At 42.4% G+C, this 72,089-nt stretch overlaps 3 protein-coding genes across 8 annotated transcripts; 2 read left to right on the top strand and 1 right to left on the bottom strand.

Moving 5' to 3' along the window:
* The first annotated feature begins 5,192 nt into the window (after positions 1-5,192).
* On the top strand, positions 5,193-7,814 carry LOC139551312 (bone morphogenetic protein 2-like). Its single transcript, XM_071362816.1, has 5 exons — positions 5,193-5,579; positions 5,816-5,952; positions 6,077-6,199; positions 6,368-6,563; positions 6,932-7,814. Exons 1-5 carry the CDS (start codon positions 5,228-5,230, stop codon positions 7,351-7,353), a joined length of 1,230 nt encoding a protein of 409 aa, XP_071218917.1. The 5' UTR covers positions 5,193-5,227; the 3' UTR covers positions 7,354-7,814.
* Positions 7,815-16,512: 8,698 nt separating this feature from the next.
* ccl25a (chemokine (C-C motif) ligand 25a) lies at positions 16,513-19,151 on the bottom strand. Its single transcript, XM_071360835.1, has 5 exons — positions 19,050-19,151; positions 18,467-18,588; positions 17,729-17,846; positions 17,380-17,476; positions 16,513-17,295 (listed from the first exon to the last, which is right to left on the bottom strand). Exons 2-5 carry the CDS (start codon positions 18,525-18,527, stop codon positions 17,263-17,265), a joined length of 309 nt encoding a protein of 102 aa, XP_071216936.1. The 5' UTR covers positions 18,528-18,588; positions 19,050-19,151; the 3' UTR covers positions 16,513-17,262.
* A 20,466-nt stretch (positions 19,152-39,617) lies between these two features.
* LOC139550165 (ran-binding protein 3-like) lies at positions 39,618-68,269 on the top strand. 6 transcript variants are annotated; one of them, XM_071360850.1, is made up of 16 exons: positions 39,618-39,973; positions 48,794-48,849; positions 49,005-49,041; positions 50,721-50,807; positions 50,911-50,988; positions 52,108-52,173; positions 52,434-52,633; positions 52,934-53,023; positions 53,218-53,309; positions 53,544-53,619; positions 54,342-54,441; positions 54,578-54,702; positions 60,330-60,450; positions 62,579-62,721; positions 63,674-63,854; positions 66,544-67,780. In XM_071360850.1, exons 1-16 carry the CDS (start codon positions 39,952-39,954, stop codon positions 66,585-66,587), a joined length of 1,518 nt encoding a protein of 505 aa, XP_071216951.1. In that variant the 5' UTR covers positions 39,618-39,951; the 3' UTR covers positions 66,588-67,780. The 6 variants fall into 6 exon arrangements, with proteins under 6 accessions (XP_071216951.1, XP_071216952.1, XP_071216950.1 ...); XM_071360851.1 differs by having other exon boundaries at positions 39,818-39,973; positions 52,446-52,633; XM_071360849.1 differs by having other exon boundaries at positions 39,818-39,973; positions 52,431-52,633.
* The last annotated feature ends 3,820 nt before the right edge of the window (positions 68,270-72,089 follow it).

Here is a 72,089-nt window from a genome sequence, read left to right as displayed (position 1 = left end):
TCCTCCTCTTCCTCCCTGCAGCACCCCAGCTCTCCTCTCCTCCTCATCCTCTTCCTCCCTGCAGCACCCCAGCTCTCCTCTCCTCTTCCTCCCTTCAGTACCCCAGTTCTCCTCTCCTCGTCCGCTTCCTTCCTGCAGCACCCCAGTTCTCCTCTCCTCCTCCTCCCTGCAGCACCCCAGCTCCCCTCCTCCTGCCTACCATCTCCTCTCTCATAACAACTGCCTGCTAGCTGTTAGCTCTAACACTTTGCTACACCCATAAAGTTAGGCTGTTGTTGTTTAAATACCACTTGTTTGGTTTGGTTTCTTCTTCACACTCCCTCCAAGTGTCCTCAGTTTGTGATTGTTGCATATTTTGTGGTGATAGCCTTATATTGCGTAAAGGCCTTTATTGTTTCTGGTGAACAGGTTTGATGTGAAAGTGTATGTTTGAGAAATGTGTTTACTCTTGGATATCATGCAGCACAACACATACCTAGATGTCTCTGGGATATATTTGGTTATGGATTAAATGCATGGTTTTTCAAAACAGCACTTTGCCTTCTTATAACCTTGTTTCACTCTGTATTGCAGGAGCACATCTGACTCAGAAGTATGCCATCTGTGGGCTGAGAGACCCACTAAATCCTGTGTCCCTCTGGGCTACGGCAGCCACATAATCCTCAACCAGCATGGCCAGATCCGCACAGTCTTCTCCAGCTCCTCCTGTCTCTGACAGTCCTGAACCAGTCCTCTACTGTAGAATACATCTCACCACCATCCCTAGTCCTCTACTGTAGAATACATCTCACCACCATCCCCAGTCCTCTACTGTAGAATACATCTCACCACCATCCCCAGGCCTCTACTGTAGAATACATCTCACCACCATCCCTAGGCCTCTACTAGAGAATACATCTCACCACCATCCCCAGGCCTCTACTAGAGAATACATCTCACCACCATCCCCAGGCCTCTACTGTAGAATACATCTCACCACCATCCCTAGTCCTCTACTAGAGAATACATCTCACCACCATCCCTAGTCCTCTACTAGAGAATACATCTCACCACCATCCCCAGGCCTCTACTAGAGAATACATCTCACCACCATCCCTAGTCCTCTACTAGAGAATACATCTCACCACCATCCCCAGGCCTCTACTAGAGAATACATCTCACCACCATCCCCAGGCCTCTACTAGAGAATACATCTCACCACCATCCCCAGGCCTCTACTAGAGAATACATCTCACCACCATCCCTAGTCCTCTACTAGAGAATACATCTCACCACCATCCCCAGGCCTCTACTAGAGAATACATCTCACCACCATCCCCAGGCCTCTACTAGAGAATACATCTCACCACCATCCCCAGGCCTCTACTAGAGAATACATCTCACCCACCATCCCTAGTCCTCTACTGTAGAATACATCTCACCACCATCCCCAGTCCTCTACTGTAGAATACATCTCACCACCATCCCAAGTCCTCTACTAGAGAATACATCTCACCACCATCCCTAGTCCTCTACTGTAGAATACATCTCACCACCATCCCCAGGCCTCTACTAGAGAATACATCTCACCACCATCCCCAGGCCTCTACTAGAGAATACATCTCACCACCATCCCTAGTCCTCTACTAGAGAATACATCTCACCACCATCCCTAGTCCTCTACTAGAGAATACATCTCACCACCATCCCTAGTCCTCTACTGTAGAATACATCTCACCACCATCCCCAGTCCTCTACTGTAGAATACATCTCACCACCATCCCCAGGCCTCTACTAGAGAATACATCTCACCACCATCCCCAGTCCTCTACTAGAGAATACATCTCACCACCATCCCTAGTCCTCTACTAGAGAATACATCTCACCACCATCCCCAGTCCTCTACTGTAGAATACATCTCACCACCATCCCCAGTCCTCTACTGTAGAATACATCTCACCACCATCCCCAGGCCTCTACTGTAGAATACATCTCACCACCATCCCCAGTCCTCTACTGTAGAATACATCTCACCACCATCCCCAGGCCTCTACTGTAGAATACATCTCACCACCATCCCCAGGCCTCTACTGTAGAATACATCTCACCACCATCCCCAGTCCTCCACTGTAGAATACATCTCACCACCATCCCCAGTCCTCCACTGTAGAATACATCTCACCACCATCCCCAGGCCTCTACTGTAGAATACATCTCACCACCATCCCCAGGCCTCTACTGTAGAATACATCTCACCACCATCCCTAGTCCTCTACTAGAGAATACATCTCACCACCATCCCCAGGCCTCTACTAGAGAATACATCTCACCACCATCCCCAGTCCTCTACTGTAGAATACATCTCACCACCATCCCCAGTCCTCTACTGTAGAATACATCTCACCACCATCCCCAGGCCTCTACTAGAGAATACATCTCACCACCATCCCTAGGCCTCTACTAGAGAATACATCTCACCACCATCCCCAGGCCTCTACTAGAGAATACATCTCACCACCATCCCCAGGCCTCTACTAGAGAATACATCTCACCACCATCCCCAGTCCTCTACTGTAGAATACATCTCACCACCATCCCCAGTCCTCTACTAGAGAATACATCTCACCACCATCCCAAGTCCTCTACTAGAGAATACATCTCACCACCATCCCCAGTCCTCTACTAGAGAATACATCTCACCCACCATCCCCAGGCCTCTACTAGAGAATACATCTCACCCACCATCCCCAGGCCTCTACTGTAGAATACATCTCACCACCATCCCCAGGCCTCTACTAGAGAATACATCTCACCACCATCCCCAGGCCTCTACTAGAGAATACATCTCACCACCATCCCTAGTCCTCTACTAGAGAATACATCTCACCACCATCCCCAGGCCTCTACTAGAGAATACATCTCACCACCATCCCCAGGCCTCTACTAGAGAATACATCTCACCACCATCCCCAGTCCTCTATATGGTGTCCTCTACTGTAGAATACATCTCACCACCATCCCCTAAGACTGTCTTGCAGAAATCTGCCACATCCGGTCCAGAAACAACCCCCGTAGAAATGTATTTGTATGGCTGCAGTGCCACTTTAATAAGCTAAATCACGTTTTACCATCTAGGCTTATACATACCAGTCCTGTCTTTATGGGTAAGATCTTCAACTTGTTTTTGGACCTTCAGCTCTACCTGGTTCTAGGCTTCAGTTTAGGCCTATGTTGAGTCAATAGTTATTACTATACTACCACAGCTTACAAATGTCTCTGAATGGAGCACTTTGCTGAAGCTATTCTTGTGTTATATGTAAAAACATATATATATTTTGTAGATAAAATGAATTCCAAAACCATGAATTGGCTATCAGGCATCAGTGTGTCGAACTGCTTTGCTTTATCTTGGCCAAGTCGCAGTTGTAAATGAGAACTTGTTCTCAACTTGCCTACCTGGTTAAATAAAGGTGAAATATATATGTATTTATAAATCAATGAAGAATCAATGACACAAACTCCTTATCTCTTCAACAAATGCTTGACTGTACTAACTTACAATTCACATTGCTCATTATCATGCCTATGGAAACCATATTGTGCAGCATGCCAAAATGCTATATATTTATATATATATTTGTCTATATTAGCATTTTGGCATGCTCTATATATATATATATATACAGTATATATATATATATATATACACTGTACTAACTTACAATTCACATTGCTCATTATCATGTATATATATATATATATATTTGTAAGATAATCCTAGTATAATTTATACATTTAAATGACAATAGTTAGGGCTTAAACATAATATAACAAAATTGTAATCGATCCATTTAAATAGTGATCTGAGGGAAACATTCGGACAAGATCTGTTTGAAGGGGCACACGTGTGTAAATAGTGGTGAAAAACAACGGTTTCAGTTTGTAACATGGGCTCTCTTTTTTCCCTCGAGAAATGTTATGGCTTTAGGGATTACGTGTCATATGTAGTAAATAAGCGATAGAACATATTTTTTTGAAGGGCTTCCCTTTAGAGAGGGCACGGCACGAGTGTCTTGAAAGGTTTTTTATTGTTTACTACCACCCAAGTGGTTACAAATTCTTCATCTTAAAAGGACTGTGAATTTCTCACAATTTACTAAAAAAAAGCCACGCGTAATCAAATGAAAGACACCTAAAGAGGCATAAAGTCGTTGGTGCGTAAATATTCACATTGTAGCTTCTTATATTCTAACTCTCATTCGTGATAAATTATAAATACGTTACGTAGGTAATACATTGATAATACTATATATTAATTGTGTTGTTTGTATGAAGGTGTGTTGCGTAAATAGAGCCTATGCATAAAAAAAGAGAAGGGAGACGGTTTGAAAAGTTGACAACGGCTGAACATGTGAGAATACATTATTGCAACACAACTCATTCGATTGAAAAAAAGTGTATTCAAGATATTTTACGAGAATGCTCCAGCATGTTAGACTGAAAACAGTCCATTGTAATGTATCCCTTAAATCCACGAGAATACACCTAAACCTCATTGTATCCATACCAATGAATGACAAATTTGTGTATTTCGAGATGGGTTCAATGATTGTAGTTGGAGTATAGGGACCGTAACAGTTGGGGATGTATTTGACCAGGTGTGATGAAGCCAAGAGATGATTCAAAAGGAAACATCCTCAACTAGGAGGACTTCTCTTTCTGTTCATAGAAGTAGGTGTCGTTACCAAATTATACCCATTTGTCGAAATTAATGGATCCATTATAAGGCGGTTAACCTCCTACGGTGAGCAAACATTCTGGCTGTGCTGTCCTAAGAGAGCTTTAACAATTTTCTCGATATTTTCTATCCGATTGAAAGCTTTAATTTGTCCCTAAATACCATGAAAATATTTTGTAGTGATATTATTTATCTAATCTATAAGTCACGAGTTATTAGTCAAAAGAAAAGTTGTTTAATTGCAATTTTCTCGTCAGACGTTGAGAAGACCGTTTTAATTGAATCTACAATCGGGTCACACCTTGTTAACACCAGCATTAGCCTTGCTTTACATTCGCTAATTGTTGATTTACATTTGCGACTAAATAGCATCTTTTATGGCTGTTGTCCGTGGGTTTAGGGACACTGTAGCCAATGCTGGAGCATTTGATATAAAACCTGGAGCTTCCAAAGCTCTCGCCAGTCACTCCAACTTCGGACTTCGACTGCATGCTAGAGAACAAGACATAGATGCTCCAAGGACCCACAACAAGAACCATGCACCATTACTTTATCTCTGAAATGTTACCTGTCGCGATAATCACTGCCATTGCCACGTTAGTGAGCGTGGCTACTGCAAGACCATCATTAAATTATTTGGAAAGCCACTTTTCCACGGAGAACGAGTCTGAAGAAGTACGTTCTGCAGCTATCAAGAGGCTGCTGGAGGTGTTTGGGATGGAGGACGCTCCTCTCCTCCGGGGCGACAAGCAGCCGCCTCAGTACATGGTTGACCTGTACAACACTGTCGCAGATGTGGACGGCGTTACCAAGGACCCCTACATTCTGGAGGGGAATACAGTGCGCAGCTTCTTCGACAAACGTAATATTTTGATATTTTAACCTCGACCCTGTCGATAGATCAGTTATATTAGGTTAGGCCTATACCTGTATCGCTATTGCACCCGCCAGTCCTATTACTCACCTTATGCAATGTTTACAAATAATTAGTATTTTACGCATGATATTACGCACGTAGTATTAGGCTCACATTTTAAGTCTATCAGGGCACTTTTGCGTACTCATTTTGACAATAAGTATTATCCTTCCCGCACACAGTGCACAGTGAACAAATTGAGTTCCTGTTCAACTTGTCCATGGTGGCCAGGAGTGAGAAGGTTCTAACCGCGGAACTCCATCTCTTCAAGCTGCGGCCTCAGGCTTCTGCGACATTCAACAGATATCACTTCTGTCAGGTATACAACTCAATCTGACCCATTTATATATGTATATAGGCAGACATGCAGAGACTCAACTGTCCTTTACCTCCTCAAAAGTAAGCTATGCAAAGCTAATGATGAATTCATTCATTCCCTACAGGTCAGTGTCTACCAGCTTCTGGATAGCAGCAAAATGAACATTACTCAGGGGAAGAAGCTGCTGTCTTCCAGACTGATCCCTGTCCACTCCACTGGCTGGGAAGTGTTCACCATTACACAAGCTGTAAGTATCCCATTCATCCATCCATCCATCCATCCATCCATCCATCCACCCACCCGTCCACCATCCATCCATCCACCATCCATCCATCCATCCATCCATCCATCCATCCATCCATCCATCCATCCATCCATCCACCCCTAACCCCAAAATAACTCTCTCCCTATAAAGGTGCGTTCCTGGATGGCTGTTGAGGGCAATAACCTGGGTCTTCTGGTCACAGTGCAGACCCTGGGAGGAAGCCAGATGGATAAGAAGGTGGTGCGTTTTTCTTCGGGCCGTAACCACCATAAAAGCAAGCAGCCCATGCTGGTGCTGTTCACTGACGATGGCCGCCGTGCAGCCGCTCTGGATAATACAGTCAAAGGTAGCTTAAAACGCTATCGAGTTATTATCAATGGGTTATTACTGTATTACTAACACACTATCGAGTTATTATCAATGTGTTATTACTGTATTACTAACACGCTATCGAGTTATTATCAATGGGTTATTACTGTATTACTAACACGCTATCGAGTTATTATCAATGTGTTATTACTGTATTACTGGTGTATTAACACAACATGATGGTCTCTGTCATAATACATCATCGGTTATTTGTACTTTTATCAGTATTACTACTCTATTTTTTCTGTTGACCCTAATATCAACAGTAAATCATCTTAATTGAGCGTGTATTCAGTTCAAATGGAACCACATTTCCCAAACCGACTCTACATTTTCCCTATCCAGATCCCAATGAGAGCCCAGCTGTCCCCGGCCTGCCCAACCTCCCCAACGCCCCAGGCTTCCACCGCAGCACCCGCTCCCTGGACTATGACGAGGACGAAGAGAAGATGACGTGCCAGCGCATGCCACTCTACGTGGACTTCGAGGAGATCGGCTGGTCCGGGTGGATCGTGTCGCCTCGGGGGTACAATGCCTACCACTGTAAGGGCTCCTGCCCCTTCCCCCTGGGCCAGAACATGAGACCCACTAACCACGCCACCGTCCAGTCTATCATCAATGCTCTGAAGCTGACTAAAGGCATTGAGACGCCGTGCTGTGTGCCAGACAAGCTCTTCTCCATCAACCTGCTGTATTTTGATGATGATGAGAATGTGGTGCTGAAGCAGTATGATGACATGGTGGCAGGAAGCTGCGGCTGCCATTGAGCTGGACGGGGGGGGGGTGACTATGTCAAACCAAGATGGCTGACGCAGAGCAGCAGTGGGTCTCATTCAGGAGGGCACAACGTTGCAAACCTCACAGATAGAAATGTCTTGTATAGAGCTCACACCATTCTACATGACGGAGAATGATGTTTGTTAGATGTGCTATATTTCTATCTGATTGTTCTGTAATCTTGCACCCAACTGAATGTGACTGTGCTCTGTGTGGATGGATGACTGCCACAGGACTGGTGCTGTACAACGCTGACCAAGCTGTATTGTGTAAAAGCAAAGGAGGACAAATATTAAAATCAGATTTCAGTCTAGGTGTTGGTATAAAACCGCCTCTTACACTCAGCGATGAAGATGAAGATGAAGCAGTATATAGGCAGAGTCCTACGTGTAACATATGTACATAGGTAGAAATTATAATATATGACAGGGCTTGACTTGATTTCCTGTGACAGATGTAAATGTGTATATTATATGATTGATGATTGTGAACTATTATAACATTTTAATAAATTGTGAGAGAAAAAAAATATGTTTTGTTTGTTTGACGGAATGAGTATACTGAGAAACATCAACTATGATGTACTGTAGGTACATTCCACTAATATCAAGAAGGGGGCCTTCTATATTTAGAAAACCTTCCTAGCTATATCCATGGCTTGCCTGATGAATACAGCAGACCGTTGCTGTCCTATCTATCCTAGTCGTACAGATGATGGCACCTTGCTGGAGAACAGAAAGCAGCACACGTCACAGCTGTCTTCATTACAACAGGTTAGATGAAGCCTTGAAAGGAGAAAAAACAGTGACCTAAATTGGGGCAGGTCTGCTCTGTTCTGTGTGTGAATGGGACATTCCTTTATACCAAAGTCACTGTCAGACTGATTCAGTGATTAGTAATTAAGGATGTCCATCAATATACAGGAATATATAATGCTATATGCTATAATTATATAATCTATGATATACACTATATATACAAATGTATGTGGACACCCCTTCAAAATAGTGAATTCGGCTATTTCAGCCACACCCGTTGCTGACAGGTGTATAAAATCGAGCACACCGCCATGCAATCTCCATAGACAAACACTGGCAGTAGAATGGCCTTACTGAAGAGCTCAGTGACTTTCAACGTGGCACCGTCATAGGATGCCACCTTTCCAACAAGTCAGTTTGTCAAATTTCTGCCCTACTAAAGCTGCCCCGGTCAACTGTAAGTGCTGTTATTGTGAAGTGGAAACATCTAGGAGCAGCAACAGCTCAGCCGTGAAGTGGTAGGCCACACAAGCTCCCAGAACGGGACCGCCAAGTGCTGAAGCGTGTAAAAATCGTCTGTCCTCGGTTGCAACACTCACTACCGAGTTATAAACTGCCTCTGGAAGCAAGGTCAGCACAATAACTGTTCGTCGGGAGCGTCATGTAATGTGTTTCCATGGACGAGCAGCCGCACTCAAGCCTAAGATCACCATGAGCAATGCCAAGCGTCGGCTGGAGTGGTGTAAAGCTAGCCACCTTTGTACTCTGGAGCAGTGGAAATGCATTCTCTGGAGTGACAAATCACGCTTCACCATCTGGCAGTCCGACGTCCGAATCTGGGTTTGGCGAATGCCAGTAGAATGCTACCTGCCCCAATGCATAGTGCCAACTGTAAAGTTTGGTGGAGAAGGAATAATTGTCTGGGGCTGTTTTTTGTCATTCGATAAGCAGGTGTCTAGATAGTCCATCTGTAGATGCTCTACAAATGGTCACACTATCAACAAATTATCTGTTGAGTAGCAACTGATTGCTAAGGGTAGGTTTAGAATAATGGGTAAGGGTTAAGTTTAAGTTTAGGATAAGGGTTAGGGTTAGGGTTAGGATTAGTAGATAGTTGAAATGTTACTGATAGTCTCCAGACTATCCAAATAAAGTGTTACTGATATACAGTATAATATATATATATATATATATATATATATATATATATATATTATACTGTATATCAGTAACACTTTATTTGGATAGTTGGTCGGTTTTACATACAGTTGGTTTTACATACAGTTTGAAAAGCAGGACAGTCAGTCTGTGAAAAGTAAATTCTTCCTGTGCACTTGCTAATGGTCAGATAGTGTCTGTGCATAGGCGTATGTGTACACTGCTACAGTACACACGGTCACCTATACAGATGCATTATAGCATATAATGCTAATTATAAGAATTATATTATTGCATAATGTGTGATATATATATATACATATATCACACATTATGCGATAATATAATTCTTATAATTAGCATTATATGCTATAATGCATCTGTATAGGTGACCGTGTGTACTGTAGCAGTGTACACATACGCCTATGCACAGACACTATCTGACCATTAGCAAGTGCACAGGAAGAATTTACTTTTCACAGACTGACTGTCCTGCTTTTCAAACTGTATGTAAAACCAATTAAATAGGCAGGTAAAAGACAATTAAATAGGCAGGTAAAAGACAATTAAATAGTCAGGTAAAATATAATTAAATAGTCAGGTAAAATACAATTAAATAGTCAGGTAAAATACAATTAAATAGTCAGGTAAAATACAATTAAATAGTCAGGTAAACTTACATTGTGTTTTGACATTTCCCATTAACTTACATTGTGTTTTGTCATTTCCCATGAACTTACATTGTGTTTTGTCATTTCCCATGAACTTACATTGTGTTTTGTCATTTCCCATGAACTTACATTGTGTTTTGTCATTTCCCATTAACTTACATTGTGTTTTGTCATTTCCCATTAACTTACATTGTGTAATTGATTGGGTACTATTGCTTCTCTACATTCACATCATCATGTGATAATGTATGTCAACAATATACATGGATCACCTGGTACTACTTACTTGCCTACTTAATTTAGGAAATATTATAACCATGTCATAAATGACCGTACCATAACCATCAATGACATCAACAAGTAGGCCTAACTCATGTGAGAGCAATATTAGCACCCCGCATCTTGGACCAATGCAGTCTCAGTCCCTGAGTCTAAAATGCATTATTTCTTAACCTAACTTCTCAGGTCCACATTTTAGCAGATGCTTTTATCCAGAGCAACTTACAGGAGCAAATATGGTTAAGTACATTGCTCAAGGGCACATTGGCAGATTTTCCACATAGTCGACTCAAGGATTCAAACCAGCAACCATACAGATACTGGCCCAATGCTCTTAACCGCAAGGTTACCTGCTGCCCAGTAGTAAAGAGTTGAATTCACCTGAAGTTATTTCAGTCTTTGAGGCACCAGTGATTGGAAACAATCAATCAACGAGTCAGCCGGCCAGGTCCTAAGCTGTGACATGACTCACAGTCAGATGCTATCAGAAACACCATGACTGGCTCTGTCTGTTACACATCATGGAGGAAGACCAAGAACCCATGAAGATGGAAAAAGATCAAGGTGCATCCTAAATGGTACCCTATTCCCTTTATAGTGCACTACTTTTCACCGGGACAGATAGAGTTCTGGTCAAAAGTAGTGCACTATATAAGGAATAGGTTGCCATTTGGGACGAATACCAGACTTTACACATCACCGCTGGTTACAGAATAAGAGATCACAACACAGGATGGGAATGGACATGCATCAGAACTGTGAGAAAACAATCTAGTATCTTTGAGTTAACGCCGCACCATACAGGTGATAAATCTCACTTGACTTGGTTAACTATGACATCGTAAATCACTCTCACTAGGCATCGGTTTTCACCAGTATTGCAACATACATTTGATCAATCAGTCTTGCGATTAAAAAATCAAATCAAATCAAATTGTTTTTGTCACATGCGCCGAATACAACAGATGTAGACCTTACAGTGAAATACTTACTTACAAGACTTTAACCAACAGTGCAGTTTTAAGAAAAATACCTAAAATTATTAAGAAATAAAAGTAACAAATAATTAAAGAGCAGCAGTAATATAACAATAGCAAGGCTATATACAGGGGGTACCGGTACAGAGTCAATGTGCGGGGGCACCGGTTAGTCGAGGTAATTGAGGTAACGTACATGTAGGTAGAGTTATTAAAGTGACTATGCATAGATAATAATAGAGAGTTGCAGTAGCGTAATGAGCAGTGCAAAAAGTCTGAGTAGCCATTTGATTAGATGTTTAAGAGTCGTATGGATTGGGGGTAGAAGCTGTTCAGAAGCCTCTTGGACCTGAACTTGGTAATCCGGTACCGCTTGCCGTGTGGTAGCAGAGAGAACAGTCTATGACTAGGGTGGCTGGAATATTTGACAATTTTTAGGGCCTTCCTCTGACACCGCCTGGTATAGAGGTCCTGGATAGCAGGAAGCTTGGCCCCAGTGATGTACTCGGCCGTTTGCACTACTCTCTGTAGTGCCTTGCTGTTGGAGGCCAGGCAGTGATGCAACCAGTCAGGATGCTCTCGATGGTGCAGCTGTAGAACCTTTTGAGGATCTGAGGACCCATGCCAAATCTTTTCAGTCTCCTGAGGGGGAATACGTTTTGTCGTGCCCTCTCCACGACTGTCTTGGTGTGCTTGGACAATGTTAGTTTGTTGGTGATGTGGACGCCAAGGAACTTGAAGCTCCCAACCTGCTCCACTGCAGCCCCGTCGATGAGAATGGGGGCATGCTCGGTCCTCTTTTTCCTACACTCCACAATTATCTCCTTTGTCTTGAATCACGTTGAGGGAGAGGTTGTTGTCCTTGCACCACACGGTTAGGTCTCTGACCTCCTCCCTACAGGTTGTCTCATCGTTGTCGGTGATCAGGCCTACCACCGTTATGGCATCGGCAAACTTAATGATGGTGTTGGAGTCATGCCTGGCCGTGCAGTCATGAGTGAACAGGGAGTACAGGAGGGGACTGAGCACGCACCCCTGAGGGGCCCCCGTGTTGAGGATCAGCGTGGCGGATGTGTTGTTACCTACCCTCACCACCTGTGGGAGGCCCATCAGGAAGTCCAGGATCCAGTTGCAGAGGAAGGTGTTTAGAGCGTGATCACACAGTCTTCCAGAACAGCTGATGTTCTCATCCATGTGTTGGTGTTATTTATCTCGAAGTGAGCATAGACGTAGTTTAGCTCTTCTGGTAGGCTCGTGTCAGGAGGATAGAATTATGGTTAGATTTGCCAAATGGAGGGCAAGGGAGAGCTTTGTATACATCTATGTGTGTGGAGTAAAGGTGGTCCAGAGTTTTTTTCCTCTGGTTTCACATTTAACATGCTGACAGAAATTTGGTAAAACGGATTGAAGTTTCCCTGCATTAAAGTCCCTGGCCACTAGGAGTGCCACCTCTGGATGAGCGTTTTCCTGTTTGCTTATGGCGGTATACAGCTCATTGAGTGTGGTCTTAGTGCCAGCATCGGCCTGTGGTGGTATGTAGACACCTTAAAAAATTCAGATGAAAACTCTCTGTTGTGCACCAGCTGTTGTTTACCAATATACATAGACCCCCACCTTTTGTCTTACCAGAGGCTGCTGTTCTATCCTGCCGATACAGTGTATAACCCGCCAGCTGTATGTTATTTATGTCGTCATTCAGCCACGACTCAGTGAAACACAAGATATTACAGTTTTTAATGTCCTATAGATAGGATATATGTGATTTTAGTTCGTCCAATTTATTATCCAGCGTTGTACGTTGGCCAATAGGACCGATGGCAAAGGCAGATTAGCCACTCGTCGGCGGATCCTCACAAGGCACCTCGATCTCCTTCCGCGATACCTCTTCTGTCTCTTTCTCCTGAAAATGATGGGGATGAGGGCCTGTTTGGGTGTCTGGAGTAAATCCCTCTCATCCGACTCATTAAAGAAAAATTCTTCGTCCAATTTAAGGTGAGTAATCGCTGTTCTGATATCCAGAAGCTCTTTTCGGTCATAAGAGACGGTAGCAGAACCAACATTATGTACAAAATAAGTTACAAACAATGAGAAAAAACAAACAAAATAGCACGGCTGGTTAAGAGACAATAAAACGGCAGCCATCCTCTCCGGCAGCCAATCCCCTCCGGCAGCCTACCCCTCCGGCAGCCTACCCCTCCGGCAGCCATCCTCTCCGGCAGCCATCCGCTCCGGCAGCCATCCTCTTCTATTTTGTACTGTGAAAAACATTTTGTTGCACTTATGAAAAACACTGAAAGGTAGATGGGAATATAGCCTTTCCTACTTGGATATTCTGGCTAAAATAACATATTAGCCATCACCTGGAAGCTTTAACAAAAACAACATCTGTGGTACCGCTATACTGATAGGGGTATTTCTGTATCATGTCTATTTCTTCTTTTCATTCAGTCCACATATCTTCCTTACCGTATCAATTGTGTATTTGATACCACTAAGTCGTGTGATAAATGCAACACCTTAGCCAATATTAGTCACGGCGGCAGGTAGCCTAGTGGTGAGGGTGTTGGACTAGTAACCGAAAGGTTGCAAGATCAAATCCCCAAGTTGGAAAGGTAAAAATCTGTCGTTCTACCCCTGAACAGCACAGTTAACCCACTGATCCTAGGCTGTCATTATACATAAGAATTAGTTCTTAACTGACTTGCCTAGTTAAATAAAGGTTAAAATATAAAAATTACTGTTTCAAAGGGTTGGTGAAGGAACAAAGTGTCCAATGTATTTTATTGTATTGTCCTTGAACCGCGTGACAATAAAGATGGTTATGCAACACAAAGGCTCTTGGGTTTGACAGTAAAAGTGAAAGTGTAAAGGTCTGTAGTGAAGTCTATCGACCCAGAACCGTAAAAGGGACAGAGAGAAATATTTAACAGCTGTAATAAACACATCTCCATGGGAATATTAGGGACATTACTGTGCATTTTCAGAAAAGCCACAACATGTACAGTATGTACGTATATTGGTTGTTTTGAATGCCGATAGATTATGTTAACCTCTTTCTACTTCATTTATAAAGGAAATGTTCTCTTAGTGGTGTCATAACTCATCAACCATTAACATTTACAAAGGAACGGTTCTCTTAGTGGTGTCATAACTCATCAAGCATTAACCCATTAAAGTCTAAGCCGGTGGAAGGAGGGGGGGGGACAGGGGAGTCAGGAAACAAATATATATTTTGACATGTATTTAACCCCTTGTTTTTTGTCACGAAACACTCTCCATGTACACTTCCATTCATTTTTTCAACTGGTGCTGGAGACCTACAGCCTAGTCTAGTGAGGCCCGTGGGCGTTCTAGAGCAAAATTACACGTAGGACATATACGTGAGACTGACTCTCACCTTTCCACAGACGGGTCACAAGCATTTCACTACAAACATCTGCTAAACACATGTAGGTGACCAATAAAATTGTATTTTATTTGATTTATTAGTGTGTCGCCCAAAGTGTTCGGGACGCTACAGACAGAAGTTTGGTAGATCGGCTGTACCGACTTCAGACGAGTCCCAAGACGCTTGTGGGGGTCGTAGAGCAAAACAGAGAACACCATCCTGTTCATGAGAGTCTCATCTTTCCACAGAAGGGTCACAATAGTTATGTAGGCCAAACTGTTCGGACGCTACATTTTCAGGATGTCTCATAGTCTGACAAACACCTCTCTAGCTCTGTCACCTTTCGACCGCAGATGCAGGATGCCTCATAGTCTGACAAACACCTCTCTAGCTCTGTCACCTTTCGACCGCAGATTCAGGATGCCTCATAGTCTGACAAACACCTCTCTAGCTCTGTCACCTTTCGACCGCAGATTCAGGATGCCTCATAGTCTGACAAACACCTCTCTAGCTCTGTCACCTTTTGACCGCAGATTCAGGATGTCTCATAGTCTGACAAACACCTCTCTAGCTCTGTCACCTTTCGACCGCAGATTCAGGATGCCTCATAGTCTGACAAACACCTCTCTAGCTCTGTCACCTTTCGACCGCAGATTCAGGATGTCTCATAGTCTGACAAACTCCTCTCTAGCTCTGTCACCTTTCGACCGCAGATTCAGGATGCCTCATAGTCTGACAAACACCTCTCTAGCTCTGTCACCTTTCGACCGCAGATTCAGGATGTCTCATAGTCTGACAAACTCCTCTCTAGCTCTGTCACCTTTCGACCGCAGATTCAGGATGTCTCATAGTCTGACAAACACCTCTCTAGCTCTGTCACCTTTCGACCGCAGATGCAGGATGCCTCATAGTCTGACAAACACCTCTCTAGCTCTGTCACCTTTCGACCGCAGATGCAGAAGTGCGACATCGGCGGATGCGGTGCATTGAGACAAATCCAATATCTCTATCTTAAACTGGCATACTTTGATGGGGATTTTGTATTATGCTAATTAGACATAGGGGGTTAACATTTATAAAGGAACTGTTCTCTTAGTTGTGTCATACCTCATAAACCATAAACAAAACAGAGTGAAACGCAGTAAACAACTTTATTAGTATTTGTTAGTGAAAAGCAATATAACAAACGAGAAAAATATACATTTGACAAAAATCTACAGTATCAAAACATACAAGGAATACACAAATACAAAAGAGATTTCATTCAAAAATTGTAGGCACTTATACTTGGTGGCGCTATGGTTGGTGGCGCTATGTTCAATACAAATCAAATCAAATTGTATTTCTCACATGCGCCGACCTTACAGTGAAATGCAATACCAGAGTTTATGCAGTGGTGTAAAGTACTTAAGTAAAAATACTTTTTTTGGGTATCTTTACTTTACTTTACTATTTATATTTTTGACAACTTTTAGTTTAACTTCACTACATTCCTGAAGAAAAGAATGTACTTTTTACTCCTTACATTTTCCCTGACACCCAAAAGTACATTTTGAATGCTTAGCAGGACAGGAAAATGGACTAATTCACGCCCTTACCAAGAGAACATCCCTGGTCATCCCTACTGCCTCTGATCTGATGGACTCACTAAACACACATGCTTTGCTTGTAAATGATGTCTGAGTGTTGGAGTGTGCCCCTGGCTATCTGTAAATGATGTCTGAGTGTTGGAGTGTGCCCCTGGCTATCTGTAAATGATGTCTGAGTGTTGGAGTGTGCCCCTGGCTATCTGTAAATGATGTCTGAGTGTTGGAGTGTGCCCCTGGCTATCTGTAAATGATGTCTGAGTGTTGGAGTGTGTCCCTGGCTATCCATAAATAAAAGAAAACAATAAAACGATACCGTCCGGTTTGCTTAATTAATATAAGGAATGTTTTATTATTTTACTTTTACTTTTGATACTTAAGTATATTTTAGTAATGACATTTACTTTTGATACTTAAGTATATTTAAAACCAAATAGTTTTAGACTTTTACTCAAGTAGTAATTTACTGGGTGACTTTCACTTTTACTTAAGTCATTTTCTATTAAGGTATCTTTACTTTTACTCAAGTATGACAATTGGGTACTTTTTACATCACTGGTTTTATGCTACACACAAAAAACTGTACAAACACACGCTCACACACTCACATGCTCACACACACACACACACTCACACACACACACACACACACGCACACACACACACACACACACGCGCGCACACACACGCACGCACACACACACACGCACACACACACGCAAACACACACACGCACACACACACACGCACACACACACACTCACACACACACGCACACACACACGCACAGGTTCCGACAGGATTGCTATACAGTAAAATGCAGCCATACAGAATGGCTGGGCTGGCTTCAACAGGTATGGGTGTCTGTTAAAGGAATAGCAGAACTGCACAGTAGCAGAAAACATGCATCATTGCCAGTTAGATCTCTGTTAAAGCAGCAGATGCCTTCTGCAGTAGAAAAGCAAAAATGTCCCTCAAATGACCAGACATCATCAAAAATCGTACTGATTTACAACAGGACTCGTCACGGCAGGATGGCAGAGTAAAAGGTTATAGACGACACGGTCTCGAAGGCAGAGCTTCTAGCCTCTCGCCTTCTTTAGCCCCTTCATGTGCTGGAAAACAAATATATTGGTTTCAGGAAGATGAATGAAAATCGATGAATAAATAAATCCAGTTGTGATGTTAGAAATTCTCACCTTTTTACTCTTCTTGGTTTCAACCTTCAGCATCAGTTCATTCACCCACTTCTCTCTGGGGTCAGCACAGAACAACCTGCCTCTCTTCATGGTGAACCTGGCGCGGACAGGAACAGAAATAAAAATTCAGGGTGAAAAACACGAACGCCGATGAAGCTTATAGCCTTACAGTTAGTAGTTGAACCTCATGAAGTGAGTGAACCTCCGCCGTGCATCACAGAGCTGGATGTCTCGTCCATTAAAGGTGCATTTATTTATTTATTTTTTTGCTTTTAACATGTTCTGTATTACTAAAGTCATATAGCAGCCTTTCTATGGTTACGCTCCTCTATTCTCAGTCAGGACTTACACAATAGCGTGGATGTTGCAGCCCCCGTCTGTCTCCTGCCTCCTGTAACTCGTCACCATCCTCAAAGCAGTCTTCTTCACCCTCCGCACGTACTTCAGACAGCAGTCTTCATAGGAACCTGGGGGGCCATGGAGAGGATCGCAGCTCAACATCTGTACTTTATAGTGAATGAAATAAGAGAAGGCCCCCAACTCTGCACAGAAATTAATCAGTGTATTCCATTTTATTTTATTTTTTATTTTTTTTTACATTTGGTTCAAAATTGAATAAATCGATTTTTTCCCCCGCTCTCAACCTTAATTCTAAGAGTGAAGACCTTCTTTTTGTCATTAACTGTTTCAGGTTGGAAGTGCACAGGTTCGATTCAGCATCAATGAAGAAGAGCATGTAGATATGGCTGACAGCCTTTGACCCATATGTTACTATCAGTAAAGTAAAGCTAACAACACCACCGACTGAAACGCTATCCGAAAATCAGTGATCAAATAAAAACAGGGTGAGGCTGGCTTATCTCTCTGAGAACAGAGGTCAGTTGGTAGTATCATAATCCTTGTATCTGTATTTTTCCTGTATTTTTCCTGTGTAACAGTGCATGATATGAATGTCAAATCCATGAACAACAACTCATCAATTAATAAAAAATATTGTACAAAAGCCCGTTTTACATCAGCACTTGTCACATAGCGCTTAATTAACCGATACCCAACCCATGTTAAATCCTATTTATACTAAACGTACCTTGGGCCAGCGTGACGCATAGACAGGCTAGGATTAGAATGAACATTACGTTGAACCGCATGGCTGGATGTGTGGTCGTGGCTCTGTGAAGAGATCCTGGCGGTGCAGAGTGGAATCAAACCCTGCAGCAATACAGGAATAGCCATAAACCTTTATCAATGTCTCTCTGCCTCCAGCAACTTCCCACATCTTACTGCCCCAAGCCATCCACTTTCAAGTTGTTTTGTAGTTTTACCCAGGCTATATGGTAACATTTGTATTCCATTGCTAATGGACATCAGCAATCACCTTAAAATAAAGTGAACTAAATATGCACACTTTTCAGTCCAGATGTATAATTATATAGAAAATAGTAATACGTCCAAATGTATACCGCCTATATCAACTCAAAATATCTTGTTAAACTTTTTGCACGCAAAAAAAAAGTGAATAATACATATTTCACTGATGATAATACACAAAATCTATAACATTCAAAACTATGCAAAAATCATATGCTTTTCATATGACAGTGACACAAAAGTAGTAATCCTTGCATTCTAGAAGGCTATCCTGTACAAAGACAGCTATCAGTACTACTCACAGAACTCTGAAGGAGATAGGATGTCTTCAGTTAGCTGCTGTTTCCTTGGTTCTGCTGGGTGTGCAAGGGAACGTGCTCTTATGTAGTTAGCGCCAAACAGACAGAGCTTAGATTGTATTACCTGACGTGTCACACCCCTGTGCACCTGAGGTACTCTTGACTTTTACTATTTTTTTATTGAAGTATGATTTTTATTGGGTAAGCAGAAAATTGATTGACACATGGAGCGTTGTTTAGAAAACTTGCCAAAATAGATATGGGTTCTTGATAAATCTGGGCAATCTCCAACTGAAGGACGGTTATACTTTCGGGTTCGCACTGTTTACTTCTCTTTAAATAGGGCAATATCTTAGACATTGAACTGAAAGGACCAATCGAACAGTACAGTTAATTCAGTTTCTCATAGTTGTGAAATCATTTTCATTTACCAATTGAGAGTTAGGAACTATATGGTATACTATATCTGCATTATTGTCTATATGTAGTTATTGACATAGACTTGTTCTGTTCAACGTTCTCTACCTATATAGTACACTAAATAACCCCAATTCATGTTGTTAACATTGCTGTCACCGTTCAAACCGAAGAAGGTTCGGGAACTTTAAAGCCAATTATCTCAGAATCATCTTTTGTTCCAAAGCTCTCGCAATAGCTTTACCGATCAAGTCTAAGATGAAAGGGCTCACCTGTGATAAGTATCTGTTCTTATCTCTTACATAATGTGTTCTTGATTCATGGCCAAATGTGGAAGCATTATTTACAAAGCGCAAGTCTATAACTCAAACTATTAAATGGATGAAATATTAGACTCAAACTTGGCTACTTATTATAATTTTTTATTGACAGGTCTACAAAATCTACCCAAAAAGCCTCTGTTGAAACTTGCTATAAAACGAGCCTGGCCCTTCGCTAATTAATTAGCTTTAGGCTAATTGTCATAGAAAAAGATGTGTGACTCAGGAGATGCAGTAGAACATGCATGTAACTCAGGGAGCAGATCAGCAATCATATTGTCTGGTGTAACCGCAGATCATTTTTGTCAGTAACCTGAGAGACTCTTCTCTACTACTCTCTTCTATTAAATGGTAGCAACAGTGTCAAAGGTCATTGTTTTTTGCTTCTCCTTTAACTGGTTTTATTGTCAGCGGTAGTCCACACTTTTTACTCCCAACAGATAAAGTCATGGCTTCCTTTATCAAGCTAGGAAAGCCCATTAACATTCCTATCTGAGAATTGCCAAGATAGTGAGCCTGACCAAACCTCTCCATTGTAAAACAATGTTTTTTTCTGGGAAGACTGCTAGAGCCAGGTACTGTATGATTAGAATGGTCTGTAGACAGTGCTCAGACCATACAATCTGCAACCTCATACAACATGATCACAAATCATTAATACAGAGATTTCTTTCCACCTTTCCTTTCCTTGTAAAATAGACAAAGGTCTATTTTACAAGGGAGCCCTGCATATACACAATTTACAAAAACAACATAATACAAATATACAAAATTACTATCCATAAGAAAGTATAGGTTGCAATAACATGCTACACACATTTTGGTGCATTTCCACTGATGATTTACCCAGTGTTCGACCCAAAAGGCTCAGACTTTTCTGAGCCAGCACCCGTGTCTCACTGGGGTAGGGCTCTGGCGGACCTGCTCTGACTTGAAGCCAAGGCAAGGCCCTGGGTATTTTTCAGCTGTCATTTTCATAACATTGGCTTTACTGTGAACTTCAACCCCTTCTCACAAAGCAACAGTTTTTAACGCTCGACACAAGTCTTTAGTGTCACACTCCTGATGGAAACACAATAAATTTGCTCTATGCAGAAATCGACTCTGCCATTTCCTGGTTGCTAAAATTCTAATAGTTCACCTAATTTTCAGATTATGTGACAAAACATAACAAGCAAGTATAGTGTAGAAAAACCTTCAGAGGAGGCTGGTGGGAGGACCAATAGGAGGACGGGCTCATTGTAATGGCTGGAATGGAATGAATGGAACGGTATCAAACATATCAAACAAATGGAAATCACGTTTGACTCCAATTACTCCTTTTCCAGCCATTACAATGAGCCCGTCCTCTTGTTGCTCATCACACCAGCCTCCACTGTAATCATCTAAATGTCTGTGAAAAATATTTGTCCATAACCAAAAATTTTGTATTTTCAGCTGTTTGAAGCTGGTGTACAAAACAGAAAATAAAAGTCCCAAAAACAAAACTTAAGAATGGGAAACATAGAAATAGCACACATAGAACAGACATACCACTTCCTAGACTTGCTTTCGATTAAAAAAAAAAAAAAACTTTATTTAACTAGGCAAGTCAGTTAAGAACAAATTCTTATTTTCAATGACAGCCTAGGAACAGTGGGTTAACCCAAAAGCCACGTTGAGAAATAAGGTGATGAAAGAAATCAGACAGGCCAAGGCAAACTTTTTTATTAACATAATTGGTGAAGCAAAGGGAAATTCTAAATTGATCTGGGAGAATCTAAAAAAGTTAACAGGGAAAGACCATAGTAACACTGCAAAAAGACTAGAAATCATGGTGAATAACAATCTAACACAGGATGCAGTCGAAATAGCAATAGCCTTCAATTCCTACTTTATTGACTCTGTCAGGGTACTGACACAGAACCCCTCCACTGGTTTCTTGGGCTCAGTGCTAGTGAATGACACTCAACCTGTCTTCATCATAAGGCAGGTTTCTGAGTCAAAGGTGAACAAGGTGATTAGCTCACTAAAGAACTCTAAAGCCAAAGATGTGTTTGGGCTGGACTCTACCTTTCTTAAAAACTACAAAGAGTCACTCATTGGCCCCATTACTAAGGTCACCAACACATCTATTGGTCTGGGGGTGTTTCCAAGGGTATGGAAGTCGGCCATAATAACGTCCATCTTTAAATCGAGTGACCCTGCTGACGTGAGTAACTACAGGCCCATTAGTATACTACCTGTGGTGTCGAAGGTTGCTGAAAAGTGTGTAGCAGAACAACTGATTGCCCACCTCAACAACAGCCCCTTCACATTACACTCCATGCAGTTTGGCTTCAGAGCGAAACACTCCACAGAAACAGCCAACTGCTTTCTTCTGGAAAATGTGAAGTCCAAGATGGACAAAGGAGGCGTTGTTGGGGCTGTGTTTCTGGACCTAAGGAAGGATTTTGATACTGTTAACCATGAGATTCTCATCACAAAATTGTCCAAGTTCAACTTTTCCCCCGATGCCTTGAGATGGATGAAATCATACCTTGAAGGCAGAACTCAGTGTGTCAGAGTGAGCAATGAGCTGTCGCCCACTATTAGCTATGATGTGGGCATGCCCCAAGGGTCAATACTGGGGCCGCTCCTGTTCAGCCTGTACATTAATGATTTGCCTTCTGTCTGCACTGGGTCTGAAGTTCCAATGTATGCAGATGATACAGTGATATATGTGCATGCAAAGACCAAACAACAAGCTGCACAAGAACTCACTACTGTAATGGTCCAGGTTACAAAGTGGCTCAGTGACTCACTACTGTAATGGTCCAGGTTACAAAGTGGCTCAGTGACTCACTACTGTAATGGTCCAGGTTACAAAGTGGCTCACTACTGTAATGGCCCAGGTTACAAAGTGGCTCAGTGACTCATGTTTACATCTCAATGTGAATAAAACTGTCTGCATGTTCTTCACAAAGAGGGCAACTGATGCTACTGAGCCAGATGTCTATGTGTCAGGGGAGAAGCTCCAGGTGGTATCTGATTTTAAGTACCTTGGCATCATACTTGATTCCAACCTCTCTTTTAAAAAGCAGGTGAAAAAGGTAATTCAAATAACCAAATTCAACCTAGCTAATTTCCGATTTATATGAAATTGTTTGACTACAGAGGTAGCAAAAGTGTACTTCAAATCAATGATACTCCCTCACTTAACATACTGCTTGACTAGTTGGCCCCAAGCTTGCTGTACAACATTAAAACCCATTCAGTCTGTCTACAAACAGGCTCTCAAAGTGCTTGATAGGAAGCCCAATAGCCATCATCACTGTTACATCCTCAGAAAGCATGAGCTCATGAGTTGGGAAGATCTTGTGCAATACACCGACGCATGTCTTGTATTCAAGATCCTAAATGGCCTGGCTCCCCCTCCACTCAGTATTTTTGTTAAACAGAAAACCCAAACCTATGGCAGCAGATCCACAAGGTCCGCCATGAGAGGTGACTGTATAGTTCCCTTAAGGAAAAGCACCTTTAGTAAATCCGCTTTCTCTGTGAGAGCTTCCCATGTCTGGAATACACTGCCATCAGACACACATAACTGCACCACCTATCACACTTTCTCAAAAAACATGAAGACATGGCTAAAGGTCAATCAGATTTGTGAACACAATCCCTAGCTGTGTATTGTCGCTTTCCATGTTGTCTGTTGTCTGTAGCTTGTGAGGTATGGAAACACTTTGTTGCTTTTATGGATTTTGTCTTGCTGCTTTTTGTTCTATGTTGCTCTGTCTGCATGCTGTGTCTTGCTTGTCCTATGTTGCTCTGCGTGTGCTCTCTGCTCAATGATTGTCTGTATTGTAATTGTTTTTAATAACCTGCCCGGGGACTGCGGTTGAAAATTAGCCGGCTGGCTAAAACCGTAACTTTTACTGAAACGTTGATATATGTGCACTGTCCCTGTAAAGATAAAAATAAACTCACTAACCACCTTGTTCAGGGGCAGAACAACAGATTTTTACCCTGTCAGCTCAGGGATTCAATCTTGCAACCTTTTGGTTATCTAGTCCAACGCTCTAAACACTAGGCTACCTGCGCCCCAATAACAATGACAGATCTATAACTCACATTTCTATGTGAATTTGTTTGTATATAAAACGCTGGCGACACCCTGGTGTGGGGGTAAGTCGAGATGGAAAAGCAGGAATGCACAGATATATGCCAGAATGTAGAAATATTGAATTACAATTTCTCTCTATAAACTCAACCTATTCTACTTTTAGAGTCATGTAGGGATTTAGTGACAGGAATTATATATCGTTGTAAAAGAGGGGTTTTGTGCTCACAAATAATTTCCCCTCTGGACATATTATGTTCTGACAGCTGTGACAATCTCATGCGTTTAGCAGAGCTATAGGTAGTGCACTTTATAGCGTTTAGGTTGCCATTTGAGACGCACCCTATGAGTCTAACTCTGACATTAAAGAGCCTCTGTCAGCATGGCCTTAAATCATATCTTCTTCAGTGTTTGGCCTCTCATCTCCTCTTTCCAGCTGAAATACGATTCTATTGGGATTTAAAACCTTTTTAAAAACCCTGGGATTTTTTGAAATTCTAACATTATATTATAAAAAAAATAAAAAATGTATTTATTGTATTTATTGTAAAGCGCTATATAATGCTCCAGGATTAATTTTGTTAGTTAAAAAAAAAATCTGAACTTTAAACAACATTTATAAAGCAAACATTATCCTTTAGAAAGGATCTAGTGCAGCAAATACTTCAACAGTTTAAGCAAACTGTATGTTGCAGATCAGTGATTACATATATTTTTCAGAATATTACCCCCAAAAAATGTATCTTAAGGGGGATAGCCATCTGTGAAGGAGTTGACAAGCCATCTGTGAAGGAGGTGACAAGCCATCTGTGAAGGAGTTGACAAGCCACTGGTGGAGTTGACAACAACAACAAAAAATACATATTTTTTCCTCTATCAATATAAGTTCTATACAAACATTTGTCAAATATAGAAAATTATTAATTTGAAAATCTCCAATAAAAATCTGGCGGATTTGAGGTTTTACGGAGTTGGCAAAAAATGTCATTTTTCTTCTTCATTCAAGTGGTTTACAAAGTAGCAATTTTGTTTTCCCTCAGTTGCTTATGACTCTAAAACATAATTAAAATAAATATATTTGAAACAAAATGAATATCCTATCAGGGAGATGGAGTTGACAGTTTATGGATGTGACCAGGGTGATTTCAATATTGATTATTTAAGTCTATCAAAAGTAGAGAACTTTCCAGACCATGAATTGTCTTGTTGCACTATATGTAATGAGGACATTAATATTCATTTAGGATTTCAGACAAATCTGACGGAGTTCACCAAATTTACGGCCAATTTTTTAAAGGAATCACAGTTTTGAGATAAATATTCTTTAAAGTCAGCGAGGGCTATTGCAAGAAACTAAATAAGATCCCTTTTCAGGCAATATTAATTATTGCCAGGTTTTAGAATTATAAAACCTTTTGGGGAGAGTTTGAAATTGGGATCCTTTGCTCCAGACATATCTGGGCATAAAGCCAACATGGAAATGAATAATATTGAAAATATTTATAAAATTCCAAAAGAGGGGCAACACCCTTGTCTCGCTAAACTTCATTTTTAAGATCAAATAATTCAACCAAAACATTTTTTGCTGTTCAACTATAAAAAATAAAGTTTCCCTGCCAGGCAAGAATTGTTCCGATTTTCATGAATCCCTGATTGATGGGAAAGCGTCAGCCCTGAGTGGACATGTCATCTGATAGCGTTGTTCAGTGATGCTCAAGTCACTTTCACAACCAACACTTTCACAACCGTGTCCCAAATAGGGCACCCTATTCCATATGTGCCCTGGCCAAAAGTAGTGAGCTACAAAGGGAATAGGGTGCGTCCCATAACAGCCAAATGAGGCATATCAACAGCCTGCCCTTCCTGTTTTGTTTGTCCTCGGGGTTATTTTTCTTGTCAGTGTTTTTTGGTGTTATGGTCCTGCAAGTGAGGATACTAATGCTACACTGTGGCCTCACTTTGTTGAACAAAACCCTCACACCCTTTTCTGTTGCCACCCATCATGGCAGGAGAGGAGATAGCTTAAGAGTGAGTTGTTCAAATGCCAAGGAGATGTTATAAACATTATTTTCTTGCGAAAAGAATTTACTCACATTGTTTCGGTCATTTTCTAAAAGTTTGACGCAACCCTCACTTTCTTTTCCTTGTGAAACACAACCGTTTGTTTCATAATCACTTGCCATAGTTAAAACAGTCATCTGGGAACAAATACAAAACAGTGGACACAAAGTTGGCTTGAGTTGTCCCATTTCCTGGTAACGGCTTCATAGCTACTGATCCTGACAGATTAATGGCACTGAACTCTGAACAATAGCTGAGAAATACCTTGTCATAAAGTCTTAGAAAAAGATATGGCCCACTGCCAAGAGATCCTGGTTAGCTTCCCAAATGGCACCCTATACCCTATATAGTGCACTACTACCTATGGGCTCTGGTCAAAAGTAGGGAATAGGGTGCTATTTGGAAAACCAAAAAGGGATTCAGGTTGCATGAATGACACTTATGTCTCTCACCAACTTGCATAGTTTGTCATGTTGCATGCGTATTGGGAAAAGCAATATGCAAAGCCATTAATCAGTGTTGCTGAATGAAACCTTTTACTTTGGCACAGAGAGAAGCCTCAGTATAGGTTCACATACTGACCTGTATATTGAAGAACTGTCTAACACTCTTCCTGACATCAGTGAAGCATCAAGTATGGCCTTGATTGTCACTCCAAAGACATTGCGCAAAACAGAGTGAAATATGGACACGTCACTAATTTGAAGCTATTATTAATTAGAGTTTTAACCAGCCATTTATAAATAAGATGTACCAAACATGGGATAAAATTAATATTTTGACTGTTATTGATGTACTATTTGGATTCTCCTACTGAAAATGTCAAGGCAGGCATGACCGATAACAGGAACACTTCCCCATCCATACAGAATGTTGTTTTTATATTCGAGTCGTGCATCACACAATGTCAACAAACATTGTAAACCGCAGAAAAAAATGGAATGTAGGTAAGCCTACTGTTTCCTGTTAGAATATTTTCACTATTTCACTAGAGTCAACGCTATTTAACAGTATATAACAACCACTGTGTTTACTGTGTGAGTAAGATATATGTATATATCAAATCAAATTTGATTGGTCACATACACATGTTTAGCAGATGTTATTGCGGGTGTAGAAAAATGCTTGTTGCAAACTTTCCATAAGAACTAGAAGCGAGGCAGCTCTCTGTCGGAGTCATCTAAATGTTTCTATAGTGTATATGAGTTGGGGGGGGGGGGGGGGGGGCATGCATATGGCTCTTAGATGTGCGTCTCTTGTCAGGTTTAGACTTACTATTGTTTATGGAGCAGCACACTTGAAAAGCTTCCATCTTCCTCCTTCTTCTGTCTGTGATGAATGTGGAGTAGGCCTAGAGCAGTTAAGCATGGGAGTGGGAGGGGACATGTATGGGCTTGGTAGTGCCTCGGGAAAAATGTTGAACTCAGATTCTGTCTTGACGTGTGAAATACAAGAGCTCTCATGTGGTTATCTATAGCAGGGTTCCCCAACTCTGTCCTGGGGCACCCCCTGGGTGCGTGTTTTGATTTTTGCCCCCTAGCACTACACAGCTGATTCAAATAAACCAACTAATTTATTAAGCTTTTATTACTTGAATTGCAAGATTCAGTTGCAAGATCAAATCACCGAGCTGACAAGGTAAAAATCTGTCGTTCTGCCCCTGAACAAGGCAGTTAACCCACTGTTCCTAGGCTGTCATTGAAAATAAGAATTTGTTCTTATTAACTAACTTGCCTAGTTAAATAAAGGTAAAATAAATCAATAAATCTATATGACTAGAAATACAAGACCTCTTATGGGGTTATCTATAGCCAGATTAGGATGAGGTATTTTTTTCAAATACATTTTCAAATGTGTCATAGCATGTTGAATTCCCTTGTACACTACCCCCATCTAGTGGTGGATCTGCAAGCAAGTTACACCTCTTAACCTAGTGCGCAGATCAAATCTATCCTCTACCTACCTATTGAGTCTTGATACTTCTCTCTTCAAGCCCTCTTGGGACAAGTTAAGTTATTTTTAGATGAAGGAGAGGAGAGGAAGTTAGATCATTGTGATCATGTTGCATCATGAGCACTGGAGTACCACACACACCCCACAGCCTCAGGGGCGGGGAGAAGGCTCTGGGGACCCACAAAGCTGGTCCCATAGAATTAGGAATCAGAATACTAGAATGGACATGAACCTTCTTATGATGGGATAAAGGGTCAGCCATTTTGGTCAGGGAGTTGGTCAACCATTGTTTGCCAGAGCTGTGATAAGATACTGTGTAAAATAATGAATTTGAAGAATGTATCTGCACTGTATGTTTGTTAGCTAGCTAGGCAGACAGTTTTAGAGGAATGATTCCATACATTTTTCAAATTAACTGCCAATATGCCAACATTCCATTCAAACAATGCAGTCAATCCAAAGTTGGCTGAAATCAGTAGATGATAAGATAATAATAATAATAATATAACACTCAGTTTACCAAATACCATAGAAAAGCATTAAATAACATATTCATAAATGGCAAAATTAGACAGTCAAAAAATAAATAATAAGGAATAATATTTTGAAGTGTCTGTCCTATATCTAGGAGATATAAGAAAGTGCAGAAATATATATATATATATATATATATATATATATACAGTACCAGTCAAAAGTTTGGAGACACCTACTCATTCAAAGATTTTTCTTTATTTTTACTATTTTCTACATTGTACAATAATAGTGAAGACATCAAAATGATGAAATAACACATATGGAATCACGTAGTAACCAAAAACAATGTTAAAGTCAAAATATATTTTATATTTGAGATTCTTCAAAGTAGCCACCCTTTGCCTTGATGACAGCTATGCACACTCTTAGAATTCTCTCAACCAGCTTCAGCTGGAATGCTTTTCCAACGGTCTTTAAGGAGTTCCTACATATGCTGAGCACTTTTTGGCTGCTTCTCCTTTATTCTGAGGTCCAACTAATCCCAAACCATCTCAAATTGGGTTGAGGTCGGGTGATTGTGGAGGCCAGGTCATCTGGTGCAGCACTCCATCACTCTATTTGGTCAAATAGCCCTTACACAGCCTTCAGGTGTGTAAGGGCTGTTAAAAAAACAAATTATAGTCCCACTAAGCAGTGGTGTAAAAAGTAGCCAATTGTCATACTTGATTATAGATACCTTAATAAAAAGTTACTCAAGTAAAAGTGAAAGTCAGCCAGTAAAATACTGCTTGAGTAAAAGTCTAAAAGTATTTGGTTTTAAATATACTTTAGTATCAAAAGTAAAAGTATGAATCCTTTAAAAATCCTTATATTAATCTAATCAAATCAAAATGTATTTGTCACATGCACTGACTAAAACAGGTGTAGACCATGAAATTCTTACTTACAAACCCTTAACCAACAATGCAGAAAAACAGAGTTAAGAAAATATTTACTAAATAAACGAAAGTAACACAATAAAATAACAATAACGAGGCTACAGTATATACAGGTGGTACAGGTACCGAGTCAATGTGCTGGGGAACAGCTTAGTCGAGGTAATTGAGGTAATATGTACATGTAGGTAGGGGTAAAGGGGCAACGCAGATGGCACCATTTTCTTGTTTTTAAAATGTATTGAGAGCCAGGGTCCACACTCCAACACTCAGACATTATTTACAGACGATGCATTTGTGTTTAGTGAGTCCGCCAGACCATAGGCAGTAGGGATGACCATGTGTTCTCTTGATAAGTGCATGAATTTTACAATTTTCCTGCCCTGCTAAGCATTCAAAATGTAACGAGTACAATTGATTGTCAGGGGGAAAGTATGGAGTAAAAAGTACAATATTTTCTTCAGGAATGAAGTGAAGTAAAAGTAAAAGTAGTCAAAAATATATATAGTAAAGTACAGATTCCCCCCCAAATTACTTAAATAGTACTTTAATGTATTTTTACTTAAGTACTTCACACCACTGCCGCTAAGCGCAAACCAGATGGGATGGCGTATCGCTGCAGAATGCTGTGGTAGCCATGCTGGTTAAGTGTGCCTTAAATTCTAAATAAATCACAAACAGTGTCACAACCAAAGCACCCCCACACCATCACACCTCCTCCTCCATGCTTCAGGAGTTCATGGCAGAAGTGAGGAAGGTATTTGAATCTCCAGTTTCCAGGAGAAAGGTCGGCCAGTTAACTGCTTGTCTTAGGTCAAAACTCCCGTAGTGTGGCAGACTACGCGGTGGACTTTCGCACATTGGTCGCCGAGAGCGCCTGGAATCCGGAGTCTCTTTTCGATACTTTTCTGCACGGATTATCTGAGGAGTTAAAGGATGAGCTAGCTGCTCGGGAACTGCCGTTGGACCTTATCGCCTTAACCTTATCGCCTTAACCATTAAAATTGATGGACGCCTAAGGGAACGCAAAAGTGAGAGGTGGTCTGGTCTCGGGCACACTCATCAAAATCAAATAAAATGTTATTGGTCACATACTCATGGTTAGCAGATGTTAATGCGAGTGTAGCGAAATGCTTGTGCTTCTAGTTCCTACCGTGCAGTAATATCTAACAAGTAATCTAACAATTTCACAACTACTACCTTATACACACAAGTGTAAAGGAATGAATATGAATACTGTATGTACATATAAATATATGGATGAGCGATGGCCGTGCGGCATAGGCAAGATGCAGTAGATGGTATAGAGTACAGTATATACACATGAGATGAGTAATGTAGGATATGTAAACATCATATAACGTGGCATTGTTTAAAGTGACTTGTATTACATTTATTACATCAAATTTTTTATTATTAAAGTGGGTAGAGATTTGAGTCACTATGTTGGCAGCAGCCACTCAATGTTAGTGATGGCTGTTTAACAGTCTGATGGCCTTGAGATAGAAGCTGTTTTTCAGTCTCTCGGTCCCAGCTTTGATGCACCTGTACTGACCTCGCCTTCTGGATGATAGCGGGGTGAACAGGCAGTGGCTCGGGTAGTTGTTATCCTTGATGATCTTTTTTGCCTTCCTGTGACATCGGGTGGTGTAGGTGTCCTGGAGGGAAGGTAGTTTTCCCCTGGTGATGCGTTGTGCAGACCTCACTACCCTCTGGAGAGCCTTATGGTTGTGGGCGGAGCAGTTGCTGTACCAGGCGGTGCTACAGCCCGACAGGATGCTCTCGATTGTCCATCTGTAAAAGTTTGTGAGTGTTTTCGGTGACAAGCCAAATTTCTTCAGCCTCCTGAGGTTGAAGAGGCGCTGTTGCGCCTCTTCAAAAAGTGGTGAAGAGGCGGTGATACAGCCCGACAGGATGCTCTCGATTGTCCATCTGTAAAAGTTTGTGAGCCAAATTTCTTCAGCCTCCTGAGGGTGAAGAGGCGCTGTTGCGCCTTCTTCACCACGTTGTCTGTGTGGGTGGACCATTTCAGTTTGTCCGTGATGTGTACGCCGAGGAACTTAACTTTCCACCTTCTCCACTACTGTCCCGTCGATGTGGATAGGGGGGTGCTCCCTCTGCTGTTTCCTGAAGTCCACGATCATCTCCTTTGTTTTGTTGACGTTGAGTGTGAGGTTATTTTCCTGACACCACACTCCAAGGGCCCTCACCTCCTCCCTGTAGGCCGTCTCGTCGTTGTTGGTAATCAAGCCTACCACTGTAGTGTCGTCTGCAAACTTGATGATTGAGTTGGAGGCGTGCATGGCCACGCAGTCATGGGTGAACAGGGACCTATTGGGGCGGTAAGAAAATTGGAGTGGGTCTAGGGTGTCAGGTAGGGTGGAGGTGATATGATCCTTGACTAGTCTCTCAAAGCACTTCATGATGACGAAAGTGAGTGATAGTCGTTTAGCTCAGTTACCTTATATGGCGCGTTCACCTCCTATGGTATCCGGAAGTTTCCGAGAGGAGTCGAAGCCACCCGAGATTTCTCGTGAATCTGCAACGGGTGAGTGTGATACTCCAGAGCTTATGCAGTTGGTAAGAACTAGGCTATCAGTTTGGGAGCGCTCACGGAGGATGAATAATAACTGTTGTCTGTACTGTGGAGGGGCAGAACATTTTATAGCTACCTGCCCTATTAGGAAACACCTGTCTCTAATGAGTACCAGTACTATGGTGAGTCAGACTGGGAGTTCCCTAATTCCCATCACCCGCACACCCCTTTTTGCTCTTGAGCTGTGGGGAGACCAATCTAAGTCTCTCCGAGTGCTCATTGACTCTGGGGCTGATGAAAATCTTATGGATGCCACGATAGCTTCGGAGTTTGTTATTCCCACTCAGCCGCTCTCGGTAACCATGGATGCTAGGGCACTGGATGGCCGCTCTATAGGGGAAGTCACCCATAGTACTGTGCCCGTTCAATTACGTGTTTCTGGTAACCACAGTGAGACAATACAGTTCCTCATTACATCTCCCCATGTTACGGTTGTTTTGGGATTTTCCTGGCTTCAAAAGCACAATACGATGATTGATTGAACCACAAGCTCCATCCTGGGTTGGAGCCCATTTAGCAATTCCCACTGCCTTCAAGCAGCACAGCCTTCCTTAAGTCATCTTCCTCAGGATGTTAGCAAGACTGTGGATGTCTCTGCTATCCCCACAGAATACCATGACCTCCTGGAGGTGTTCAGTAAGGTACGTGCTATTTCCCTTCCCACGCACCGTCCTTATGATTGTGCCATTGGTCTTCTCCCAGGCACCACACCACCTCGAGGTTGATTGTACTCTCTGTCTGGACCAGAGACCAAAGCGATGGAGGAGTACATAGTCTCTGGCCACTGGGGCCGTCCGTCCGTCTGCATCTCCTGACGGTTTTTCTTTGTGGAGAAGAAGGACAAGACCCTGCGTCTGTGCATTGACTACCGGGGACTTAATGACATTACCGTCAAGAATCGTTACCCCCTTCCTCTCCTCAGTGTTTGAACCTCTCCAGGGGGCCACCATATTTTCCAAGTTGGACCTTCAAAATGCCTACCACCTGGTTCGGATACGCGAGGGGGATGAGTGGAAGACAGCCTTCAACACAGCCAGTGGACATCATGAGTACCAGGTCATGCCATTTGGACTCACCAACTCACAGTTTTCTAGGCATTGGTCAATGATGTGCTTTGGGACATGCTAAACCGGTTTGTGTTCGTGTACCTTGATGACATCCTGTTTTTTTCCCGATCTGCACAAGAACATGTTCTTCATGTCAGACAGGTCCTTCAGCGCCTCCTGGAGAACCAAAGCCGAGAAGTGTGAGTTCCACCGCTCTACTATCACCTTTCTGGGATTTGTAATTACTGATGGAAATGTTCATATGGATCCTGGAAAGGTGAAAGCAGTGGTGGATTGGCCTCAACCAAAGTCCTGGCGGCCTCCCTCTCGGTACTCACCTCTCCCAAGGTACCATTCAAATGGTCTCCAGTTGTCAACAAAGCCTTTGTGGACCTGAAGCATCAGTTCACAACAGCACCCATCCTCATCCACCCGGTCCCCTCTCGTCAATTTGTGGTGGAAGTGGATGTTTCGGATGTTGGAGTGGGGGTCATCCTGTCCCAGCGATCTCCCCAGGACCAGAAGCTTCATCCCTGTGCCTTCCTGTCCCATTGTCTCAATCCTACTGAAAGGAACTACGATGTTGGCAACCGAGAACTCCTGGCGGTGAAGATGGCGTTGGAAGAGTGGAGGCACTGGCTGGAAGGAGCAGAACAGCCATTCCTGGTCTGGCCCGACCATTAAAAACCTGGAATATCTCCGTACAACCAAGCGCCTCAACTCCAGGCAGGTCCGGTGGGCCCTACTGTTCACCAGATTTAACTTCACCATCTCCTACCGCCCAGGGTCCAAGAATGTGAAGCCTGATGCTCTCTCCCGCCTATACAGTTCCTCTGCTACACCCTCGACCTCTGCAAGCATTCTCCCTACCTCACGCCTTGCTATCACTGTGGATTGTGGTATTGAGAACCTGGTCCGCGAGGCACAACACTCCCAGCCTGGACCTGAAGGGGGCACGACTAACCGGCTGTTTGTCCCTAACTCAGTCCGGTCCCGGGTCCTGGAATGCGCTCATTCCTCCAGGCTGATGTGTCATCCAGGGTCCCGTTGTACACTAGCCTTCCTTCAACCAGGTTTCTGGAGGCCCACAATGGTCCCTGACGTCTATGCCTTTGTCACCGCATGCACTGTGTGTGCTCAACAAGACTCCACGGCAAGCTCCTTCTGGCCTCCTGCAACCACTACCGGTCCCTCATCATCCCTGGTCTCATATATATCTGGACTTTGTCACTGGGCTCCCTCCATCTGATGGCAACACTGTCATTCAGACGGTAATCAACCGGTTCTCAAAGGCCGCCCATTTCATCCCTCTCCCCAAACTACCTTCTGCCAAGGAGACGGCCCAGCTTGTGGTGCAGCATGTCTTCCGCTAGCGCATTGGGCAGAGGGTATGGCTGTCCACACGGGACCTGCCCCTTCGGGTAGAGTCCCTCAAACTGTACCCTCGTTTCATTGGTCCTTTTCCCATCTCCAAAGTCCTGAATTCCACTGTTGTCCATCTTGTGTTACCCCGTACCCTCCGTATTCACCCTACCTTCCCTACCCGGAGGGTAGGGATCTGTTTCACCTGTCCTTTATGTGTCTCCACCCCCTCCGGGTGTCGCTTGTTTTCCCCAGTGTATTTATCCCTGTGTTTCCTGTCTCTCTGTTCCAGTTCGTCTTGTATGTTTCCAAGTCAACCAGCGTTTTTCCCGTTCTCCTGCTTTTTGCATTCTCCTTTTTTCTAGTCTTCCCGGTTTTGACCCTTGCCTGTTTCTGGACTTTGTACCCGCCTGCCTGACCATTCTGCCTGCCTTGACCACGAGCCTGTCTGTCACTTTGTACCTCCTGGACTCTGATCTGGTTTTTACCTTTTTGCCTGTCCACGACCATTCTCTTGCCTACTCCTTTTGGATTAATAAAATGTTTAAGATTCCAACCATCTGCCTCCTGTGTCTGCATCTGGGTCTCGCCTTGATTAATTACGGCAAGAACAGCTCAAATAAGCAAAGAGAAATGACAGTCCATCATTACTTTAAGAGATGAAGGTCAGTCAATCTGGAACATTTCAAGAACTTTGAAAGTTTCTTCAAGTGAAGTTGCAAAAACCATCAAGCGCTATGATGAAACTGGCTCTCATGAGGAAAGGAAAACCCATAGTTACCTCTGCTGCAGAGGACAAATTCATTAGAATAACTGCACTTCACATTGCAGCCCAAATAAAGTAAGATCTCAACATCAATTGTTCAGAGGAGACTGCGTGAATCAAGCCTTCATGGTCGAATTGCTGCAAATAAACCACTACTAAAGGACACCAATAAGAAGAATAGACATGCTTGGACCAAGAAACACGAGCAATGGATATTAGACTGGTGGAAGTCTGTCCTTTGGTCTGATGAGTCCAAATGTGAGATGTTTGGTTCAAAATGCTGTGTCTTTGTGAGACGCAGAGTAGGCGAATGGATGATCTCTGCATGTGTAGTTCCCAACGTGAAGCATAGAGGAGGAGGTGTGGGGGTGCTTTGCTGGTGACACTGTCTGTGATTTATTTAGAATTCAAGGCACACTTAACCAGCATGGCTACCACAGCATTCTGCAGCAATACACCATCCCATTTGGTTCGCACTTAGTCCCACTATCATTTGTTTTTCAACAGGGCAATTACCTAATACACCTCCAGGCTGTGTAAGGGCTATTTGACCAAGGAGAGTGATGGAGTGCTACATCAGATGTCCTGGCCTCCACAATCACCTGACCTCAACCCAATTGAGATGGTTTGGGATGAGTTGGACTGTAGAAAAAGCAGCCAACAAGTGTTCAGCATATGTGGGAACTCCCTCAAGACTGTTGGAAAAGCATTCCAGGTGAAGCTGGTTGAGAGAATGCCAACAGTTCAAAGCTGTCATCAACACAAACGGTGGCTACTTTTGAAGAATCTCAAATAAAAAATATATTTTGATTTGTTTAACAATTTTTTTAGTTACTACGTGATTCCTTGTGTTATTTCGTAGTTTTGGATGTCGTTACTATTATTCTACAATAAAGAAAATAGTTAAAATAAAGAAAAACCCCTGAATGAGTAGGTGTGTCCAAACTTTGGACTGGTACTGCATGTATGTGTGTATATATACACAGTTGAAGTCGGAAGTTTACATACACTTCGGTTGGAGTTATTAAAACTTGTTTTTCAACACCTCCACAAATTTCTTATGAACAAACTATAGTTTTGGCAAGTCAGTTAGGACATCTACTTCGTGCATGACACAAGTAATTTTTCCAACATTTGTTTACAGACAGATTATTTCACTTATAATTCACTGTATCACAAATCCAGTGGGACAAAATTTTACATACACTAAGTTGACTGTGCCTTTAAACAGCGTGGAAAATTCCAGAAAATGCTTTAGAAGCTTCTGATAGGCTAATTGACATAATTTGAGTCAATTGGAGGTGTACCTGTGGATGTATTTCAAGACCTACCTTCAAACTCAGTGCCTCTTTGCTTGACATCATGGGAAAATCTAAAGCAATTTTTTTTTAGACCTCCACAAGTCTGGTTCATTCTTGGGAGCAATATCCAAATGCCTGAAGGTACCACGTTCATCTGTCCAAACAATAGTACACAAGTATAAACACCATGGGACCACGCAGCCGTCATACTGCTCAGAAAGGAGACGAGTTCTGTCTCCTAGAGATGAACGTACTTTGGTGTGAAAAGTGCAAATAAATCCCAGAACAACAGCAAAGGACCTTGTGAAGATGCTGGAGGAAACAGGTACAAAAGTATCTATATCCACAGTAAAACGAGTCCTATATCAACATAACCTGAATGTACGCTCAGCAAGGAAGAAGCCACTGCTCTAAAAACGCCAATTAAAAAAGCCAGACTACAGTTTGCAACTGCACATGGGGACAAAGATTGTACTTCTTGGAGAAATGTCCTCTGGTCTGATGAAACAAAAATATAACTTTTCGGCCATAATGACCATCGTTATGTTTGGAGGAAAAAGGGGGAGGCTTGCAAGCCGAAGAACACCATCCCAACCGTGAAGCACGGGGGTGGCAGCATCATGTTGTGGGGGTGCTTTGCTGCAGGAAGGACTGGTGCACTTCACAAAATAGATGGCTTCATGAGGAAGGGAAAATTGTGGATATATTGAAGCAACATCTCAAGACATCAGTCAGGAAGTTAAAGCTTGGTCGCAAACGGGTCTTCCAAATGGACAATGACCCCAAGCATATTTCCAAAGTTGTGGCAAAATGGCTTAAGGACAACAAAGTCAAGGTATTGGAGTGGCCATCACAAAGCCCTGACCTCAATCCTATAGAAAATGTGTGGGCAGAACTGAAAAAGCATGTGCGAGCAAGGAGGCCTACAAACCTGACTCCGTTACACCAGCTCTGTCAGGAGGAATGGGCCAAAATTCACCCAACTTATTGTGAGAAGCTTGTGGAAGGCTACCCGAAACATTTGACCCACGTTAAAGGCAATGCTACCAAATACTAATTGAGTACATGTAAACTTCTGACCCACTGGGAATGTGATGAAAGAAATACAAGCTGATATAAAGCTCTCTCTACTATTATTCTGACATTTCAAATTCTTAAAATAAAGTGGTGATCCTAACTTACCTAAAACAGGGAACTTTTACTAGGATTAAATGTCGGGAATTGTGAAAATCTGATTTTAAATGTATTTGACTAAGGTGTAAGTAAACTTCCGACTTCAACTGTATATATATATATATATATATACATATATATATATATATATATATATATATATATATACACTGCTCAAAAAAATAAAGGGAACACTAAAATAACACATCCTAGATCTGAATGAATGAAATATTCTTATTAAATACTTTTGTCTTTACATAGTTGAATGTGCTGACAACAAAATCACACAAAAATTATCAATGGAAATCAAATTTTTCAACCCATGGAGGTCTGGATTTGGAGTCACACTCAAAATTAAAGTGGAAAACCACACTACAGGCTGATCCAACTTTGATGTAATGTCCTTAAAACAAGTCAAAATGAGGCTCAGTAGTGTGTGTGGCCTCCACGTGCCTGTATGACCTCCCTACAACGCCTGGGCATGCTCCTGATGAGGTGGCGGATGGTCTCCTGAGGGATCTCCTCCCAGACCTGGACTAAAGCATCCGCCAACTCCTGGACAGTCTGTGGTGCAACGTAGCGTTGGTGGATGGAGCGAGACATGATGTCCCAGATGTGCTCAATTGGATTCAGGTCTGGGGAACGGGCGGTCCATAGCATCAATGCCTTCCTCTTGCAGGAACTGCTGACACACTCCAGCCACATGAGGTCTAGCATTGTCTTGCATTAGGAGGAACCCAGGGACAACCGCATCAGCATATGGTCTCACAAGGGGTCTGAGGATCTCATCTCGGTACCTAATGGCAGTCAGGCTACCTCTGGCGAGCACATGGAGGGCTGTGCGGCCCCCCAAAGAAATGCCACCCCACACCATGACTGACCCACCGCCAAACCGGTCATGCTGGAGGATGTTGCAGGCAGCAGAACGTTCTCCACGGCGTCTCCAGACTCTGTCACGTCTGTCACATGTGCTCATGTGCTCAGTGTGAACCTGCTTTCATCTGTGAAGAGCACAGGGCGCCAGTGGCGAATTTGCAAATCTTGGTGTTCTCTGGCAAATGCCAAACGTCCTGCACGGTGTTGGGCTGTAAGCACAACCCCCACCTGTGGACGTCGGGCCCTCATACCACCCTCATGGAGTCTGTTTCTGACCGTTTGAGCAGACACATGCACATTTGTGGCCTGCTGGAGGTCATTTTGCAGGGCTCTGGCAGTGCTCCTCCTTGCACAAAGGCGGAGGTAGCGGTCCTGCTGCTGGGTTGTTGCCCTCCTACGGCCTCCTCCACGTCTCCTGATGTACTGGCCTGTCTCCTGGTAGCGCCTCCATGCTCTGGACACTACGCTGACAGACACAGCAAACCTTCTTGCCACAGCTCGCATTGATGTGCCATCCTGGATGAGCTGCACTACCTGAGCCACTTGTGTGGGTTGTAGACTCCGTCTCATGCTACCACTAGAGTGAAAGCACCGCCAGCATTCAAAAGTGACCAAAACATCAGCCAGGAAGCATAGGAAGAGAAGTGGTCTGTGGTCACCACCTGCAGAACCACTCCTTTATTGGGGGTGTCTTGCTAATTGCCTATAATTTCCACCTTTTGTCTATTCCATTTGCACAACAGCATGTGAAATGTATTGTCAATCAGTGTTGCTTCCTAAGTGGACAGTTTGATTTCACAGAAGTGTGATTGACTTGGAGTTACATTGTGTTGTTTAAGTGTTCCCTTTATTTTTTTGAGCAGTATATATATATATATATATATGTATGTTACTGCTTGACTAAAACAATCTTGGTTTACCAACAATCAACCACTCTACTAATTGAGGTCAGCCCTAGTAGAACGCCAGAAAATTAGCTTTAAAAATTCTCTCAGCCTCATTGTAAAATGTGTACAATAGCATAAGTTTAGTAAAAAAACTGCAAATGTTTCTCTCTGCCCCATGGCAATATGCGTAGAATAGCTGGAAATTAGCTTAAAAACAGCAACATTTTCTCTCAACCTACAATTCTACACATTTTGCCGTTAGGCTGTCTTTTACCGCCCTAAAAAGGTCCTTTGTCAGACCTTGCGGGGCCCCGCGAAACCATGAGATTTCCGAATTGAAACCCAAAGTTTGTTTCACTCTGTTTCTCTCCTAGAGTTGATGGCCTTAGCCTAGGGGTAGATCTCTTATTAGCTTGGTCACAAATTGATGAAGCTACTTTGGATGGTGCTCTCTCTGAAAATAACACTTTGAATTGCTGCTAATGATAGACAAATCATACGTTAATACTGAAGATATTGATTATGTTCTACGTTTCCATTACAAATTCTACTGGTGATCGATATTGAGCGATTTTGTCTACTTCTGCGAGTTTTGTTTCTGTCTGCCTACACGTATTTTGCGTGGTGGATTGTGGGTGTGAGCAAAGAAGGAAAATGGCGGACTTGGCAAATGAAGGTGAGCAGTGGTCTTGTGAGGAAACGAAACCGTTGGATTATCTACATTACGTTTTAAGTATAGTTAAATTACTGTGTGCTAAAAGTAGTGCTTCGCAGCCTTTCAATAGAACAGTTGAATGAAAAAAATGTCAACTCCGGTTGCATACAAAAGAAAACTTAGCTTTCAGAGCAAGCGTCTCTTTTTAGGCGGGGATGGGACGCTGGCTAACGTTAGCTAGGTAATCAGAAATGATACTATGAACTACGTGTTAGTAAGGTGTGTGTATATATAATCAATTAGTAATGTACGTTTAATGCATGTTTGCTTCCTACCTAGCTATGTGGGTTGCTTATTTGTGGTTGTCACATCTAACGTTACTGTAACTAGCTAACAATTATCAACTAGCTAACGTTAGCCGGCGAAATGACTCGCTACTCCTTGGCGGGGGCTATGGCTAACTTTAGCAGGAGTGTTATTTGTCAAGGACCGTCAGCTAGCCAGTAAAACCCTGAATTCTTGAAAGGTTAGCCAACTATCTGTCAAAACCCCACTTGCCAGCGAGATAGTTAGCAATTTTAATGAATGTTGCACCTTCGGAACTGGAGAGGACTAGGTAGCTAGTACAATAACTAACAAGTCTGCTGGGGGAGCCTATTCTTACGCCAAATCCAGTTCGCGACGCGTTGTGGCTTGTACATTCACTGACTTGACTGTATTTATATTAGTTAGCCTATATGATGTAACTAGCTTACTAAATTGTTTTGATGTATCTGATTGGGAGCTAGGCTAGTGGCTATGTCGCGGTAGGAACGTTAAGGCTGCTGCACAGACGCTATGGAGACTCTAGTTAAAGATGCACTATGCAGAAATCGCTCCGCCATTTCCCGGTTGCAAAAATTCTAATAGTTTGCCTAATTTAAGTTTGACAAAACAAGCAGGTGTAGACAATCATTGTACCATCTAAACTGCTTTTAAGTATTTTACATAGCCAAAAAATATAGTATTTTCAAATGTTTGAAGCTGGTGTAAACCGAAAAGTAAAATATGCAAAAATATACTTAACTGGAAGCATAGAAATAATGCCCATAGAAGCTTTCATTAGAATGATGGATCTATAGCACGCATTGCTATGTGAATTTGGCAGTCGCCCAAAAAGTTACTTATTGTAGTTTTAACTGAAGTGTTTTGTTCACTTTTCCGTGATGGCAGCCTCCCGAAATCAATATCCGAAATTGATAGTGCCTTCGGAAAGTATTCAGACCCCTTGACTTTTTCCACATTGTTAGGTTACAGCCTTATTCTAAAATGTATTAAATTGTATTTTTTACTTATCAATCTACACACAATACCCCATAATTACAAAGCAAAAAGATGTTTAGAAATGTTTGCAAATGTATAAAATAAAAAAACATTTACATAAGTATTCAGATCCTTTACTCAGTACTTTGTTGAAGCACCTTTGGCAGCAATTACAGCCTCGAGTCTTCTGGAGTATGCCTCTACAAGTTTGGCACACCTGTATTTGGTGAGTTTCTCCCATTCTATGCAGATCCTCTCAAGTTCTGTCAGATTGAATGGGGAGCGTTGCCTTGATCCAGACTAGTCTCCCAGTCCCTGCTGCTGAAAAACAGACACAGCATTATGCTGCCACCACCATGCTTCACCGTAGGGATGGTGCCATGCTTCCTCCAGAATGTGGCAATTGGCATTCAGGCCAAAGAGTTCAATCTTGGTTTCATCAGACCAGAGCATCTTGTTTCATGGTCAGTCTTTAGTGGCCTTTTGGCAAACTCCAAGCGGGCTGTCATGTGCTTTTTTACTGAAGAGTGACTTCTGTTTGGCCACTCTACCATAAAGGCCTGATTGGTGAAGTGCTGCAGAGATGGTTGTCCTTCTGGAAGGTACTCCCATCTCCACAGGTGGACTCTAGAGCTCTGTCCGGGTGACCATCGGGTTTTTGGTCACCTCCATGACCAAGGCCCTTCTCCCCCGATTGCTCAGTTTGGCCAGGCGGCCAGCTCTAGGAAGAGTCTTGGTGGTTCCAAACTTCTTCCATTTAAGAATGATCGAGGCCACTGTGTTCTTAAGGACCTTCAATGCTGCAGAAATGTTTTGGTACCCTTCCCCAGATCTGTGCCTTGACACAATCCTGTCTCGGAGCTCTACGGACAATTCCTTCGACCTCGTGGCTTGGTTTTTGCTCTGACATGCACTATCAACTGTGGGACCTTTTTATATAGACTGGTGTGTGCCTTTCCAAATCATGTCCAATCAATTGAATTTACCACAGGTAGGCTCCAATCAAGTTGTAGAAACATCTCAAGGATGATCAATGGAAACAGGATGCACCTGAGCTCGATTTCGAGTCTCATAGCAAAGGATCTGAATACTAATGTATTTCTGTTTTTTTCTTAATACATTTGCAAACATTTCTAAAAACCTGTTTTCACTTTGTCATTATGGGGTACATTGTGTTTATTTGCTGAGGACTTATTTTTTTAATCCATTTAAGAATAGGGCTGTAACTTAACAACATTTGGGGAAAAAGGGGGTCTGAATACTTTCCAAAGGCACTGTGTATGACTTCCACAAGTTCTCATCTAACCAACAGTGTGTGAGTTATTCCAAGTTTCCGTGTGGCCTTTGAATAGTGTTAGTTTTGGTTTGAACCCCACAAATATTTCCCCCCTGTTCTATTGATTTCAGTGTAATATCCATGGAAGTGATTAACAAAAACAGTGTTGCGGTACACTTAGTGTGTAACTCTTCAAGATGTATCTTGCTGTCTTCTACAAGGTGTCCTCTAACCAGGGATGTAAGCCTACCTGTTATTCCTATATTCCGGTTGGTTTTTGTGCTGTGTTAGTTTTAACAGGATGTCCAACCTCATCTCCCGCTCTTGCGCAATTGATTTCAACGTGATATCGATATGCGTGATTGACGAAAGTGTTGCATTTTCTTTCTGTTTGGCGACCCCCATATCAAAATGCAACATTCCAAAAGGTAGCTGCAGGTTGTCCTCTAACCAGTGAGGTAGCTGCAGGTTGTCCTCTAACCAGTGAGGTAGCTGCAGGTTGTCTTCTAACCAGTGAGGTAGCTGCAGGTTGTCCTCTAACCAGTGAGGTAGCTGCAGGTTGTCCTCTAACCAGTGAGGTAGCTGCAGGTTGTCTTCTAACCAGTGAGGTAGCTGCAGGTTGTCCTCTAACCAGTGAGGTAGCTGCAGGTTGTCTTCTAACCAGTGAGGTAGCTGCAGGTTGTCCTCTAACCAGTGAGGTAGCTGCAGGTTGTCCTCTAACCAGTGAGGTAGCTGCAGGTTGTCTTCTAACCAGTGAGGTAGCTGCAGGTTGCCTTCTAACCAGTGAGGTAGCTGCAGGTTGTCCTCTAACCAGTGAGGTAGCTGCAGGTTGTCCTCTAACCAGTGAGGTAGCTGCAGGTTGTCCTCTAACCAGTGAGGTAGCTGCAGGTTGTCTTCTAACCAGTGAGGTAGCTGCAGGTTGTCCTCTAACCAGTGAGGTAGCTGCAGGTTGTCCTCTAACCAGTGAGGTAGCTGCAGGTTGTCCTCTAACCAGTGAGGTAGCTGCAGGTTGTCCTCTAACCAGTGAGGTAGCTGCAGGTTGACCTCTAACCAGTGAGGTAGCTGCAGGTTGTCCTCTAACCAGTGAGGTAGCTGCAGGTTGTCTTCTAACCAGTGAGGTAGCTGCAGGTTGTCTTCTAACCAGTGAGGTAGCTGCAGGTTGTCCTCTAACCAGTGAGGTAGCTGCAGGTTGTCCTCTAACCAGTGAGGTAGCTGCAGGTTGTCTTCTAACCCGTGAGGTAGCTGCAGGTTGTCTTCTAACCCGTGAGGTAGCTGCAGGTTGTCTTCTAACCCGTGAGGTAGCTGCAGGTTGTCTTCTAACCAGTGAGGTAGCTGCAGGTTGCCCTCTAACCCGTGAGGTAGCTGCAGGTTGCCCTCTAACCCGTGAACTTAGCTGCAGGTTGCCCTCTAACCCGTGAGGTAGCTGCAGGTTGCCCTCTAACCAGTGAGGTAGCTGCAGGTTGCCCTCTAACCAGTGAGGTAGCTGCAGGTTGCCCTCTAACCAGTGAGGTAGCTGCAGGTTGCCCTCTAACCAGTGAGGTAGCTGCAGGTTGCCCTCTAACCAGTGAGGTAGCTGCAGGTTGCCCTCTAACCAGTGAGGTAGCTGCAGGTTGCCCTCTAACCAGTGAGGTAGCTGCAGGTTGCCCTCTAACCAGTGAGGTAGCTGCAGGTTGCCCTCTAACCAGTGAGGTAGCTGCAGGGTGCCCTCTAACCAGTGAGGTAGCTGCAGGTTGCCCTCTAACCAGTGAGGTAGCTGCAGGTTGCCCTCTAACCAGTGAGGTAGCTGCAGGTTGCCCTCTAACCAGTGAGGTAGCTGCAGGTTGACCTCTAACCAGTGAGGTAGCTGCAGGTTGCCCTCTAACCAGTGAGGTAGCTGCAGGTTGACCTCTAACCAGTGAGGTAGCTGCAGGTTGCACTCTAACCAGTGAGGTAGCTGCAGGTTGCACTCTAACCAGTGAGGTAGCAAAACATCTCCAGTTTCTAAGTGTTTTTTGAGTTGTGGTAGTTTCAGCAGCGCATATCTCCTTCTTAATTGATGAGTGATTGATTGCTATATGTCAAAACAACAGGGATTTTGGTGCTGGTGCAGTTTGAGGTGCTTGTTTAAAGAAAGTAGAATGATTATTATTGTTGCACATGTACAGTGTCTTCAAAGTGTTCATACCCTTTGACTTATTCCACATTTTGTTGTTACAGCCTGAATTAAAAATTGATAGATTTTCCCCCCCAGCCCATCACTAATGACAAAGTGAACTTTTTATTTTTTTTAATGTTTGCAAATGTATTGAAAAACAGAAATCTAATTTACATAAGTATTCACTTCACACCCTGAGTCAATATTTTATAGTAGCACTTTTGTCGCCGATTACAGCTTTGAGTCTTCTTGGGTATGTCTATCAGCTTTACACATCTGGATTTGGGGATTTCCTCAAGCTCTGTTAAGTTAGATGGGGGAGCAGCAGTGAACAGAAATCTTTGTCTTTTGACAGATTTTCAATGGTATTCAAGTTTGGGCTTTGTTTGGGCCACTCAAGGACTTTCACATTCTTGTTCTGAAGCCATTCCAGTATTACTTTGGCTGTATGCTTGGGGTCTTTGTCCCGTTGGAACGTAAATCTTCGCCCCCAGTCTAAAGTCGATTGCACTCTGAAGCAGGTTCTCAAGGATTTTCCTGTATTTGGGCTCCATTCATTGTTCCTTCTATCCTTACCAGTCTCCCAGTCCCTGCAGCTGAAAAGCATCCCTATAGCATGATGCTGCCGCCACCACCATGCTTCACTGTAGGGATGGTGTTAGGTGGGTGATGAGCTGTGCCTGTGTTTTCTCAAGACATAGGGCTTTGCATTCAGGCCAAAGAGTAAAATTTGTCTCATCAGACCAAATAATATTTTGCCTTATGCTCATAGTCTTTCACGGGCCTTTTTGCAAACTCCAGACGTGCTGTCATGTGCCATTTTCTCAGGAGTGTCTTCCATTGGGCCACTCTATGATAAAGCCCACATTGAAGTGCTGTAAAGACTGTTGTCCTTCTGGTAGGTTCTCCCATCTCGTCTAAAGAACTCTGTAGATCTGTCAGTGGTTATTAGGTTCTTGGTCACCTCCCTGACAAGGTCCTTCTTGCCAGGTTGATCAGTCGGACGGCCAGCTCTAGGCAGAGTCTGAGTAGTTCCATATCCTAATGATGGAGACCTCTGTGCTCTTGGAAACTTTCAACACTCTAGAAGTTGTTTTATACCCTTCCCCAGATATATGCCTCATCACAACTCTTATCTCTGAGATCTACAGACGGTTCCTTGGACTTCATGGTATAGTTTCTGCTCTGACATGCACTGTCAACTGTGGGACCTTAAATAGACAGGTGTGTTTCTTTCTAAATCATGTCCAAACAATTGAATTGGCCACAGGTGGACTCCAATCAAGTTGTAGTGCTGTCTCAAGGATGATCAAAGGAAATTGGATGTACCTGAGCTCAATTTAGTGTCATAGCAAAGGGGTGTGAATACTTATGCAAATGACATATTTCTGTATTTTATTTGAAAATACATTTGCAAAAATGTCTAAAAACATGTTTTCACTTTGCCATTATAGGGTGTTGTGTGTAGCTGGGTGAGAAATAAATGTAATACATGTTGAGGTCAGGCTGTAATGCAACTATGTGGAATAAGTCAAGGGGTTTGAATACTTTCTGAATGCACTGTATGTGTAGATAGTACATTTTTATGTTTTCAATATCACAAACTGTTTCTGCCTATTGGTATTGATTTGGACACTTTAAAACTGTGTTTTGACATTGGGGCTATTTATCAAAATGTCTGGTCAACAAGAAGCTTGTGTCTCATTTAAGGTTTAAGAATATACATTTAATCAGGTAAAAACTGCTTAATGAGTCCAAAAATGTGATTTATTTTTATGATACCCCAGAAATCACCAAATCTGGTTTGCCCTGCCTGGTCATGTGTGTGTGTGTCACTGTCGTACACCACAACTGTTTGTCACTTATGACAACAGTTGTTTCAGTCAAGCTAAAAATATTGTGAGAGTTGAGCTGGATCACATGCTTGTGTTTATTTACAAAGCAGGACAGTCCTCTCTCCGACCCTGGCCTGTAGAGGAGCTAGTTGTCCTGTCGGCTTCAGTTAGGTCATGAGTTTTGATGGTCCAAATCCAATGCTCTTGTCCATACATGTAGACTACTTGAGCCACTCATAGGATAGAAAAACAGAACAGAAATACATTAGTATTCAGATCCTTTGCTATGAGACTCGAAATCGAGCTCAGGTGCATCCTGTTTCCATTGATCATCCTTGAGATGTTTCTACAACTTGATTGGAGCCTACCTGTGGTAAATTCATATGATTGGACATGATTTGGAAAGGCACACACCTGTCTATATAAGGTCCCACAGTTGACAGTGCATGTCCGAGCAAAAACTAAGCCATGAGGTCGAAGGAATTGTCCGTAGAGCTCCGAGACAGGATTGTGTCGAGGCACAGATCTGGGGTAGGGTACCAAAACATTTCTGCAGCATTGAAGGTCCCCAAGAATACAGTGGCCTCGATCATTCTTAAATGGATCAAGTTTGGAACCACCAAGACTCTTCCTAGAGCTGGCCGCCTGGCCAAACTGAGCAATCGGGGGAGAAGGGCCTTAGTCAGGGAGGTGACCAAGAACCCGATGGTCACCCTGACAGAGCTCTAAAGTTCCTCTGTAGAGATGGGAGAACTTTCCAGAAGGACAACCATCTCTGCAGCATTAGAGTGGCCAGACGGAAGCCACTCCTCAATAAACGGCACATGACAGCCCGCTTGGAGTTTGCCAAAAGGCACCTAACGACTCTGACCATGAGAAACAAGGTTCTCTGGTCTGATCACTTCTGGAGGAAACCAGGCACCATCCCTACGGTGATGCATGGTGGTGGCAGCGTCATGCTGTGGGGATGTTTTTCAGCGGCAGGGACTGGGAGACTAGTTAGGATCGATGCAAAGCTGAACGGAGCAAAGTATAGAGAGATCCTCGATGGAAACCTGCTCAGGACCTCAGCCTGGGGTTACGGTTCACCTTCCAACAAGACAACGACCCTAAGCACACAGCCAAGACAACGCAGGAGTGGCTTCGGGACAGGTCTCTGAATGTCCTTCAGTGGCCCAGCCAGAGCCCGGACTCAAACCCGATCGAACATCTCTGGAGAGACCTGAAAATAGCTGTGCAGCAATGCTCCCCATTGAACCTGACAGAACTTGAGAAGAGAAGAATGGGAGAAACTCCCCAAATACAGGTGTGCTAAGCGTGTAGCGTCATACCCAAGAAGACTTGAGGCTGTAATCGCTGAATCCTTACATAAATGTGGTGTTTTTTTATTTATTTTTTTATAAATTATCAAAAAATCCTGTTTTTGCTTTGTCATTATGGGTTATTGTGTTCAGATTGATGAGGGGAAAACATTTAAATGTGTAGAATAATGCTGTAACAAAATGTGGGAAAAGTCCAAGGGTGTATGAATACTTTCCGAAGGCAATGTAAATAGCTTTTGTTTGATGCACCTTTTTGTCCTTTTTTATAAAATCTTGATTTGCTTTAGATGCAGGTTTTAATATTTAATTAATGTCTTATCTCTTCAAGGCTCTGGTTGTTTTCTGGTGACTGAACTAATCAGTGTTGTGTGCCACTCGTTTTAAACGGGACTAAAGGATTATAATGCAAGTTGTTTATTCTCAGGCTTTGCATCATGAATGTTTGGCATCTATTCAGAAGTGTCTGAACGCAGTGGTGAGCGTTGCTATGCTTTGTGGGTAGAACTAATTTAGCGGAAAGTTGGAAGAAGGAGAAAATAAAGTCTGAATCCATGTGTCGGGGTATTTTTATTTTTTTGGGCAGAAATACTCACCAGGTTTATGGTTTAGCCTAGGCTTAGCTAAATGCAATATTCCTGAATTTCCATAAGTGTCACTGAGCATCTTTGTAGAATTAGAAACACATTCCTGTGTTTAAACAGAGAGAGTCAAGTGTGCCAGACACTAGGCCTTCTAGCTGTTTGCAACAAAAAATAACATTACGGCAGAACTTGTCAACTCAAGACTGCTGCAGGGTGTTCGTTCACGACGCTTGTTTAAAAAAAGAAGATTTTTAAGTGTTGAAACAAACAACTGATTGACAAGTTGTGCGATGTCTTTAAAAAAAATATTAGGCCTACACTTCACACAAGTCACTGAAGCATACTCTTCTTCTGTATGATGAAAGATGCTTTCCTTTTTCTTTTGAAACAGAGAAACCTGCCATAGTGCCACCAATGTTTGTGTTCCAAAAAGACAAAGCACCGAAGGTAAGTCACATCGTGTTGTTTCTTCCCGCCTGACTTTCATTGACATGAGTGGGCCTCTTCTTTATGGAAATTCACTGTAAAGATTCCATCATTTGATTCAGTTGTTGTTTTTAGACTGAGAAACACAGTAGATTCAGTACTGCTTTCTATTACAGCGGGCAGCTGATGGATCCAGTGGAGAAGATGGAGAAGGTAAGACTACATCTGCATATCAGATTTGGCAGTAAAAAAAAAATATATATATATACTTTTCCTAATATTTTCCATCTAATCTTAAAATTGATGTCTGTTTTTATAAATCTTGTAATTCGTTTACCAGGAGGGGTATTGTATTTCCTAAGCTGGAGCCCAGCTGGGGCTTTTTAAACTGGCATGTTCTTTATCAACCCTGAATGCTGATTGGCTGAAATCCATTTTATATCAGAACGTATACCACGCGTATGACACAATTATTTTTACTGTTCTAATTACGTTGGTAACCAGTTTATAACAGCGATAAGGCACCTCAGAGGTTTGTGTTATATGGCCAATATACCATGGCTAAGGACTGCATCCAGGCACTCCTTGTTGTGCGTAAGAAGAGCACTTAGCTGTGGTATATTGGCCATATAGCACACCTCCTCGGGCCTTATTGCTTAATTAAAGTGCAACTGAATGCAATAAACAACTTCGCTGATAGAGAAACTTTTCTATTTGGCATCGATATTAATCAAATTTATTTATATAGCCCTTCTTACATCAGCTGATATATCAAAGTGCTGTACAGAAACCCAGCCTAAAACCCCAAACAGCAAGCAATGCAGGTGTAGAAGCACGGTGGCTAGGAAAAACTCCCTAGACAGGCCAAAACCTAGGAAGAAACCTAGAGAGGAACCAGGCTATGAGGGGTGGCCAGTCCTCTTCTGGCTGTGCCGGGTGGAGATTATAACAGAACATGGCCAAGATGTTCATAAATGACCAGCATGGTCATTTATGCACTATCAAATAATCAAATAATATCAAATAATAGTAATCACAGTGAACAGGTCAGGGTTCCATAGCCGCAGGCAGAACAGTTGAAACTGGAGCAGCAGCACGGCCAGGTGGACTGGGAACAACAAGGAGTCATCATGCCAGGTAGTCCTGAGGCATGGTCCTAGGGCTCAGGTCCTCCGATAGAGAGAATTAGAGAGAGCATACTTAAATTCACACAGGACACCGGATAAGACAGGAGAAATACTCCAGATATAACAGACTGACCCTAGCCCCCCGACACAAACTACTGCAGCATAAATACTGGAGGCTGTGACAGGTCAAACATTTATTCTAATGTCAAAATTGAGTACAAAGTGTAAATGTGAATATTTCGGTCATAAAGTCAGTCTCGTCCTAAACTGAGTTTTGTAAGTGAGTTCGTCATGACTTACTTGAGGGTTTGGTTTTGATTTCGACAATGCTCACTTGTCCACTAACACAGGATACACAGCTGCAGTGATTTGTGCTCTATCCAATCCTACCGCAGAACACAGACCGTGAGACAGACTAACCAGCAGAGCAGACTTTGTTTACATAAGACAACTTCACACATTTTTTTTCTTGATAAATACTTCACCAAACACTTAACTAGATTGCGTGACTAAAACCTCAGCAAAAACATTCAAATGTATTGCAAATTTCTTGATCAGTCTGACTTTTGAGGAGTGATACTGGCTTTGTTCCTATGGCGTTTCATTTGGGACAAACATCAGTAACTGGTCACATCCAACCACACCCAAAAGACTGAAATCTCTTTATTTTTATTTTTATGAGTGACAGAGAAACAAATGCGGAATCGGTGCGTAGCTCTTTAATCATGTGAATTGAAGGCTGTCTTTTTTTGGGGGGGGCTTCAGATTCAGACAGAGACGATGGTGGCTATTGTCCTCCGGTGAAAAGAGAGAGGACTTCATCTTCAACACAGTTCCCGTCTTCACATTCTGGTAGTAGAAAACATCAGAGAAAGCTGACTGCGTTTCAGTTGATTCATGAAGAGGAGTACAGGAAACTTGCCTTGTGTGTAATGTTTCTTCTTGCTCTCTGCAGTGGCTAATAAGAACAATGTCTTCATGCCATCAAGTTTCTGGCAGTCTCCCACTGGGCATTCCGAGGACTCGGAGCCAGGTGAGGCACAGTGTTTACTTCCTATGGTTCCTCCTCATTATAAATGCTCCCCCTCATTTAAGTCTCCAGTATGTGACATGCATTTGTATGCTTGTGAACTGTAGTCCAGGCCAAAGCACCTTTTAATGCACAAATAAGTTACAGTACAACTCAATGGCAAGGAAAGCTAACAAAAAGGTATGACCATGATTTTTTTTTTTTTACCTTTGGTTTATGTGCAGTCTCTCACAAATATCTTAATTCAAGATGGGTTCACATAGACAAGAAGCATACATTATAGGGGGGAAAAACACAGGTACCATGGGTTAAACTTGACAGGGAAGAATAGCAGGACAGAGAAAAAGAAACATTGTTTTAATGTATTGTTTTAATGTAGACATTGAATGTGTTTTACACTCCTCCAAACATCCAAATGAGGTGCTGAAGTTGACGCTTATTTTCCTCACAGCAGAAAATTAAATTCTGTGCCATTTAAAACATTTAAGATGGAAAGAAATGACAAAAATACAGAATCTCAGCTCAAAAGGCTACCAAACATATGTAGAATTTGTTTGGCGATCAAGAAAATACGACTTCCATTTTGTCCATTCTGGGGGAAAAAGGGTTAACTAAACACCAATGTGTATGATCTCCGAGACCTTAGTGACACCAGCTTTGAGGTGAGAAGGGAACCTCATTTATGTAGCTTTGAAAATGACCTTCATTCAAGCAGTTAGTCAAATGTGTCTTTCTATAAATGTGTAGTGCTTAGTTTTAAAAGGGATACTAAGGGGATTTTGTCAATGAAACCATTTATGTACTTCCCCAGATGAACCCGAGGATACCATTTGTCCCTGCATGCAGTTTGAATGAAGTTGCTAACTAGAGTTAGCGCAATGACAAAGTCTATGATAACTGCTAGTAGATACCATTCACTGCGCTAACGCTAGTTAGGATTGGCTTGCGAAACTACCTCTAACTTCCATCATACTGGATGCAGAGACAAATGGTATCTCCATGGGTTCATCTGTGTTCATTTTATGATGGTATTAAATGTACCCTCCCCACACACTGAAAGATGCCATTTTTGTTTATGGTCTTTTTTAACAATTCTACCTCCTGTTTTTTTTTTTTTGCCAGAAGAGAAGCCAGTTGGGTTTCGTTTAAAACCACCAACTCTTATCCACGGGAAGGCACCTAGTTCAGGTGGGTATTGGTGCCTGGGTATTGGTGTGTGTGTGTGTTGATTACAGAAAGCAACTCTAGTCAGGTTAAATGGTCAGGAAAACTCCTAAATCGTAGATGGTGTTACAGCATGTTAATATGATTGGACGTGCATGGTAGTAGTTTTGATATAGTCCGTGGTCGTGCATGTTGTAATATCGTACTGATATAGTACATGGTAGGTGTGATATAGTTGTGAATGGACTAGTTCTGTAAGGCATTCAGATCCAATCCATTAGCAGGTTATGTTCCAGGCGTCCCCAGTCAGAAACCCAAGGAGCAACTTCGCAGTGTCCTCCGGCCAGCCTTGCTCCAGGCCCCGCCAGCCAAGACCAACTCCGAGTCCACTAACGGGGTGAAGAAGTCGTCCGACGGAACGTCAGAAGTGTCGACCATCTTCCATAACAACACTGAGCAGTCAGACGGCCTCGCCAGGTCACCGGTGAGGACTGGTGTCATGGTCCTGTGTTAATATGCAGAAGCTTGTGTAATGTGACAACGGTGCAGCAACGAAATAATTTAAAAGTGGAACGATAATTGAATGCGTCTCTATGGCAACGACTTATTTTGCCTGTAGTTGCACGATGTTGTGACTACCAAGACCTGCTTCTTGGATATGATTTAGTCCATATTATTACTGTCAAAATCATTCACAAGTTTTATTTTTTGTTTTTCAAAAAATGCCTCTTTTTTTTTAGCAACAACAAATTTTAAAGTTGAATTCAATATATGTTTAATCTAGAAACGTGACAAAGAGGAGGACGGAATGAGGGACGACTGTCCTGCAGAGTCCTCTTTCGTGTTTGGACAAAATATCAAAGACAGAGCGAAGGTTCATATTTTTGTAGGATGCTGATACTCTTATTTAATTCACTAGATAGGCTGTTTTCAATATTTTATTCATTTTTTTGTACATTTTCTCAAATGAAGTGAATTATGATCTCAGTTTCTTTGGTAACGTCTCTCTATTCCTTTCTCTCGTCTGTCTGTCTGTCTCTCTGTCTGTCTGTCTCTCACTGTCTCTAGTTGGAAGAGAGCACTAACGACGGCAAGTCGTTGCCCCTGGCCTCTCAGAAGGAGGGAACTAACTATTTCTTAGAGTACATTGCCACCCCCAGGTAATGTAGTTTCCTCAGAGTTGAAAAAAAATCTTATTACTAGCTTTTCAGACCACTTTACTCTTTTCACTATTTTGAAGGTTGAACTTATAATGCTCGTAATATTATGGTTTCAGCCACCTTAGTTTTTAAAAGCCGTAATTGTAAGTTGAGCCGTAATTGTAAGCCGTAAGTGTCTGCTAAATGACTGACCTTCTAATAATAACTTCTTGTTCTTCTTTTCAACCTCTCCAGTTTAAAGAACGCCACAAACAATACGGACAAGGGGGCCAAATTTGTCTTTGGGCAGAACATGTCAGAGAGGGTTCTGGTGAGTCGAGACTGTTTTAGCGGGTGGTGTTGTCCTTCAGGCCATGACAAACAGTAGAGCTGGTGGGAGATCGAAAACCCTAATCGATACAGCTCCATGAGAAATGGATCAACCTTGGAACTGTTATGGAATCTTGTAGCAAATCCAATCATGCAAGACAATGTGTTTTGAGTTGGGACTAGAAAACCACACACATATTATGAGTGGACTTTATTATTGTACTGTCGAGACACTGTGGTTGACTGGCAGCGTCCTGTGTGGTTGACTGGCAGCGTCCTGTGTGGTTGACTGGCAGCGTCCTGTGTGGTTGACTGGCTGCGTCCTGTGTGGTTGACTGGCTGCGTCCTGTGTGGTTGACTGGCTGCGTCCTGTGTGGTTGACTGGCTGCGTCCTGTGTGGTTGACTGGCTGCGTCCTGTGTGGTTGACTGGCTGCGTCCTGTGTGGTTGACTGGCTGCGTCCTGTGTGGTTGACTGGCTGCGTCCTGTGTGGTTGACTGGCTGCGTCCTGTGTGGTTGACTGGCTGCGTCCTGTGTGGTTGACTGGCTGCCGCGTCCTGTGTGGTTGACTGGCTGCCGCGTCCTGTGTGGTTGACTGGCTGCCGCCTCCTGTGTGGTTGACTGGCTGCCGCCTCCTGTGTGGTTGACTGGCTGCCGCCTCCTGTGTGGTTGACTGGCTGCCGCCTCCTGTGAGGTTGACTGGCTGCCCCCTGTGTTATTTCAGAGTCCTCCTAGAGGAGGTGAGGCATCAGAAGAGGACTGTAAAGACTTACCGGCTCCCCCTGTGTCTGAACCCTCCTCAAAGGAAAACACACCAGAGAAGGGTAAGAGACACACACACACACGTCTCGCAGTATAAATCTTAAGAGACTGGCTTTCTCTATCTTCACTACAGACTAGTGCTGGCCCCAGTGTGTTAATTAGTTAGATGTGCGTCTTTGTGTGTGTGTGTGTTCCCAGGTAACAACGTGACGGAGTCACTGGAGGAGTCTGCAGCAGCGTACACCAAAGCCACAGCCAAGAAGTGTATCTTAGAGAAAGTAGACGTCAAAACTGGAGAGGAATCAGAAAGTAACGTTTTACAGGTCGGTGGCTAGTCTCTATTGCTGACTATGTTGGAATACATCATGGTGCGTAGTCTTAGTTTTACTCTGTTTATTTACAACCTAATGGACAACTAGGGAAAGCTCAAACCAAGTTTATTCACTCGATGGTACAGACGGCTTAACAGACAGACCATATTTACATAAGCACTTGGTATTTAAATCTTCCTCCTATGCTGTCTCTCCTCCTTACACATCTGGACAGCCAATACATCTCTGCTGCTAGGCAGGACTTTAGTGATGCCTGTTCTCTCTCTCTCTTCATCTGACCTGACCTCGGCCCAAATTCCTCTCTCCTCTCCAACTCACGGCTGTCCTGTTGACTTGTACCAGACGGTGGCCCTTCTCCTCTCCATAGGATCCCTGATGTCTAACAATAACATGTTCTGACTGAATGTAAACGTCCTACATTCCCCTCTCTCCCTCAGTGACATGAAATAAGGATATTTCATATTTTCAAGTTTAGTAGTCAGAACCCATCAATAGTCACTAAGGATCAGTTTTCAGATCATAATGTATTAGATTACATGGACAGGGAGGAGCTGATCTAGGATAATGTATTAGATGGACAGGGAGGAGCTGGTCTAGGATAATGTATTAGATGGACAGGGAGGAGCTGATCTAGGATAATGTATTAGATGGACAGGGAGGAGCTGGTCTAGGATAATGTATTAGATGGACAGGGAGGAGCTGGTCTAGGATAATGTATTAGATGGACAGGGAGGAGCTGGTCTAGGGTAATGTATTAGATGGACAGGGAGGAGCTGGTCTAGGATAATGTATTAGATGGACAGGGAGGAGCTGGTCTAGGATAATGTATTAGATGGACAGGGAGGAGCTGGTCTAGGGTAATGTATTAGATGGACAGGGAGGAGCTGGTCTAGGATAATGTATTAGATGGACAGGGAGGAGCTGGTCTAGGATAATGTATTAGATGGACAGGGAGGAGCTGGTCTAGGATAATGTATTAGATGGACAGGGAGGAGCTGGTCTAGGATAATGTATTAGACGGACAGGAGGAGCTGGTCTAGGGTAATGTATTAGATGGACAGGGAGGAGCTGGTCTAGGATAATGTATTAGATGGACAGGGAGGAGCTGATCTAGGATAATGTATTAGATGGACAGGGAGGAGCTGGTCTAGGATAATGTATTAGATGGACAGGGAGGAGCTAATCTAGGATAATGTATTAGATGGAGAGGGAGGAGCTGGTCTAGGGTAATGTATTAGATGGACAGGGAGGAGCTGGTCATGGGTAATGTATTAGATGGACAGGGAGGAGCTGGTCTAGGATAGTGTATTAGATGGACAGGGAGGAGCTGATCTAGGATAATGCATTAGATTAGATGGACAGGGAGGAGCTGGTCTAGGGTAATGTATTAGATGGACAGGGAGGAGCTGATCTAGGGTAATGTATTAGATGGACAGGGAGGAGCTGGTCTAGGGTAATGTATTAGATGGACAGGGAGGAGCTGGTCTAGGATAATGTATTAGATGGACAGGGAGGAGCTGGTCTAGGATAATGTATTAGATGGACAGGGAGGAGCTGGTCTAGGATAATGTATTAGATGGACAGGGATGAGCTGGTCTAGGATAGTGTATTACATGGACAGAGAGGAGCTGGTCTAGGATAATGTATTACATGGACAGAGAGGAGCTGGTCTAGGATAATGTATTAGATGGACAGGGAGGAGCTGGTCTAGGATAATGTATTAGATGGACAGGGAGGAGCTTGTCTAGGATAATGTATTAGATGGACAGGGAGGAGCTGGTCTAGGATAGTGTGTTAGATGGACAGGGAGGAGCTGGTCTAGGATAATGTATTACATGGACAGAGAGGAGCTGGTCTAGGATAATGCATTAGATTAGATGAACAGGGAGGAGCTGGTCTAGGATAATGTATTAGATGGACAAGGAGGAGCTGATCTAGGATAGTGTATTAGATTACATGGACAGGGAGGAGCTGGTCTAGGGTAGTGTATTAGATGGACAGGGAGGAGCTGATCTAGGGTAGTGTATTACATGGACAGGGAGGAGCTGATCCTAGAGCGGTACTCACACTCTGAGATACATACACCCCGCCGATCAATAATGTGTGTGGAGACAAAATCAGCAAGCCCTCTTTTGAGGACAAATATATATATATTTTTTTTTTTACAGCTTTTCTGCTAAATATACATTTTACATACATGGTACTTTTTATATAAAGCAATCACATGACAATAATGCATTACCAAACATAAGCTCTTTAATCCCACCCCCTCAGCCACTCTCAGCCTATCACCATAGACCACCCTCGTTTGTTTTCCATGTGCCATATATTTTTTTGTTCTGTGACGTTTTACAAACATTTTGAACCTTTCTAATCGTGTAGTATCCACAGATTGTGAACTAAAGATGAAACTTTTGTACGAGTATTATTCTATTATTTATTGACTATGGCTTTCCAAATCGCCCAAAACGGCTATTTGGAAGGTTAATTTTAAGTGAATGTTTTTTTTACCATTTCTGAACCTGTGACCAGAAACAAGCTATATAGGGGCAATACCAGAATAACTTATCTAATGATTCTGTCTCTTCGCAGCAAAATCTACAGAGCTGAGATTGTTGTATGCCATATTATATATCTCTCTCAGCAAAAAAATAAACTTCACTTTTTCAGGACCCTGTCTTTCAAAGATAATTCATAAAAATCCAAATAACTTCACAGATCTTCACTGTAAAGGGTTTAAACACTGTTTCATAAACAATTAATGAACATGCACCTGTGGAACGGTCGTTAAGACAATAAAAGCTTACAGACGGTAGGAATTTAAGGTCACAGTTATGAACACTTAGGACACTAAAGAGGCCTTTCTACTGACTCTGGAAAAACACCAAAAGAAAAATGCCCAGGGTCCCTGCTCATCTGCGTGAACGTGCCTTAGGCATGCTACAAGGAGGCATGAGGACTGCAGATGTGGCCTGGGCAATAAATTGCAACGTCTGTACTGTGAGACGCCTAAAAGAGCTCTACAGGGAGACAGGATGGACAGCTGATCGTCCTCGCAGTGGCACAACACCTGCACAGGATCGGTACATCCGAACATCACACCTGCGGGACAGGTACAGGATGGCAACAACAACGCACAATCCCTCCATCAGTGCTCAGACTGTCCGCAATAGGCTGAGAGAGGCTGGACTGAGGGCTTGTAGGCCTGTTGTAAGGCAGGTCCTCACCAGACATCACCGGTAACAACGTCGCCTATAGGCACAAACCCACAGTCGCTGCATCAGACAGGACTGGCAAAAAGTGCTCTTCACTGGCGAGTCGCGGTTTTGTCTCACCAGGGGGGATGGTCGGATTCGCGTTTATTGTCGAAGGAATGAGCGTTACACCGAGGCCTGTACTCTGGAGCGGGATTGATTTGGAGGTGGAGGGTTCGTCATGGTTTGGGGCGGTGTGTCACAGCATCATCGGACTGAGCTTGTTGTCATTGCAGGCAATCTCAACGCTGTGCGTTACAGGGAAGATGTCCTTCTCCCTAATGTGGTACCATTCCTGCAGGCTCATCCTCATCCCTCCAGCATAACAATGCCACCAGCCATACTGCTCGTTCTGTGCATGATTTCCTGCAAGACAGCGAAGAGCCCAGATCTCAATCCCATTGAGCACGTCTGGGACCTGTTGGATCGGAGGGTGAGGGCTAGGGCCATACCACCAGAAATGCCCGGGAACTTGCAGGTGCCTTGGTGGAAGAGTAGGGTAATATCTCACAGCAAGAACTGGCAAATCTGGTGCAGTCCACGAGGAGGAGATGCACTGCAGTACTTAATGCAGCTGGTGGCCACAGCAGATACTGACTGTTACTTTTGATTTTGACCCCCTCTTTGTTCAGGGACACATTATTCCATTTCGGTTCGTCACATGTTTGTGGATCTTGCTCAGTTTATGTCTCAGTTGTTGAATCTTGTTGTTCAAATATTTGTATGTTTGCTGAAAATACGTCCTCTCGCAGTTGATATATATATATATATATCATTCTGTTGGTGGCAAGAATTGTGTATAATAATTTAAATTGAAAAACTTTTGTACCAGTTCGTAAGCCATGTGCCATGGAATCGGTACATCAAAAAATCTCTTCCCATTTTTATTTTGCAACCTGTATGGCGCCGCTGTCAACAATTTTGTCCTCAAATGAAACTGGTATATTCTATTTATGCCAGTTCCTTTCAGCCAATTAGTATATTTTAATATATGGCAGGCAAACAAGTTCCCTACCTTCTCCCTTTTCCACTTGCCTCCATGTTTGTGGTAATGCTGCAATCAGTTGGTTGTTCGTTTGGATTGAATAGATATTTTCGATAGCTGCATATGTGACATAGCTCCACTGTTTCTATTGTTAGGTAAAAAATTGAGAGTAAATAACTCCGACATTAGAGAAGCCTAACCAAGTTTAATTCTGCCCAAAGGGTCTTTTACAGCTGTAATTCAGACCGCCAAACATTTCTCACCATCATAGGTATATATATCCCACTTAAGACACTCCTCCTTCTCTCCAATCCTTACATCTTACGGTTCCACAGGAAGAGGATAGTAAACCCTTATTACTCCCTTCGGGGGATCTGACCTCACCACCTGACCTCAACCCCTCCTTCGCCTAATCCAGATGTCCATCTGCCTCCCCTATAGCAATCCTTTGATCTCCTCCCGTCCACCCAGCACATTCCACAGCCACTCTGTCTTTCTACAGATCTCACTCGTTTATATACTATGCGTCTGATCTATCATGTCTTTTAATATCTCAATGTTCAACATTTTGAATCCAACACTATTCATAATATCATTAGTAAATATAATAAAACATGTTTTTTTATTTTTATAAATCAGTATATTTGAGTTTAACCATAACATTTGTTGGAATATTTGTTCTATCATTTTTCTGGAGGATAAAACTGAAACTGTAACCAACTTTGTACAGCTTGTTTAAGAAAGGGTGATACTTTAAACAACATATCATTTTCAATTAGTCGGAAATGAGAAGTTGTAATCTGTATGAAGGAGAAAGGGCCACTTTGGAACAAAGGATGAGCCTTAATAATCTACTGGAGAACCATTTGGGGTTTAAGTATTACTTATGTATGAGTGAAGCTTTTAGTGAGAGGTTTAAAGCTTTAATATTTAATAATTTTAGCCCCATAAACTCATATTTTATATAATATATATATTTTTAACTGGGAAAGTCAGTTAAGAACAAATTCTTATTTACAATGACAGTCTACCCCAGCGAAACTCGGGCGCGACACTGGGCCAATTGTACGCCACACTATGGGACTCCCAATCACAGCCAGATGTGATACAGGCTGGATAAATAAGCACATTTAAATTTTGTCTGGCTTAGCATTCCAAATTAAAAATTTAAAAATTCTCATATGATTTTAAAAAACGAGTCGTCTGGGGTAGGCAGCGCTATTTGTAATGAATTAAACAGTGATAGGACCAAAGAGTTAATCAATGTTTATTTATGGGAAAATCACAAGTATTTACCTTTTCCATGGTTGTAGAATCTTTATCTATTTTTGCAAACTTTCTATTGAAATTGATTTGTTGTTTTGTTGTCCCTCTCTCAGGTCCAGTGCAAGTTGTTTGTGTTTGACATGACGGCCCAGTCGTGGATAGAGCGAGGTCGAGGGCTGCTCAGGCTTAATGACATGGCATCCACAGATGACGGCTCTTTACAGTCACGCCTAGGTAGGTGCACAAACCTGTACACATTCATGAATGTTTGTTTGTCTCAGTAACTTACAGGATAACTCACAATGTCTTTCTAAGAACCTACCGCAGTCATCATGGTTATTGGGATTGAACATTCCAAAAAGGATTGAAGGAATACAATGCCTTCCGAAAGTAACCCCTTGATTTATTCCACATTTTGTTACAGCCTGAATTTAAAATTGATATGTGTTCCCCAGTGATCTGTCTAATTACCCTGTAAATGTGTTCCCCAGGGATCTGTCTAATTGCCCTGTAAATATGTGTTCTCCAGTAACTACCCTGTGTGTGTGTGTGTGTGTGTGTGTATGTATGTGTATATATATATATATATTTACAGTTGAAGTCGGAGGTTTACATACACCTTAGCCAAATACATTTAAACTCTGTTTTTCACAATTCCTGACATTTAATCCTGGTAAAAATTCCCTGTCTTAAATCTGTTAGGATCACCGCTTTATTTTAAGAATGTAAAATGTCAATAATAGGAGAGAGAGTGATTTATTTCAGATTTTATTTCTTTCATCACATTCCCAGTGGGTCAGAAGTTTACATACACTAAATTACTATTTGGGAGCATTGCCTTTAAATTGTTTAACTTGGATCAAACATTTCGTGTGGCCTTCCATAAGCTTCCCACAATAAGTTGGGTGAATTATGGCCCATTCCTCCTGACAGAGCTGGTGTAACTGAGTCAGGTTTGTAGGCCTCCTTGCTCACATGCTTTTTCAGTTCTGCCCACAAATTTTCTATAGGATTGAGGTCAGGGCTTTGTGATGGCCACTCCAATACCTTGACTTTGTTGTCCTTAAGCCATTTTGCCCTAACTTTGGAAGTATACTTGGGGTAATTGTCTATTTGGAAGACCCATTTGCGACCAAGCTTTAACTTCCTGACTGATGTCTTGAGATGTTGCTTCAATATATCCACATAATCTTCCTTCCACATGATGCCATCTATTTTGTGAAGTGCACCAGTCCCTCCTGCAGCAAAGCACCTCCACAACATGATGCTGCCACCCCCGTGCTTCACGGTTGGGATGGTGTTCTTCGGCTTGCAAGCCTCCCCATTTTTCCTCCAAACATAACGATGGTCATTATGGCCAAACAGTTCTATTTTTGTTTCATCAGACCAGAGGACATTTCTCCAAAAAAGTACGATCTTTGTCCCCATGTGCAGTTGCAAACCGTAGTCTGGCTTTTTTATGGCGGTTTTGGAGCAGTGGCTTCTTCCTTGCTGAGCGGCCTTTCAGGTTATGTCGATATAGGACTCCTTTTACTGTGGATATAGATACTTTTGTTCCTGTTTCCTCCAGCATCTTCACAAGGTCCTTTGCTGTTGTTCTGGGGTTGCTTTGCACTTTTCACACCAAAGTACGTTCATCTCTAGGAGACAGAATGCGTCTCCTTCCTGAGCGGTATGACGGCTGCGTGGTCCCATGGTGTTTATACTTGCGTACTATTGTTTGGACAGATAAACGTGGTACCTTCAGGCATTTGGAAATTGCTCCCAAGGATGAACCAGACCTGTGGAGGTCTACAATTTATTTTCTGAGGTCTTGGCTGATTTCTTTTAATTTCCCCATGATGTCAAGCAAAGAGGCACTGAGTTTGAAGGTAGGCCTTGAAATACATCCACAGGTGCACCTCCAATTGACTCAAATGATGTCAATTAGCCTATCAGAAGCTTCTAAAGCAATGACATAATTTTCTGGAATTTTCCAAGCTGTTTAAAGGCACAGTCAACTTAGTGTATGTAAACTTCTGACCAACTGGAATTGTGATACAGTGAATTATAATTGAAATAATCTGTCTGTTAACAATTGTTGGAAAAATTACTTGTCATATGCACAAAGTAGATGTCCTAACCGACTTGCCAAAACTATAGAACTATAGAAATTTGTGGAGTGGTTGAAAAACGAGTTTTAATGACTCCTACCTAAGTGTATGTAAACTTCTGACTTCAACTGTAAATATATATATATATATATATATATCCTTGTTCCCCAGTGATCTGGTTGTAACTACCCTGTGTGTATGTATATATCTGTGTTCCCCAGTGATCTGTCTAACTACCCTGTGTGTATGTATATATCTGTGTTCCCCAGTGATGCGGACCCAGGGCAGCTTAAGGTTGATCCTGAACACCAAGCTGTGGCCCCAGATGCAGGTGGACAAGGCCAGCGAGAAGAGTGTCCGCGTCACCGCCATGGACACAGAGGACCAGGGGGTCAAAGTGTTCCTAATATCGGTACGACACCACCCCTAGTCTGCATCACACATACAGCACCATCCCCTAGTCTGCATCACACATACAGCACCATCCCCTAGTTTGCATCACACATACGACACCACCCCTAGTCTGCATCACACATACAGCACCATCCCCTAGTCTGCATCACACATACGACACCACCCCTAGTCTGCATCACACATACGACACCACCCCTAGTCTGCATCACACATACAGCACCATCCCCTAGTTTGCATCACACATACGACACCACCCCTAGTCTGCATCACACATACAGCACCATCCCCTAGTCTGCATCACACATACAGCACCATCTCCTAGCCTGCATCACACATACAGCACCATCCCCTAGCCTGCATCACACATACAGCACCATCCCCTAGCCTGCATCACACATACAGCACCATCCCCTAGCCTGCATCACACATACGGCACCATCCCCTAGCCTGCATCATGTTATGTCATCACACATGCCATGACATTCTCCCTGACTATCTAGTTTTTATTTCAGTGCTTGTTAGATCTCAAAGATGATCTTGCTACATTATCTTTTCTACATACTTTTATATCTTGTTTTAGTAATTTAAGTTTACACTGAAAACGTTTTACCCTTTGGGAAAATGTAATAAAACAATTGAAAAATATAACTGCGTCACTGCTAAATGCATATAGGGGAAACAATGGTGTCTGTCGGATGTTGTTTATCTCTTGTCTTTGTGGTCCCTCATGGATCAGGCTATAAATCTCCACCGAGCACAGCCGGAAGAGGACTGACTACCCCTCAGAGCCTGGTTCCTCTCTATTTTTCTTCCTAGGTTCCTGCCTTTTTCTAGGAAATTCCTAGCCACTGTTCTTCTGCGTTGCTCACTCTTTGGTGTTTTAGGCTGAGTAATCAGTAAAAAGGGCTTTACAAAATAAATGTGATTTTTTTTAATTTGTTGGTTTCCAGGCCAGTTCTAAGGACACAGGTCAGCTTGCTGCAGCGCTGCACCATCGTATCCTGGCCTTGAAGAGCCGTGCGGACCAGGAGCCCCATGAGGCCCCGGCTACAGACTGCGTCCCTGAGGCTGACCTGCCCCACTCTGAGGGGGACAGCGATGAGGAAGACCAGGTCAACGACGCAGCAGCAGGTCTGTACCTAGCTACCTCTCTAGTGGTATTAGTGGGTGGGTGTGTCATTCAATCACTTTTTGTGAGACTTCAACTGCCTTTGTGGTACTTGTTTGTGTACTTTTAGTCAGTATGTCACAATATCTCTCCAGTCACTATTAATAGTGTGTCCAGTCATCAGACCTGCCAACGACAGGTAGCCTAGTGGTTAGAGCGTTGGAATTGTAACCGAAACAATTCAAGATCAAATCCCCGAGCTGACAAGGTAAAAATCTGTCGTTCTGCCCCTGAACAAGGCATTAAACCCACTAGGTCGTCATTGAAAATAAGAATTAGTTCTTAACTGACTTGCCTGGTTAAAGAATGAAAAAAAAAAACTACACGCGTTCTGCGTACCATGCACGCAATTTGAGATCAAAGCACAAACGACCATTAAAATAGGCTTCTAGTTGGCACATTCTAGTGTTTGACTCAACCATCTGAAGTTGGAGCTGAGCCAATCAGAGGACTGTTTTTTTTCCCCTCCAGCTGAATGGCAGCTCCCCGCCCTGCCCCCTGTAGTCATGGTTTCCTCCCTCCAGCTGGATGGCAGCTCTCTGTTTGTTTACATCAATGATGTGTGAGGAAAAAAGGGTAGGGAAAAATGGCGAACGAACTGTTTGCCAAATACATTTTCCAAAATTGTATCTAAGTCAGGTGCACAACCACTTTCTTAATCTACTTAGCTAAGGCGTCATTACAGCGTTTAGTCAACTAAAATAAAACTTTCTTAACCGCGCATGCTTTGATCTCCGCAACGGTAGCAGGCAGGAGCAGGCAGGAGCGCATTGACGAGCAAGGAAACGTGTGTGTATGTGTGTGTGGTGCTGATGGAAATGGACAAGGCAGAGAGCTTTTCCACTAATACCGTCGTTAACGTAACGCTATGTCGGACTGTTAACGATTAGTAGGCCTATGTTAATTAAACAGTTCTTGATCTGTAGGCTGCTAAGTATTGATAATAGTCAGTTCACCAATGACAACAAGGCATGTTGGATACTAGGTAGCCTAGTAGTCAGACCTAACTTGATGGATTATGTCAGGGATGGAGATCAGCAACAAGCTCCTAATAGGTCTAGTTCACTTGTTTCATATTACCAAATAGCCTACAGTAAACTAGACTACTACATTGCATCCAGTAATTGAATTATTCCCGAATATTCTCCCCAAACAAAATGGAAATAAAGTCAGTTTACATTTTCACTAGACTATCCACATAGACACCTATTCATTATAAAAATCATTACTCCTAAATTGAACCTAGAAACATTTGAAAGTGTTATTGAGACCACCTCTGTTTCATTTAGGATAAAACACAAGACTTCTGTGTTAGCTACATTTGTTTGATATAAAGTAAGACTCTAGGTTTCAGGAAATGGCATTTACTGGTAAAAAAATGTATCTGAATGCTCCAACTTCCTGAGGGGGAAGTTAACTGTCCCGTTCTGGACCTGCCCAACCCAAGGCCAACATCAGCACCACCTTGTCAGAGAATACTAGGGAGAGCCCTGGGGTGTATTCAATCGCCCATCTGTTGCAAAAAAAATCTTAGACGTAGCAAACAGAATGAAACTGGAAGGGACTTACCTGAATTTGTCCAATAGATCCCCCGTTATTCATTTTTCATCACATCATTTTTCATTATGAAGCTTACTGGTAGTCCCTAGTCACGTGATGTTTGTTTACCTGCACACGGCGACGAGATACCGGAGCCTTGAGTCACTGAGTGTTTTGCAGGACAGCACACGCCAGGGTGATGTAGTTACAGTAGGGAATTCACAACTAAATGTTTGCCAGCTAGATGTCTTTGTACCTATTAACTGTGAATGTGCTGAATGCTCTGCAGTTGCTTTGCTAATTTAGTAGCTAACAGTTAGTTAGCTAGCTACATTCAAAATCAAGCGTTAATTGGTAACAGTAGAGAATCCCCTCCTGGATCAAGAACCTTGCTGTCTAATATATATATTTTGTGCGCGCAGGAAACTGTGAGTAGCATTTTTGAGTTACTTGTATAACTTTATTAGCTGGGATGACTGTTCTGCAAATACTTTAGGTTCAGAGACTATAAAATGTTCGCAATGCGCTCGTTAGCATTTTAGCATTCTCTATGGGATTTTACATGTACTTGTTAGCATTGCTAACCTTCGGGATTACAGAGGATCAGTGGGGTTTGAAAATAGAGCTCCTTGTTTTCAGTGCCGGTATAAAATTATGACAATCTGGATACCACCCAAGCCTACAATTCTAGTTCGTCCAGTCACTGTTCGGCTGCTCTGCAATTTGTCTGTTTTTAAGCAAATTTCCTGCAATTCTACACATTTTGCCATGGCTTATGCCTTGTTCTTATGCTAGCTAAATGACTCAAACATAACAAAATCATTGGGGACTCCATTACATTTTTTGGAATTTCAGATTCTCTCTCTGACTGTCTAGTTTTTATTTTGGTGATTTGTTAAATCTCAAAGATATTATTTAAAAAAAAATATATATAAAAAAAATAATATTGCTCCATTCTATTTTCTACATTCTTAATATCATCTGGTTTTAGTCCTTTTTAAGTTTAATACTAAAAACAATTTACCATCCAGAAAATGATTCCTGTGTGCCACTGCTAAATGCATATAGGGCAAACCCTTGATTGTATTATATTAACAGTGTTCTGTCCTGCAGGTAACTCCGAGGGAGGGGAGACCCAGGCTGCTGGGAACACATAGCGTTAGTCACCCTAAAGGACTGCCTGTCAGGATACTGCTGCTGTTTAAGGAGCATTTTACTGCAGGCATCCCCACGGACACCCCACCCTGACCAACATGGGTCCTTCAGACCAGTACTTTTGGATATTTAGAATTCTAGCTCCAGGATTAAAAATAAAAAAAAACCTTTGCTGGAGTGTCTCTCACCCTAACTCATGCAGTTCATTTTTTCCTTTGCATTCAAAAAAAAGTAAACATCTGGAGGTATTTTTATAATTTTTTTCTCGGCTGCAATAAGAAACCACAGCTTTTGGGGGGAGGTTTGTGACTTGGCTTCTCATCATATTGATGAGTGTGAGGGTGTTTTCCTCTCTGACGTTTTAAGGTATGACACATGTTTTATGAATGCAGTTTCTACTATGGGACCTTTCTACTCACCCACACGTCTTGGACCCACCCAACCAGCACCTGCTCCAGAGGAACTCATGGCTGTCACCGTGTACTGATCTGTCTTATGGTCAGTCATTTGACTGGTCCTTCATCGGCTCACCATCCCCATCCATCCAGCTCTAACGTCGAATAGTTTCTGGATATGTCATTTATTTGTGGTCATCAATTTTCGTGAGTTATCTAACAACACATAATATGCACTGTGTTTCTAATGTCTACGGCTAGTTCGCATCACTCAGTCTTCAAATGATAGCATTTTCTATTTAGTAAATAAATGACTAAAACAAATAAAACTCTTGTGGGTTAATGCTCCAAGGATAACCAACGGAGCAGGCAACAAGGGGCATGTCCCAATAATATCTCCTTTCTCCTGAAAGTGTGTACTTATTCAGTCCGAGCAGGTCCGACCCTAACTCGTGAGATACGATACTTCCCACACATCTAAAAACATTGGATTGGTGGCATCCATCGTTTTAACCACATTTCCATTCAAATCAGTGAAGGAAAGTGAACAAGTGCACACTTTTTGGAGGAAAGAGTTGGGACAAAACCAAGGATTCACCTGGAAAATGTCTTTAAAATTGATGACTTTATCATCTAGTCATTGATCCTGTTATGCATCTCAAGAAAGTAACGCAACAAAATCTACCTACATTTTGTATGTCATGGTTTTCATTTCTGACATTTGAGAGTTTGTGTTGATACAGTATTATTTGTTGTTTGATAATATAAACATTTAATCCATTTGGAGAGAAAAAAAATGAGCTGGAATTAAGATTTATTTTGTCTGTGGGGGGAAAAATGGGAGTTCATTCAAACAACCGTACTACCCTTGAAATGTCATGTACATTTGAATATAGGCCGTGGCTGCGGAGTAGACTTTTCTGGGATCTAAAGATCCCGAAGCGTCTGTATGTGCGGATGACTTCCTACTATGCTACTATGTTGTTATTTAAAATATCATTAAATGATCTTGCAGACATTGATTCATCTTTTAATCTAACTTTATTAAACAAGCACCATTCGTCTGAATAGGTCTGTTCTCTACGACTAGAGCAGAGAATATACACATGTACAGAACGTGATCCGCACATGCACAGAAGCAGATCCTGAGATAGGATCCGCAACCACGCCGTTGAATATATTAATTATCCTTTAGTTAGCGATCCGCAGCTACTCCGTTGAATATATTATTCTTTAGTAATCGTTCTCAACTCCTCTCCCTCTTTACAAAATAAAACATTTTGGACTGACTTATGTATTTTTCATTATGAAACCATCAAACACTAATTTCTCCCATATCACAAAGAGCTGAAATAGGGACTGCAGATGAATGTACCTACAAAAGCAATGACATTCATTCACAATGGGCAGTGGGAAGGAAGCTTGAGAAGTTTCCAATTAATTTGACAAGTTTCTGTTAAATGTTTACTTCAAACTGAAACCTTTTTTAGTGACATAATGGGGTTCACAGTATGTTATGTGATAGGCAGTGTTGCCAGGTTAAGCTAAAAAATTTAGCACAATGACCACTCAAAACCCACCCACAAGACCTGACAACTAGCCCACATTTTTGTTCCAGCAGCAAGAGAGGAGTTTGTACATTTATCCAGTAGTTGTCTCCACAATGACAATCTAAATATTTATGGTCACATTGTTTCTCTGCATTTATTACTGGTTCATCACACCAATTGATTTAATCTGAATTTTAAACTGGGTGGTTAGAGCCCTGAATGCTGATTGGCTGACAGCCGTGGTGTATCAGACCGTATACCACGTATGACAAAACATTTTTTTTACTGCTCTAATAAGTTGATAGCCAGTTTATAATAGCAATAAGGCACCTTGAGGGTTTGTGGTATATTTGTTAATATACAACGGCTAAGGGCTGTATCCAGGCACTCCGTGATGCATTGTGTCTAAGAACAGCCATTAGCCGCACACCCCCTCGTGCCTTATTGCTTAACTATAGAAGTGATTGATAGTGAATGGTTAAGCCATATATTTTTTTCAAGAAAATATTGTGAAATAGTGTTAAGTCACATTGCTCTAAAATAATCGTATTCCTTTAAACTGTAGGCCGTCATTGTAAATAAGAATTTGTTCTTAACCGACTTGCCTAGTTAAAGGTTAAATAAATTCTTATAAAAAAAGAGTATAAAAATCTAAAAGCCCCAACAGTTTGTTTTTCGGCTTTTATTTTATAATAAATGTAAATGTGTAGATGTAACCGATGTGAAATGGCTAGCTAGGTAGCCGTGGTCCGCGCTAGCAGCCTTTCAGTCGGTGACGTCACTTGCTCTGAAACCTTGAAGTAGTGGTTCCCCTTGCTCTGCAAGAGCCGCGGCTTTTGTGGAGCGATGGGTAACGATGCTTCGTGGGTGACTGTTGTTGATGTGTGGAGAGGGTCCCTGGTTCCTGCCCGGGTCAGGGCGAGGGGACGTACTAAAGTCAAAGTTACATAGAGATAAGTACTCAACAAAACAGTAGTGTTGGTTTGCTAGTAGCCCTCCATATAGAGCAGGCCTGCGCAATTATTTTCCATGGAGGGCCACATTAGAATATATTTTTGCAATCGCGGGCCAGAATCATATTACAGGATTATACATCATGTGCATGACTGTGTTGACAGATATATCTACTGTAAATCACGTCCAGATATGCTACTTATTTGACTTTTTTTAACATGCACAGAAATAAACCACATCCATGTTCTCCTTTTGGTAGGTATTTTCATTATTAAACATGAATTACACGGTGCATTCATCACCACGGACAGAACTCTTGTTAACGGGTATGCACAAAAACAAAGAGCTCAACATTACATTTAAACTACTCAATCAGTGTGCGAAGTGAAGTCTCTGATGGGAATTGACGAGAGCAGTGAAGTCATGTATAGTTTCTGACGTCGCTATGCGCAGGATTGCTGAGAGGTGAGAGTCAGTAAGACTTGTTATATTTCATCACTGAAAATGTCTGTTCACATACATAGGTTGACCCAAACAGTACAAACATCTTCTGAGCATGACTCCTAATCTTTGGAAAGTTTTGTTTATCGAGAGATGCATAGAACCTCGTCAGTGACATTGTTTTGAATAGTTCTCCAATCACTGCATCAGACTGAAGATCGATAAACTCAAGTTGCAGGTTAGTGGGAGCGTTATCCCCATTGAAGGTGAAAGGAGAGGAAACCAACAGCATGTCATTTCCCAACACTTTGAAATCCTCAAAACGACTCGAAAACTCACCGTTAAAAGCACGCAGCAGCGAATTATACTTCTCCCGCTGGTCATCTGATAGGGAACAGATTAGTAGTGTCGGAAGGTGGGTGAGATTGTTGGCTTCTACTTGGCGGGTCAGGAGGAGTAATTTTTCTTTGGCAAGGCTGTACATCTGATGTGTGGTAGGGGAGATCTGCATGACCTGACTCTGTCTCTTCCAACAGTGAGACAAACTGCCTGTGGTTTAAAGATTTTGCTCTTATGAAGTTTACCACTTTAGTGACTGTATCCACAACATGGCTCATTTTCAGAACACATTTACAGAGCACCTCCTGATGAATAATGCAATGCAAAATAATAATGACGCAAAAAATCTGATCTGGGTTCCGCTCAGCTACACATGATCTAGTATCCTTTTCAAAAGGCCAACGTTTTTTCTGTCAAGTTTGGGCACCCATCAGTGGTCACACTGGATAACTTCAAAACTCAGTCCCAGCTTTACTACATACTTATTAACCTCCTCCAATAAATCTTTCCCTGTGGTTGTGCTCTTCATTGACTGCACTGATGAAAGCTCCTCTGTGATTTCAAAGTCTGCAGTTATGTCTCGTAAGAATATCAACAACTGCGACGTGTCACGTGCATCACTGCTCTCATCCAGGGCCAAGGAGAAATAGGTGAAATCCTTTACCTTGTCTTTCAACTGTTGTTCCATATTCTCTGCGATGTCCTCAACACTGTTAGTCTTAACAGGGAAACATTTTCAAACAGCTCTTTCTTGTCGGGTCAAAGTATTGCTGCAGGGTCAATTAAACATTCTTTAATGAATTCGCCCGCGGCGAATGGCTTGCTATGTTTAGTAATTTTGTGGGATAGTACATAGCTAGCTCTCGCAATTCCGTCGTTTGCTGAATGCAGTTTTGTGAAAAGTCCTTGCTGCTTTTGCAACTGAGAAAGCAACTCTTTCGATGCACTTGCCCTCTGCTCAGAAGACATATTCCTATATTTCTCTGCATGCTTCGTCAGGACAAGTTGTAGTCTTTCAAGACATCGATGCTCTCTTTGCACACTAAGCACACAGTTTTCCGTGATACCTCAATAAATAAATATTTCGATGTCCACTCTTGCTGGAACACCCTACGTTCACTGTCTACTTTCCTTTTCTTTGAAATCTTTGAGAAACTAATTTTCCCGTAATCTCTAGCTAGCTACTATTTGTAACTGTGACGTGTGTCAGCCTGTCAGTCACTGTCTGTCCTCGTGCAGTTGTTATTTATACGTGGCTTTAAAATAAATGTCCCACAAGTGGTGGGAGTTAAATCATTATACAAAGGCAAGTATTCATTGAGCTTTTAATTTGAATAACAAATACGTTTTTCAAAACTTTACTATCGCAATTCTAATGTGATCTGAGCATGATTCCGCGGGCCGTATTGAATCAGGTAGCGGGCCGGCCTTTTCCCTGGCCTGATCTAGAGGATGAGGTGATCCCAGCACAAGTTGATGCTGCTGCTGCCATTCCCCATATGTTGCTTTACGGAGTAGAGGAACAGACAGATATAATGAGCGATGAGTTAGATACACAGGGGGAATGAGACTTTACAGACAGATGATTGAAGGAAGTGCCTGTGTGTTCTGCTCCCCCCAAAGTGCTGGGTTAGACCAATCAGAAGCCCCACTAGCATGTTGAAGTGCTGGGTTAGACCAATCAGAAGCCCCACTAGCATGTTGAAGTGCTGGGTTAGACCAATCAGAAGCCCCACTAGCAGGGTGAAGTGCTGGGTTAGATCAACCAGGAGCCCCACTAGCAGGGTGAAGTGCTGGGTTAGACCAATCAGGAGCCCCACTAGCA

This window comes from Salvelinus alpinus, chromosome 23 (assembly GCF_045679555.1).
Source record: "Salvelinus alpinus chromosome 23, SLU_Salpinus.1, whole genome shotgun sequence".
NCBI classification, from domain to species: Eukaryota; Metazoa; Chordata; class Actinopteri; order Salmoniformes; family Salmonidae; genus Salvelinus; species Salvelinus alpinus.
This window is presented reverse-complemented; position numbering and strand designations above follow the sequence as displayed.

Coding starts and splice junctions, on each gene's coding strand:
- LOC139550165 (XM_071360849.1), top strand. CDS start 39,952: ATGGCGGACTTGGCAAATGAAG. Junction 49,042..50,720: donor CAGTGGAGAAGATGGAGAAG/GTAAGACTACAT, acceptor GGGGGGCTTCAG/ATTCAGACAGAGACGATGGT. Junction 53,024..53,217: donor ATATCAAAGACAGAGCGAAG/GTTCATATTTTT, acceptor CACTGTCTCTAG/TTGGAAGAGAGCACTAACGA.
- LOC139551312 (XM_071362816.1), top strand. CDS start 5,228: ATGCTCCAAGGACCCACAACAAGAACCATGCACCATTACTTTATCTCT. Junction 5,580..5,815: donor GCGCAGCTTCTTCGACAAAC/GTAATATTTTGA, acceptor TCCCGCACACAG/TGCACAGTGAACAAATTGAG. Junction 6,564..6,931: donor TCTGGATAATACAGTCAAAG/GTAGCTTAAAAC, acceptor TTCCCTATCCAG/ATCCCAATGAGAGCCCAGCT.
- ccl25a (XM_071360835.1), bottom strand. CDS start 18,527: ATGCGGTTCAACGTAATGTTCATTCTAATCCTAGCCTGTCTATGCGTC. Junction 17,477..17,728: donor TGCAACATCCACGCTATTGT/GTAAGTCCTGAC, acceptor TGTCCGCGCCAG/GTTCACCATGAAGAGAGGCA. Junction 17,296..17,379: donor AAACCAAGAAGAGTAAAAAG/GTGAGAATTTCT, acceptor TTTGTTTTCCAG/CACATGAAGGGGCTAAAGAA.